Raw genomic sequence first — 72,089 nt, forward strand, 5'->3', positions numbered from 1 at the left:
AATTCAACTTTTACACTTGGATCTCATAGGCATCTCAAGCTCAGCATGTCTAAAATGGGATTTCATCCTCTTCCCCAATCCCATTATCCCCAGCCCTTGGCAACCGTCCTTCTACTCTCCCTGTGGTACCATCTGTGTTTGATCCAGTAGCTCCCAGTCCATCTTGTGCCCACACATGTAGGCCACAGTGATCTTTATGCTTCCTACCTAGTGGTCTTGGCACCTTGGTGCCTGGAGAACTTAGTGTCATTTGCAGAGGTGGATATTTCACTATGTGATCTATCCTTCAGAATTTGTATAAATGGCAGAGGTTATTAATCTTAGTACTTTTCTGTAGCCAACCTAATACATCACCATACAGAGGTGGTGACGTTTTTATTTTCCATGTAGAGTTCATGATACCACAGCATCCTCATTTGAAGGTGATTCAGTTTTAGTAAAAGTCTCTCATAATACCCTGTTTCTTTTTTCTTTATTCTCTGGCTCCCAGGCCAGAGCTCACATGGTGGCCCCAACTAGAACATGCCACTCTGAGTTACTAGATATAGAAATATTGACAAAGAAGGCAAAGGAAATGATTTTGACCAAATACAAGTTAACACCCTCCCCCCAATTAAAAGCCAGCTAGGAATAACTATCACAAAGGTGGCAAAGAAGGAGTTAATAGCCTTAGTCTTTAAAGAGTTCCGACTTTGATAAGAAAAACACTACACACCAATACAGGAAAGTGGGTAGGGAACATGAACAGACAGTTCACAGATGAGGAAATAAAAACTGCTTACAAATAAATGAATGGGAAAACGTTCACCTACCAGTAATCACAGAAATGCAAATCACGACAATAAAACACTATTTTCCCCCTGCTGTATCATATAAGGTTAAGACTATGACTACCCAAGGCTGGTGAGAGTGTGGGGAAAAAAGCACTGTTGCACACTGTTCAAGAAAGCAATTTGGCAATAGATATTAAAAAGCCTTAAAATATTCATAGTCTTTACCTAGTAATTTCTTTTCCAGGAATATCCTAGAGAAATCATCAGAAAAGCAGACAAAGATGTATGGGCACATATGTTAATCACAGCACTATTTATTATTCCCAAAGCAACCTAAATGCCCAATACTGTGAAAATGTATGAATTGTAATACACCCAAACAATGCAATACCAGACAGTTACTTAAAAATGATACTAAGACATTTTAATGATATGGGGAAATGTTTCTTTATATAAATTTAAAACATTTAAAATCTTATGTTTAGTATGTTCTCAAGTATATAAACTGTAAGAAAAAAAGGGAATAAGATAATGAAAAAATATTAACAGATTATCTTCGGGTGATGTTTATTGTCTTCTTTATGCAATTTTAAGGTAAAATTTGCATACACTAAAATGCACCAGTCTTAACTGTACAATTTCGACAACAAGTACACCACACGTCTCACACCCCATCACAATATAGAACATAGAACATCTCTCTCTGGAAAGTTGCCTTGTGACATTTCCAGTCATTACCCATCCTGCAAGAGGCGACCTCTATTTTCATTGTTTTCTCCTTAGATGTGTTTTGCCTGTTCTAGAGTCTCATGTAAATGAACTCATAAAGTTAATCTCTTCTGTGTCTGCCCTCTTAGGTGTTGCTGTAGGAGGGGTGCCCTGGAGACCGTGTGCATAGCCGCGTAGGCCACGCAGCTGAGGCTTGAACCACAGTTGACCTGAGCCTTGTCTCGTAATCCTTCCAGAATGGGGAAACGTGGGACACTTTTGAGGAGCTGCTACAAGGGCGCTTCTGACGGGAAAACTCAGGGATGATATTGCCCTTTCCCCTGATGTTACAGGTGAGGAAACAGAGGCCAAGAGGCCAAGCTAGTCACTCCTGGTGATAGAGTGACAAAACTGGAACAAGAATCTAGGTGTCCTGACACTCTGTGGAGTGCTTTTATTCCCCCACAAAGTTTTTCACTCGGCAATTCATCTTCTCTCGAACTCACTGTTCTTAGTGTAAGGTAGCAAATGCCTTTGTGCCCCTGCCACGTAGGGTGCTGCCTTGAAGCCATGGATGCCCTCAGCCCCCGGGGGAAGGGCGGTCTCAAGGAGCTGGTCAAAGAGGAATGTTCCAAACACCTTCAGCGGACTCTCCTAACACTGTTGATGCTCGAGCACAGTTACTCGTGGTCCTTGCACATCTAGTGCCAGATTTCAGTCCGGGGGCTGGGATGGACTACTTCCACACTCAGCACTGCCCCTTATGCTTCGTTCAAGAACTTAAAAAATAAAACCAATGTACATGTCTACAAACAGAGTACAAGCTCCTTTAAGGGCCGTGTCCTTCATATTTGTATTCTATTCCTTACCTCCTGTTCCTGGGTTAGAAAGATGTTCAGAAAATAGATAACTACACCAACTGAGTTTATGGGAGAAGCTCCTACCTGCAGTGATGGCTGAACGGAAATGAGAAGAGTCAGAATCGATGAATCCTTTTCTTTCCCCTCTGCCAAATCTGCTCTTCGGTTTACTTTCGGAATGACTTTCTCACCTCCTCTGCCCTGCCCTTCCTTCAGCTTCTGGACAGTGAGCCTTGCAGGGCCTTTCTTTATGGAAGACTGCTAGTGACTTCACTTATACTCCCAAAGGATTGTCATATTTTTCCCCAAAGCCTCTATTTAGCAATTTTAGCAGTTTTCTTTTAAATTTTATTTTAAATAATCATTCTAAGCCAGCCCATAAAAAGAAGCAGTGGGAGAGGAGGTGAAGAAGTGAAATCCAACCAGATCTTTAATGCAAAAGACTAAGCACAATTTTCCTTAGTGGGACGCTAAGGCAAACATGATCAAAAAACGGTGTCATTTTGAAAGAGTTCATTAGTGCATCTGGAAATCCCCAAGGGAAGTTTCAGGGAATCTGAGGCTGCTGGGAAATGCATGATTCACAGTAAAGAGATCCATTGTTTTCTCACTGAAGGCCAATTCTTTAAAGCGATGTCATAATCTCCAAGCTATACCCTAGTCTGACACTTTTCATGACCCAGCAGATATTAACAGGCCACTCTCTTGGGCCTCAGTGATGTATAATGAGTTTCCGACCTATGGGCTGACGCTTTAAGGACTCTTCATGCTTGATCCATGACTGCTCTCAGTATGTGATTCTACTGAACTCTCTCTTCTTTTATAGACTCAGAAGACAGAGTTGGAATAAACAGTAGGGATCATCTGGACCCATCAATCTATAATATCATTTCAGATACTGCCTCTCCATGAGGTCTTTCCAAACTCAGCAGCCAAACTAATTATCCTGAGCTCTGAGCTCGCATGCACCTTGTACGTGGCATTGGTTACGGCTTTTCCCAGAGTGCATTATAATTATTTGTTTGCATGTCTCCTGGGTTATGAGGGCCAATAGCGTGTCTTACTCAGGTTTGCATTCTACCCTAGTTCCCAGCAGAATTCCTGGCAAATAGTAACGGCTCAACTAATATTTGTTAAATGAGTAAAGAAGAGCCCCCTTTCTTTAGGCAATGAAGCTGAGGACGCACGGAGAGATGAAATGCCTTAGGTAGGATAAAGATCTTTATCACTACTTAAATCTTTCTGACGTTAATTATGAAAATGATTGAACTAATAGTAAAGTGTCTTGTTTTCATTTTCTGTATTTACTGTCTCTGATCAGATATATAGAGGTCAGATGCTTCCAGCTTGTCCTTGCATGTTGCCTGATTGTCCCATTTAATGTGATTTACTCTGGTTAATGATGGAAAGCTGCCCTCTCCTGCTCTTTGCTCCCATAGGGACAGGAATTTCTTGCTCAAACCTCAGACTTGTTTGGCCTGCTCTTTGTATCATTAGAAAATGCAGTTGGCTGGGAAGTGTAAGATCATTTCTTGAGTTTTCTTTTTTTTTTTTCTATTACTTTCTTAGTATCTGTTGTTCTCTGGACAACTTGAGGAGTCCACCTATAGACTTTGTAGATTTGGGGAACCAAATACATTTGACCTTAAGTCCTGAGTTGTCTTTTCAAAAGTGGAGCAAAGGTCTCAATTTGCTGTTGGCATTTCCAGTTAGTGTCAGCATGGTGGGCCACTATGGGCTAGGGGTTTTCAGCTTTGTGTAACTTATTCCCAGAAAGCTATCTGCCCCAAATTTTCTTTCTGACTTTGCCCACATGTACTAAGGTATTATGAAAAGGGGGGATGAGCATTGAAACTGCCAGGGATGATCTTCATGATATCTAACATTTCTAGCACAGGCAGGGCCAGTCAGAGACTTTTAACTCTGGGGGAAAGGGGGACCAGGGAGCCAGGGCAAGGAAGGGGAGCTATGGAGTAGGACAGGAGCTTGTGTTGGCAGCTAGATACCCACTGATATAAAACAGTTCAAAATTTATACAACTGGGATGACCATATGATGTGTCCTAGCAGAATATCTGCCACAAGAGTAAGAAAGGACAGGGGCAATTAACATCTCCGCCATCTACTCTCTGACAGTGTTTCCCAAACTGTCTGCATAATGGAATCCCTGAGGATCTTTTAAAAATGCCAAAGTTCAGGGTACGATCTCTGTGATGGAACCCCGTGTCTCTGAATCTCTCCAGGTGATTCCAAAGTGCATGCAAATTGAGAACCCTGCTCTATGACATTAAATAAGTTATTTCGTCCTTTGGGCATTGGCTTTCTTCTTGGTAAAAAATGGACAATATCCAGTTCATTGGCTTGTTGGGAAAGTCAAATGAATACACGCAGTGCCTGACAGGTAGGAGGTGCTCACTAATTATTTTCCTTCTCCTTTCCTTCTGGAATTCCTTATATTCCTTTGTCACTTGTTCTGAATTGTCACCATTTGAATAAATACTCAGCCACTATCCGAAATGAAAATAACCTTGGGTGGGGTTGGGGCCGTTAGTCATCTGTACCTTAATGTGGGTTATTTAAGATGATGCCTCTTAACAACCAGCTGAAGTGAGGTCAGCAAAGGAGGTGGGGTTTTTAATTGCAGGAATTAGATGAGCCTGAGAAGTCATGATGAATGCTCTGTGTTTGTGGTGTCACTGTGGAGTAGCAGCTGCTTCAGCTTGTTACTGAGAACATAACATGAAAGTCAAGGCTGCCCCCATTCTTCTTCAAAGCCCAGTTGAAAGAAAGCATCTTTAAAGGGTGGACTGAAGGACATGCCCTCCAGCCGTGCTCCATTCAGGCTCCAAAAAACCCTGACAGGTCTGTGACTGGGGCCTAGGGTCCTGGAACTGAAATCCCAGGCAGCATCTTGTGTGTTGGTGCACCAAGTATCCGTTTCCTTCCTGGAAGGAAGGCAAACTAAGAGCAAGAAAGTTCCTCCTGAAAATGATAGTATCATAGGATTTTAAATTTTCAAGATCTCAGTAAATTAGTAGAATATGTTGCAAGCTGGAAGGGACCTTTCTCGTTACCTAGTCCTACCTGCTGATCTAACAGAGCATGCAGCTGAGGTTGTGAGCTGGAAGATGGTTTCTCCGAAGCTGCACAGCCGGTTAGCTGGCCTCGGAGCCATGCTTAGCATAAAAGGCTCCTAACTCCTTAGCATCTTCCCACTGGACCATTGGGCCTCCAGCTTCCTTCAAGTGTAAGGAGCATTTTTGAAAGTCAGAACCATTTCATAGACACTCATGTAACTCTTGATTGATAACAATTAGTTGAGAAAACATATAATGAGAAGAACAACTGTGAATTCATTAATAATTTAAAATTCTTTTATATGGTGCCATCTCCTTTCACAACTGGGGAAAAGAGCCAGGAATGTGGAGGTGGAGGTGGGCTGCTGATGCATTTTTACCACATGATGATGCATTCTTACCACTGGGGCTGGACCCTGTTGGTCTGGAAGTTTCCCTATCCAGTGGAGAGATATTTCCATTGAGGGACATGCTAAAAAATCCTCTGGAACTAAAACTGCGATTTGAAAAATGCTGGGCTACAGGGCTTTGGCAAAGGAGCTTAATGTTGATTATCTAGGAAAGGTGCAGGGAACTATTGGGGGCAGGGAACTATAAAAGTTAACAGAAAACTGTGGCTAAAGTATAAAAGCAGGTACACCTACTACCCAGCCATTTCCTTACCTCTTTCTCGCTCATCTCATTTGGAGGAAGGTAATCTGCCACGACCCAGCTGAAGAACCACATTTGGTTTAAGTCAGTTATGACATTCCTCTCTCTTTTTGCTAGATATTTGATTTCACAGCCTCCAGTGTAGCTTGGAGTGGTTGTTTGATGACATTCTGGCCAAGAAGATGGAAGAAGAAGCCTGCTGGAAGCTCCCAGGCAAGCTTTGGCTTTGCTGATCAAAAGCCCTGATACAGCTGGTGTCCATCCCTCTCTGGTCTTCCTGCCTTGGACGTGGCCAGGAGCCCATAGTGGCATCTTGTGATCACAAGACAAAGGGTGAGAGCGAAATGGAGATGTGACCCAGAGACTTGACATTATAGCTAAACCAACACCCGAAATTGCTTTCTACCTTTTGCCATGTGAGAAAAATGAATCTCTATTTATTTAAGCCACTGTTAGCTGGATTTTCTATTATTTGCAGCTGAAAGTTTTCCTGATAGCCAAAGTTAGATTCACCTTGTTGGACAAGAAACAAAGGGAACCTGGAGGAGGGGACGAAGGGAGCTATAAATGTTAGGTACAGCCTTAGGGCCAATTGCAGGATTAAGGGCATAGTACCAACCACTTTTTCAGGTTTATATTTTTCTTTCTGCTAAAGTGTCTGAAAATTGCATAATTTTACCCAATTCTGCCCCTTCATTTTTTTCCAAACAAGATAGCTGTGATTATTTTAGTTATTGCCAGCTTAAGAATGTCCTGTTTTCTTTCTGTCATATGTATCAGGTGTGTCGTTCCATTCACCATTTGCCTCTTGTTTGCAAACCGATGAGGAATAATCCCTAGAAAGCGTTGCAGAGGAAACACAGAGGAGTGAGTGTCATCAAGAGATCATGGGCTTGATGCTAAAAAACAACTTTATGAGTGGCCATATAATGTGTCTTGTAGGTACTGTGTGCAGGCTGCTGCACACAGTACCTGCAAGACACATGTCTTTGGTTGTCTTCTTGCTGGGAGCAGGTGTGTTGTGTGCAGCTGTATGGCTAGGGTGCACTGGGTTGGAGCTGTGAAGATATAAGGGCGTGTTGCAGGTGTGCAGTCATGGGCTTGCTGTGTTCCACATTCTCTTCTAATTGAAACTCCTTGGCCCACAGCCACCTGCTCTAAGATGGAGCCCTTGGCCGGTCTTTGCACAGGAAGACCCACTGACTGGGCCATGGGGAGATCACCAGACTCTGGGACAACCAATCCCCACATTGGCCTTAACATGACTAATATGAAAAAAAAAAACAACCAACGGCCCAAATGAATAGATTTTCTCTCTTGAAAATCTGAACTGAATGTACAAAAAGAATGAGCCAGTTGGAAGTAGAAAATACTGTGAGGATGTAGCTGAGTCCTACTACATTTATGTGTGGGTAGTAGTAGGTCCAGAACAGTCTTTTGTTCCTGGCTCCATGAGGTCATGATGACTCCTGTTCCTGGGTACCCATGTGTGATAGTTTTATTTGAACTTGGCTAGGCTATAGCACCCCGTTATTTAATCAAACACAAATCTAGGTTTTGCTGTGAGGCATGTTGTAGATGTGTAGCTTGACATCTACAATCAGTTGACTTTAAGGGGTTTCCCATTGATAATGTGGGTGGTGGGCCTCGTCCAATCAGCTGAAGATCTTAAAAGCAAAAGCTGAGGTTTCCCAGAGAAGAAATTCTTCCTCAAGACTACAGCATCAACTCCTGCCTGAGGTCCTAGCCTGTGGGCCTCTCCTCCAGATTTCAGATTCGTGACTGCAGCATCGACTCCTGCCTCTACTGGTTCTATTCCTCTGGAGAACCCTGACTGATACACCATAAGAGTATACCTCTTTCATCACTCTATGGCATTGCTACCGAAGAGCCTTTCCCCTGATTTTGTTTCTTAAAATCAAAAGACCCTAGGACAATAAGTTCAATTGTGCCTGGTACCTTTGTGACATGGTAGTTCATAATAGTGGGAGACATACTCATTCAGTCTACAGTAAATGCTTCTTGCATGTATGGATTCTCAGAATCTTGAAATACCTGCTGTCTCTAGGAGTTGAGAAACACAGGTTGACCTACTCTGCATTAGGTATAGGATTTCACTAGCTGCCTTTGCTGTGCACACCAGAAGAGTAGGAAATGGGTGCAATGTCCAGGGAAGCAGTCTTGTTCAGTAAAACTTGCTTGACCTTGTACTTATTAAGAAAATGAGCAGCCCAACTCATGATGGAGCAGGCAGAAGACTCTATGGTTCAATATGCAGGGTCCCTATTCTGAATTCTCCTGTATACTCCTGATGCCCATGGGAGATACTCCCACCATTAGAGACATACCTACTGTCCCTCCTGTCTAAACCTCAAACTCCACCCTTCACTGTACTCTGCCCTAGTCGGTACTTGTCTGTGCTGTCCACATCAGTCCTTTATTGCATGCGGCTTATTCTCTAATTTTTATTCATGCACAGAATGCAGGAAAAAATGATCACTGATGGCAGGCTGAGGGAACAGGGACAGGAAAGGGCATGGGGTGCTATCTTGGGAAGGAATCAAGCACCAGGCATCAAGCCTTCTGATAGTGAGGTAGAGGTAGATGCTGGGGTGGTGGGAGCAAGAGCCGCCAAAAACGGAGGGCCTGGGAAGATGAATTTTACCTATTTTATTTCCCTCTTTGAGCTCTCAAGAGGCCAGAGCACAGTTTTATGTTCAATTACACTGATCATATTGATTATAATGATTGGCATTTGGCCTCTTTTCCTCATAGCTCTTATTAATCCTCTTTTAAAATATTGTTTTATTAGTCATTTTAAGAAATGAATGCTTTGAGAAACTTGCCATTTGTAGGGGGAGATAAGGCAGCCTGGAATTGTGTAAAAGAGTCCAGGTTTTGGAGTTGGATGCATTTATATTTGAATCCAGACTCTGCCACTGGCTGTGTGACATTGAACAAGTTACCTAACCTCTCTGAACGTCTGTTTCTTCATTTATAATGTTGTAATAATAGTTTTTACCCTGCAGGAATTGTATTAGGATTCATGAGGATATATGTAGACTGCTTCACATGGTGTCTGAAAAATCTGCCACAGCACCTGGCATTCTGTAATAGTCGACGTGTGGTGAGCTCCTAGGACGCACTAGGTAACGCACTAAACACTTTAGCTTACTTGATACAAAACCAGGTCCTCTTGGCCTTTACTCCCCCCTCCTACTCTCCCCACAACCCCACACCCAGAGGCCTTTTTAAGAAACCTGTGGAGCTTCAAAACCACTGCTGTGAAGCAAGCAGAGCAAAGCCCTAACCTTTCTCCAGAGAAACTGATGACCTGTCTGAGGCCTTACCTGAGCTTTACAGAGGCAGCCACAGGAGGCCCAGGGTGTCTCTGGGAGACATAACTGGGGGCTGGTGAGATGCCAGGTCACCTCTCAGGGCAGTGCCACCTGAAGTGAATGAGATCGAGTTACAAATCCCATGGCCGGTCAGGGGTCCTCAGAAAACTCATATTCTTCTGGTATCTCTCTAACTGCACATGGAGTGACTTGTACTCCTGACTTCTGAGGGTTGGAGGTACTGTGAGTCGACAGAGCAGAGCTGTGAAGCCCTATGAAGCACATGGCAGAGAGCACCGAGGACAACATCCTGGCTCAGCCCTGTGGGGAAATATTTAACGTCCCCTTGAGAAGGATCCAGGGCAGTTAGGAGGACTCAGGCCAGAAGCCTGAGAAGGACTGAATAGAAAGACTAAATTGATGATGCAAACCAGGGGCTAGAACCAGCCAGGGAGAGAAAACTGTTGCCATGTGGGTTCAGAGAAGTCAGGTGTTTGGTTGCCAAGGAACATCTGTGTGGGAATTTTATATGCAGGCCCGACAAAACCAATTTCCTTAAAAGCAGCTTCTTTCTGTCCAGATGGCTTCAGCAGCCTTGACAGAAGGGTATGTGTGTGTGTTTGCGCGTGTGTGTGTGTGGAGGTGGGTGGCATTCTCAATCTGGTCCTCCCTTTCTTTTTTAGGACTTTGTCCCTTAGTGACTCTTTCTCAGTTAAACGGTACATCTTGCTTTTCTTAAGCATTTTACTAGTAAGGGGAGACCATGGGCTCTCAGTAAGGGTCCTCCATGCTGGAGACCATTTAGGATCACTTAGGTAGTAGCATCTTGTGGTGACTTCCACTCTCAAATATCCATGCATCTGGAGTGATGGATATATGAAATCCATAAATAATCCCCAAGCCTAAATTAAACCAGAGCTGCCCTCTTCCCAGCCCTGGCCTGCTGATACACAGTGCTGATCCAAAAGAGATTTGGCTTATTCAGTAACCACTCAGAAACCCAAGAGTCTTAAACATTAATACTAAAGGAGACTTTCATTTTACACAAGAAGAAACTGAGGCTCAGTTTTAGGAAGGTGAATTGCCGGAGGACATCCAGATGGTGATGAGTGAGATGACAACACTTTTTCTTGCCTGATGACTACTTTTCTGAGAAGTTGACACCTGGTAACACGTTCTAACATGTGAACAAAGGGAGAGAGGATGGCAGTCTGAGTAACCCATGGAGGGGTGGTTCTAATCAAGGGAGTTCACCAGAAATGCCTGGGGAGATTTGATGAGCAGATAAAGATGTTGGGGTCCCACCCCAGACCAATAAAATTAGAATCTCTTGTTGGGAGTTGCCAGGTGTATTTCAAAAACCCTCCTTGGGTGCTTCCGATGGGCTGCTCAGGTTAAGAACCATGGTATCAGAGGAATAATCTTCCTTGAACAACTGCATATGGAACATATTTCTCAGGCAGTTAGTTTTTCACCGATGGCTTATCTTTTAACAGAGATAGCCTAACAGTGAGGCTAAGAGCATATTGCTTTGGAGCCCAATTGCCTCCTACCTTCCACCATGTTCTTTGAGCAAATTACTTGACTATTGTGCTCTTCAGTTTCCTCAACTGTAAAATTGGATAAATAATAATACCTATGTCAGAGGGTTATTGTGAAAATTGAGGCAATCCATACAATATGCTCAATGTTTGGTAAATAACAGTAAGTTTTACCCTGATGAACATAAGCTATTATTAGTAATTTGACATAACAGTTTCAAATGTAGGTGAGAATAGCCATCTGGGAGACTCCTGGACAGGTAGAGAGACATGCTATTTGTTTTTCTCAAACAAAAGTCCATTGGTTGTCCTCTTTGGAAATTCTTTTTAGCTAGAAGAGGAAGGCATTCATGCAAACTGGCTCAGGTGCACAGGTGCAAAGTGATCTGTAAATTATCCTTGGCTAAAAATAAACCAGCTTGATCATTTCTGTTTCCAGCAGTAGAGTGGATTAGAACAATTTACCCATCCAAAACAACTGAAATACCGGATAAAGTATATTTTAAAATCTTTAAAAATGCATCTCTGAGATAACATGGAAGTGAGAAATCTTCTCAGCTCCCAAACAAGCAGAAACCAAGTACTCTGAGAGGTAAACAAATACAAAAGCTTGCTTTCTCCCTGGCCATTTCTGCCAAATGCCAGAGCCTTGTATTACTGCCTTGGAGAGCGTATGGGGATGGGAGACAGCAATTAAGTCCAGAGCTTGACCAAAGTGGGGTACTTCATAGAAGATCCTTAAATAAAACTGAGATCCCAAATGACTACACACGTTTCATGATAAGAGAAAGAAAAAAACTTGTCTGTAATCCCTCTGGTCTGGCACACACTGACTCTCACTTGCATTTGCACTTCAAGTTCATACCACATGTGTGGTCCTAACTATCTAAGTCTGAAAATTTTAAGTGTTCTCAGTTTGATACTAGCTCACATGATGAGCTGAATAAACACGAATATATTCTAGAGGAGTCCCTGCAACCCAGTCCTCTCAGAGTTTCCACAGATAAATGTCCAAGGAAAATAAGCACCTTATAGTAAAAAAATCACAAAACACATGAGGAAACAAAGCATAATTGAGAGAACCAGCAAATGAACAAATAAACAAAACACATAGTAGAAATAGATCAACAAGAACTCCAGATACTGGATTTACTGGACACCAAAAGCAAAATAACTATGCAAAATATGTTTAAAGATATAAGAAAGCCTCAAAATTTGAACAGAGAGCAAATAGACTTGAAAAGTATCAACCAAACATAACTTCTAAAAATGAAAAATACAATAATTGAAATTAAAAAACCTCAATGAATGGAGTAACCAGAATACAGTTAGAGAAAAATAATGAATATGGATGCAACGGCATTATCATGGACATAAATTTGAGAAGTAAGTTAAAAATATATATTAAAAAAAGAGATGACCAAGTGAGAAGTTTCAATCATATGGAGAGGTGATTTTATTCTAACAGATAATGGCTGAGGATTTTTCAGAACTCTAACTGACATTAATTTTCAATAAATCAGAAGGAAGATGAATAAATGGAAACACATTAGATTAGATTAGATTAGATTAGATTAATTGCAGAATAAAAAAAGAGAGAGATGATCTTAAAAGCAGCCAGAGAGGAAAGATGGACCTTCTACAAAAGAATGTAGATTAGTGTTACTGCTGACTTCTCGTCCACAAAATAGAAGCCAGAGGACAGTGGAATAATGTCTTTAAGGTGCTGAGAAAAAATAATTAACAGAAATTTTATATTTAGCCACATGACTTTTCTAAAATGAGAGCCAAGTAAATATATTTCAAATAAAGAAGTAAACAAACAAAATATGATTTGTCACCAGGCAATTCCCACTAAATAAAATTCTATACAATGTACTTCAGGTAGGAGAAAAATGGTCCAACAGGGAAAACCTGAGATACAAAATGGAAAAGTGAGCAAATGTGTCATAAATATGTGGACAAATCTGACTAAACCTTAACTTTAAATAAATTTTAATTCTATAATATAATAATAATGTCAGATTTTCAGAGAAAAAAACATATTAGAAGTAAAATATCAGAAAACATAAGCATTGGATTAGGTGGGGTGGATATTGGAATTAAATAAAAAAATTAAGAACCTTGAAATTTTCAGGAAGATATTAAAGATGTTAATTTTAAAATCATTAAAAATACTTCTTAAAATTTTAGAGCAACCACAAAAAGAAAAGACATGGAGAATATAACTTCCAAATAAATAGAATCCAATGGGGGATATGAAATACAAAATACAAACAAACATACAAACAAACAAACAACTCAATTTATAAGAAGTGACGTGTGGAAGGACAGAAAAAGCAAGACAAATATAAAACACATTATTAGGATGGAAAAAATAAATTGAAATATAGTAGTAATTACTATAAATATAATAGACTAAACTCCCCAGGTAAAAGACAAAAATCAATAGCCTGGATAAAGAAATATAATCTAGCATATATGCTATTTACAAGAGACACATTTCAAACATATGATTGTAGAAATACTAAAAGTTAAAGGATGACAAGAGATACAACAGGCAAATGCTAATCAAAAGAAAGCTGGAAAAATATATTAATATCAGGAAAAAAACAGACTTTAAGGCAAACAGCTTTATGAATGATAGAGATTCACTACACAATGGTACAATGTTTAATTTCCCCCAAATATATAACAATTCTAAACTTATAAGATTATATATATACATACATATACATACACACATACATATGTATATGTATCTTCTCAAAATACATAAAGCAAACAAATGACAGCACTATAAGGAAAGATAGAAAAATCCGTTATGCTAATGAGAGATTTTAACACAATTCTCTCAGTAATTCAAAGGTTAAGCAGATAAAAATCAGTAAGAATATAAAAGATTTAAGAACATATTCATAAACTTGATAAAATGGGCATATAGAAAATATTGCTCTGTGCAGTTGGAGATTACTATTTCTTTTTGAGCACAAGTAGAATTTTTTATGAATAATTTCAAATGTAATTAAGTTAGAAATCAATAATAAGAAATATAATGAGAAAAAAACATGTTTGAAGATGAAAAACACTTTAAACAACTCGGACCAAAATGAAATATAATGAAAATTTAAAAATACATAGAAATTAATATGATGAAAATACTGTGTTTTAAAACTTCTGGATTGCAGCTAAAGTAAACTAGGAATAGAAGAGATTTATTGATCTGAAAAGCACAAACATTATTATTAATAGTCAAACATTTAAGTTCAAGGGATAAGATAGAGATGTCTACTTCCAATATTTATACTCAACGATGTAGTGGGTATCACAGCTAGGGTAGTAAAACTAGAAAAATAAATGAAAAGTATATGAATTGGGAAGGAAGAAACAAAACTCATTAATTGCAGATGTAGAAATTCCAAAACAATCTCTATGAATTACTAGTTAATAAGATGTCTGTATATAAAACTAATATAAAAATATCAATTGTATTTCTATATACCAGAGGCTATTAGTTAAAAAATGTAATTTTGCAAGATACCATTTACATTAGTAATGAAATATATGAAGTGCTTGGTAATAAAATTATAAAAGATATAAGTCTTTATAGATAAAGCTCTAAAACTTTACTGGAAGACTTTAAATTAGTCTTAATTAATATTATTTATAATATTATCTTCCCATTCAAAAATATAGTAAACATGGTATAGTAAACATGGTATATGTTTACTATACATAAAGCAAACAAATGACATGATATGTTTACTATACCATGTTTACTATATTTTTGAATGGGAAGATAATATTATAAAGATGTCAATTCCTCCCTTTCACTAAATTAGTGAAATTCCATCAGGATTTTTTTTTTAATAGAACATGACAAGCAGATTTTTAAATTTATACATAAGATCAAAAGGCCAAATATTGTCAACGCAATCTTGAGGAAGCAGCAGAAGATGGCTGTAGGACTCTCCCTACTATAGATCAAAACCATTGCAAATTCAACTATGTTTGATTTAGGAACTTATTTTCATCAGAAATTACCTTTAAGAGAGTGATACAAAATAGAGAGATTTGCAATATGTAACCACAAAGGACTTCCAGAATACATAATAATTTTAATGAAATAATAAAGACAAAACAAATGAATCAGTAGAATAGTGGGCCAAAAACATGAACAGGTATTTTACAGAAGAGAAATACACACATGACTTGTAATCATATGAAAAGATGCCCAATCTCGTTATTAACCAGGGAATTTTAAAGTAAAACTACGAATTAGCAAAGACTAACAAATTAGCAAAAATAACTGCAAAATTGATCATTTATAGTGTTGATGAGGGTTCATGAGCAACTCTCTTATTAACTGCTAGTGAGACTGTAACTTGGTACAACCAGGTTGAAAAACAGGGTAGCATTACCTAATATTATCTAGTAAATCTGAAAATGCATGCACTCTATGACCTGCAATTCCAGTCCTACCTGAATAAGATCTTATACACATTTGTCAGGAGACACATTCAAGGGTATTCATAGCTACGGTGTTCTTAATGGCTCCAAACTGGAAACAACCCAAATGCCCATCAACAGTAGAATGAACACATAGATTGTGGTATATTCATTTCAGTATATGAAGAAACATGACACAGCAGCGAAAATGAATGAACTATACACAGCTGCCCTCAATGACCTGAAGGAATCTTAAAAACATAAAATTGAGCCAAGAAGCAAGTCACTGATGAACTCATAACAGTATGATTGCACTGATATAAATGCCAGAAACAAAATTAATCCATTTATTTTTAGAAGCACATTCACAGATGATAAGAAAAGGCAAGAGAGATCGATTCACAAAAAATCAGGCTAGTAAGTTTAGCTCTAGAGGGAAAAGGACAAAGTGGTCTGGACGAGGCACACAGGGATTTTAAGGCATGGTAAGATTCTATTTCTATTCCTGAATGGTGAATGCACCGGTGTTCATGTTGTTATAATTTCTAAACCATACATAAACTTTTCAGGCAAAGAAAACGGAGACTGTCAGCTGAAAAAAAAATTGTAGGGAAAGCTAACAGAGAACCCCAGGATGAACAGCCAGCATTATGTCTCCCACAAGGCAGAGCCACCTCAAGGGGTGTGTTTTGTAGGTTAATCCTCTCTGACACACTCTGGCTCTGGCCTGATCCTCGTCACCCTGGCAAGGAAAAGAAAGGTGCCTTTTCTCTCTGTGTCTCTCTTTGTGTTAATGAGATTGCAAGTCTGGGTCAACTACTTTGTCCAAGGTCACAGAGCTACTGAAGGTTCCCAGTCTACCGTTCATTTCACCTATTACTATGCAGCATTTATTTTATCCTTCCCGGGAGGGCGTCGAAGAAGAGAATATTAAAAGGCTATAGTAATTAGCCTCACATTGTAATACCCTTGACTCCAGGCTAACTCCTTCAGCAGAGAAGGGAAGTTTAATTCTGCCCTTCTCAGATGGGTTTGAGAGTATGGCTGCAAATCAGGAGGGGATTTCCAGAAGATGTTCAAAGGTGTCTGGGGTCGATTTGGGTCACTGTTGTTCCCAGTGGTCTTTGACCAGTTGGACCCCACGGAGAGCAAAAAATTCGGTCTCATTTGTGCAGAGGGTACGTTGTATGGGTAACTGGATAGATTTCCAGGGTTGCAAAACTGCTCATTCTATCCTGAAAGTTTTACCCGTTCCTTGTCATTAGCCTCTGACCTACAGAGCAGAGATGCAGCGGAGCAGGTGAGGGTTGCAAGGGAGCAGCTGTGCTTCTGAAGGCTCCTTTGGTGGCCCTGAGACTCTATCTTCCTATCTTTACAGCTATTTTTGGGAAACCAGCTTGTTACCCTTTCTAAAAAATAGTCCTCTTCTATTCAAACATGTATAAAGAGTCAGAGGCATAAAACGCAACCCCACCTGGGCTTCAGATCTTGCTGGGGGTCCCTGGGCTGCTTAATGAAGAGGCTTCAGGACTATAGATCCATCGTTGCAAGAGGCAGGGTGGTAGGGATTACTTTTCCTTACTGCCATTCTGGCGATTTACATCTAAACAAAGAATGTGCTCTTCTTCGGTCCGTTATCAAGATCCTAGTTGAGAACTCGATAGTAATTCAAAAACTGGGAAGGTAGGAAGAGAAAGTTGTACTGAACCTACATTGTATTTTGACAAAACTTTGTAGAAGTTTGCTCCAGCCCTGTTAGATTCTTGACCTCTGCCACCTGGCTAAGAGCTGTCGCCCTGGACATGCTCTCAGTGCGGACATAGCCCTGGGGTGACTGGACCTCCGGCAGCACTTGCCTTGCAAAGCCAGTAACCCTGTGCCTGTGAATGTTCGTCTTTACTTTCTGCTATTAGCCAAGGAAGGTGTCATTACAGCCCTTATAATAACAAGCAAATTAACTTTAAAGAAGCATATGGCCTTTGTAGGGAAGCTCTGCCTGTTTAACCTCGAGAGATAGAGCAAAAACTGTACCCTTAAAAATAGTTAAGGGAGTAAATTTTGTGTGATATGTATTTCAACGCAATAAAGAGAATTGAAAAAACAATGACAAAGGGAACTTTGTCTGCATATAAAAATGCCTGATGCACTGACTTAATAAATACAACTATTTTTGGTAAGTGAAAATCATATGACTTGAAAATGCTTAAACATTCCGAGAGAGAGAGAGAGAGAGAATGTTTGAAAAGACTCATTTGGAAGTCAAGACAACACTACAGTACTGTGGTGAAGGTTTTGGCCCCCGAGGGTTTGGAGCTAGACAGACCTGCTTCTCTTCCAATCCTGCTTATGACATTGCAGGTCTCTTCCTCTCCTTCCTCTGTCAGGTGGGGCCAGCAATCTGAACTCACAGCGCTCTTCTGAGGATTAACTGAGATAAGGCATGTGGCACATGTCTGGCATTAGTAAGTACATGTGTAAGAATTCCTAGTTGATGCTCACAGTTACAGAAGTTTCTGGGTTTGGTCTGGCTATTCTCTGACCTCACAAGGCATCCTGTGGCATGCAGATTGTGGCAAATGAATCTAAATATATTATAGTGATGGTTAGTTCCATGTGTCAGTTTGGTTAGGCTACATCCCCTAGTTACTCAGTCAAACACTAATCTAGATGTGGTGACAAAGATATTCTGTAGATGCGATTAAAGTTCATAATCAGTTTACTTTAATAAGGAAGATTATCCTAGATAAGGTGGTGGGGAGGGTGCTGTTGCTGATTCAACCAGTTGAAAGGACTTACAGCAGTGCAGGGGCTTCCCAGAAGTAGAAGACATTCTGCCCATGGACAGCAGCTAGGGCCCTGCCCGAGAGTTTCCAGACTGCCCTTCCTAGCAGTTTGCCCTGTGGACTTTATTTTATTTATTTATTTATTTTTTAGGCGAGGCAACAGTTGGTTGACCTCATAGATTTCAAGGACCTTGTGAGCTTACGATCCCTTATTTTTTATGCCTACAGCACCTGGCCTTCCTAGGTGGTCTCCCATCCAAGTACTAACCAGGCCCGACCCTGCTTAGCTTCTGAGATCAGACGGGATCAGGCTTGTTCAGGGTAGCATGGCTGTAGATTGCCCTGTAGATTTTAGATGTGCCTAATTATGGGTTGAATTGTGACTCCCCCTCCCCCCATCCACCGCCAAAGGTGTTGGAGTCCACACTCCTAGCACCTGTATGTACGACCTTTATTTGGAAATAAAATCTTGCAGATGATCAAGTTAAAATGAAATTATTATGGTGGACCCTAATCCAATATGACTATGTCCTCACAGAAGGGGAAATTTGGACACAGAGAATAACACGTATAGAGGGAAGGTGATATGCAGACTCAGGGAGAAGACAGTTACCTACGAGCGAAAAAACACCATGTGTGCATCTATCTCCACATCCTATTGTGACTCTCTTTCTCTGGTACAACCCACACTGAAGCTCCATACCAGGAGAAGTATTGCTGGATTTGATTCTGGAACAGAGAAAGTACATTAGTGGGAAAACTAGTAAAACCCAAATAAAACCTGGGGTTTAGTCAATAGTAATGTACCAATGTTGGTTTCTTAGTTTTGCCAAATATACCATGGCTATATGAGATGTTAACGAAGCTGTGTGTTGGGAATTCTGTATTATCTTTGCAAATTTTCTGTAAATTAAACGTTACTCAAAAATAAAATGTTTATTTAAAAAAGGCAGTCTGAATCTTACACTTACCAGCTGTGTGACCTCAGGAAAGTAATCTTTCAGTGCCTCAATCTTGCCTTTCATAAAATACAACCTTCCCACAGGGTCGTTGTAAGGATTAAGTGAGATAATACACACAAACTGCTTAGAACAGTGCCTGGCGCAAGGTAAGTGCTTAATGAGTGTTGGCTCTAATTATAATATTTTTGTTTTCTTTTATACACAATTTGTTCTCCATGGCCACTTACTCAGTGTGTGGGAATCCATCCCATAGATTGGGATTCCCATAGATTGAGTGAGGTGCAGCCGCGGTTGTACAAGACTCCCTATTGGAAAGCAAGGGGAAAAAGTGGAACTTGTGTTTATAAGCTGTATTTATTTCATCCTTTTATGTTTTCTATTCTTGTGTGTGTGCTGTAATACATATCTTAATCCAGTATATCAGAATATAATTTATAGATACATAGATAAGGCAGAGGGGTGCATTCTACCTTTTTGCCGACAGAGTTAAAAGATCAAAAAGGATGGGGACCAGTGCTGTGCTCCTGAGACAGGGCATGCTCTTGCATCGTGTGACCTTCTTTGGTCTCAAAGACACAGCCATTTAGGCAAACTAATTTTGCATCAAGCCCTAATGCTTAAGCCATTTAAATCTGCATGAAAACACAATTTTAGTACAGAAAGTTGAAAATGTTGAGGTTGATTCGATGTATATTTATTACCCAGTGTTCCTTCAGCCTGGATTATTTCAATTTGTTCTATTACTGAACAAAATCTCTCCACTTACATTTGAGAATCTAAATTTTCCCTCTGGCTTCCACTAGACCTTATTTATTCTTCACAATAGCCTCTTCAAGTTATTTCGGGCATAATGACTTTATGAGTCTAAAGCTTTTGGATCAAGATGGTGATACTTGTAGCAAGATAAAATGGTTTTTTTTTTTGAGGCATGGAACAACGTAACTGACATTCACTTTAAGCTGTGCACGAATTCATTTATTCACAATCATTCATTACCAATTATTCGTTCAAATGCCGATTTAGTTTTTTTAAAAAAGCCCAAGTTCCTAGAGACAGTCAGACTTTGAATCAAACACTGCTGGTTTTCAGACCTAGGTTCAAATCCTACCATTAACCAGTGGTATGTCCTTGGAAAATTTCTTATTTTGAACTCCTTTGCATCCGTTTCTTTATTAGAAAGATAGAATGTTTACCTTGTAGGGTTGTGTAAGGAATGACAATATTTATATGAGACACCTTGCTCAGTGTCTGGGGCATTGTAGGTGCTTAACATGTAGATGATTTTCCTCATGTTGTTATTTTTTTGCTATTGTGCCAACTACTAGGATAGACCCAGGAAAACAAAGATGGCTAAGGTATTGTCCTTGCCTGTAAGGAAACACACACACACACACACACACATGCATATGCACGCACACACACACACACACTCCACCTAAAAATATTATTGACATTTTGATGTACTTGGTAAAAATAAAATAGCAAAGAGAGCCTACAATGAAAAGCAAAGGTCTCCTGCCTTACCTCTCCCAAGCCTCAGGCCCATTCTCCTAAAGCAACATTATTAGTTGTTTCTCTTCTTCATTCTTCTGTGGCTTATTCCATAATTCAAAATAATAAGCTTGTATCACTGTTTCTTAATTTCATCACTTTAGGACATTCTTTTGACTCCTTGTATAATAATAATAAGATAGGGATTTAGATCACATGGCCCTCCCTGTACTTCCTCCACCTCTTATTTTCCTAATTTTCATACTCACAGTATTTTCTAAAAATGCCTCAATTGCTGATGTATTTAACTTTAAATACTATGCTTAAACTTTCATTTCTTGTTTTATTACATTCAGTCAGTATTTTACTCCCCTCTATGAAAGATAAGGTTATCACTCTTTCTCTTTCATCTCTTACCTCCTATAAGAGGTAGCTACTTCTCTAAAGTGCAATTTGATGAGAAACAAATTTGCTGAATTTGCTAAATTTAGGATTTAGGCATTTCATATTGATGTAATCACTTTGGGTTTCTCCTCAGCAATTTCATTCTTATGAAGGTCACAAGGCAACCTTTGAATTAATCTAGAGCCCCTTTAGTCAGCTACACCTTGCTTTTACATTGTCAACATTCATAAAATTTGCATTCAGTTCTGCAATTGTAGTAAAAGTTTCCCCTACTTTCTCGATGACTGATTTAAAAAGTTATAACCCCTCCCCAAAAGCATCTATGTTATTATAATCAGTTAATTATTGCCCACTACAAGGAGGGACAATATGCTAGGATGACATGTCCCTAAGTGTTCAACATCAAAAGCTACAGACTACTCACAAGGGAGGAAGCACAATAGTATCAAGGTCACATGCTTTTTCTTTTCTTTCACTCCATCATATTAAAGTCATTTCACAATTTGCTTTGCCTAGTATTTGGATTATTACCTTCTTGTATAGCATTCGGCCTTTCTGATATCTCTCGTCTTTTTTCTTTATCCTTTCCTCCCTTTCTCCCTTCTTTCTTTCCTTTCTGACAAAAAGAAGAATATACCTTTACCACAGCCTCAAGTTTAATAAGGCTTTCCAGACATTGCAGCTCTTGCAGAGCCTCTGTCTTTCTCCTGGTCTTATGTACTCCCATCTAAGTTTGGACCTGTTGCTCTCTTTGGTACAGCTGTTCTTCTGAGATTTCTCTATATAACCTTCCTAGGTTGGCCCACTGTTTCCTGGATCCCATGTCTTCCTCATTAATTTTTGATGGAGTACATCCCTAAGTAACTTCTTAAGTAAGTCAATCTAGTTTTTTGAGGCCTCATTTATCTGAGAATGTCTTTATTTGAATCAATGACATTTGATTGATAGCTTGGCTGGGTATACAATTCTAACTTCAAACATCATTTCCTTCCAGTTTCTTCTGACACCCAGTATTGTTTATGAGAAGTAGCATGTTTCTTAACTTTTATAGGTAGTTATTCTGCCACCCACCCAACATCATGGAGGTTTTTAATATTTCCTTATTCTCGATATCACGTGTCTAGTTATGGATCATTCAGAAATTGTATTGTGTTATTTCACTCATATGTGAGATATAAAACTTAAAACAACAAATGGACATGACAAAGAAGCAGAGACTCATGGATATGGACAATATTTAGCGGTTACCAGAGGGAGGAGAGGAGGTAGACAGGGGTAGAGAAGGTCAAATATGTGATGACAGAAGGAAATTCAACTTTGGGTGGTGGACACACAATTCAATACACATATAATGTTTTATTGAATTGTACACTTGAAACCTATATGATTTTATTAACCAATGTCACTCTAATAAATTTAATTTTAAAAAAAGAGATCGTGTTGGGCAAAGTTATTCTCTGATGACATAACTTTCATTTTGGGGAAATTTTTTTCATTACTGTTAATAAGTCCCTTCTCTCCATTTTTTTCACTTTTCTGTAACACCTATTAATTGAATCACAGCCATTATTTCTGTCTCATCTTTTCTGTCATATTTCTTATAGTTGTGTTTTAATTTTTTATTATAAAAGACTTACTTATAGTATATCCTTAACCCTAAAATTAAATTTTAAACTTATTTTCTTAAAATTTCAAATCTTCTTGCTTTTTGATTCTTCCTAAAGAATAACATTATGTATGTGTATATATACACATATATAATAACATAAGACAAAACCTTAAGTTTATATACATATTAGTTATGTTCTATATAATTAATATATACTATATATAAAGTTTATATATATTTTATATAATATATTTTTATATGTCGCTTTGGATACTAGATAGCTTTGTCTTATGTTACTGTTAGTTTTCTTGCTTGCTCATGATTTGATACTTTCTATTCTTTGAATATCTCTATTTCCTCAAATCAAGTTTTCTTTTAATTTTGTTAGTTTTTTATTTTGTTCGTGCTGTTGGTTTTCTTACTGGTGTTCCTGTTGATTCTTCAAGCTTGCTGATGTGCTTCCAATACAATCCTTTTCTGCTTGAGTTCATGAGGTAGCTTTAGTTCTGGGCAAGGAAAAACTCTGATTATTATTCTCTCACGTTTATCCCACCTCATGGGATGTTTATGACGAGGTGAAAAACCTGAATGGTTTGAAAGTACCTGCAAAGCTGCTCTCAAACTTATTTCTAATACTAACATATAAATCCTTACATGTTGAGACTACATAGAAGAAAGCCTAGCCTGGATTACTCAGAGATGTTTTAAAATGCAGTTTTATTATTTCCAATTTTTATGAGGAACTTTACCTGAGCTAAGAAAATATTGCAGGTAGAGCCCCATTGGAAATCGAACAAATAATGCTATGTTCTATTTAAATAGTGACTCTATCATACCTGAGCACTCTTCTATAGTGTTTCATGTGGGACAAACATGAGTTTCATAGTCCTATGACATTTGCATTCTTTACTGAATAGGCACGCTTCTTTAGTATAGAGATAAAAACTTAAACGCTAGCCCAAAACTAATCATAATTAGATGTAGTGGAAATAAAAGTTGTCATGAACCTTATATTCCCAACAAGAAAGCATTTTTATACTCGCACATATATGACATAGATAGCTTAATAGTCAATGGAGACATATCAAATAACAATAACACTCTTATTATGTCATTGCCAGATTCAAAAGGGAAATAATATCGTATAAATCCATTTTACTTTAAAACCAGCAGAAAGACATACTGAATAAGATTTCATTTTGGAATTGCTTTACCAGTGTTGACCCTTCACATAATTTCTTCAGGAAAAAACAATTTGGTCTGAGAACACTTACAAGTTTCTGAAACATTTACCCTAGTACCTGACTCTAAGTTTATTATAAATTCAGATGTCCTCACGGATTGTGGCATATCTTTGTTATTAGGAGCAAAAACAATGTCTGTGTATTTAGGCTCAACCTGATATGGAAGCACATGAGTTCTCTGAACATACACTCAGCAGTTCTTGGGGTCAGGGACATACAGGGACCTTTGGTCCAGTGCCTGTAGGATTTCAATAGATTTTCTTCTATGTTGGAGGAAGAGACTGAGGCTCGAGGCTTGCAGTCAGGAAGTCCCTGGCCGAAGGACTCACCTTTATCCCAATTGACTACAGAGGTCTCTAATGACTGGATTAAGTCACCTGCCCTTGTCCCACAGCTGGGGAGCAGCACTGTGGGGATTCGAACTACGTCTCTCCCACTATAAAAGGCTCTAATGTCTACACCACACCTGCATCTGCACAGTGTACTTGGATGTGGCCACGGGTCTGGGCATCTGAGGGAAGGGAATACTAATAGGGCAATAGGACCCTATAGAGGTTTGAGGGAGATCTACAGAGCAGTCCACTTTTCATTTTGCCCAAAGCCAGACCACGTCGGGACTCTAGCTCATTGGTCAGTGTCGCAGAGCTGTACTTTCAGACGCTTTTAGGTGAATGATTAGACGGGATGTATCGATGTTTTTCTGAACCATGTCGCCTCTCCAATCATTAACGTGGCCCTTTATCTTCTCTCTTGTCACCTAATCTTCTCCTCTTTGAAGCCAGTTGTGAAAGAGATACAGTCCTGAGAATTACATCTCAACCTTAGGTCTTTCTCAGAATGGTCACAGTGGATCTATTTGAAAGGCACTCTCTGTATCCAGTCCATCCTTACTTGCCTTCTCCCCCAACCCCCTTCTTTGACTCAGTTGCTTCCCTGCTAAAACTCTTCATGATTCCCTGCTGACTCCAGACAAGGTCTGGTTTCTTGCTCTGAAACCCCAGAATATCTCATCTGCCCTTCCAAACATAGCTCCTGCTTCCTCCACAGCCAGTCAAATAGAAGGCTTCATTCATGGCTTTCTGTTCTTCTGTGTTGGAGCTTGCTCTAGCTGCCACCTGGGCCACCCTGGCTTGCCAATCTCTGCATATCTAAATTCTACTTGTTTTAAAGTCCAGATCGAAAGATGGCACCTTCACCCAGTCTTCCTGGTCTGACAGCTGTGCCTCTCCCTAACATTGCTAAGGCTGCCAAAGCAGCCAAGCACCCTCTGAGAGTTTCACATGGGAACCTGATTTCATCCTCACAACCTGTGTGGCAGGGACTGGTCTCAAGTGACAAAAATGAGGCTGTAAAAGGTTAACTTGCCTGAGGGTCTCAAGCTACAAGCACTGCAAGCAGGAGAGGAACCCAGGTGTGCCTGAGCTCAGCGCTGGCTTTACACTGTTTTGGAATGCTCCAAGGCCTTATTTATTTAAATAGAGTCTCTTCCACCGTAAAAGACTCTAATCTCTCAGTGAACAGGAGAATGTCCAGTTCACATCTGTTTTCCTGGATAATTCTAATATGGACTGGGTGCTGAATACAAGTGTGTGGAAAAGGGGGTTCTCTGTAGATGGACAGCAGTGCTTGTGACTATGGTTCCCTGTGGCCCGCTGAGTGGTAGGATTTGTTCCCGCCCTCCTGCACAGGTGCCCAGGGTGCTTCTTGTCTCTCACCACTCCATCCTGTTCCCGACAACCTCCCTGCTTCCTCTGTCTGTCCAGCTGCCCCAGGGGCAGAAGGTGGGAGCTCTGGGAGACCCTACAGCCCTCTTCTCACTTCTCCGCTTCCATCTAAACTGGTTTGAACTCCTTCCTACCTTTGTGCAGCTTTCCTTTCCTGGGATCTCCTGGGCTGGAATATTCATCTTCCCCTATGGTGGCACTGTGACTTTGTCATCCTAATTGAAAATTAAGCCCTGCCTCGGTGCCTTAACTGAGTACAACCAGCTCCTCTGATCACCGCTTCTCAGATGCCTCCAGCACTCACAATCGGTACTGTGTCCAGCCTCTGAATTATGGGCTGCCAGGTAATTGATCCATCTCTCCATTAACGCATATTTATCAAGGTCTTATTATGTGTGGGGTCCGGATGAGGCTGCAATGAACAAAGAGTAATTGTCCCTGTCTGCATGGGCCCTTACGGTCGAGCATAATGTACTATAATTGGTTTGTGGGTGTCATCTTGTCTCCTCACCTAGACTGTTAATTCTTTGCTGGCAGGAACCTTATTTTCTGACCCTTCTGTGGCCTCCACACAGTTTAATACAGTACTGAGCATAACACAGAAACAGGAGCAATGGATAATGTATAGTGAGGTATAAAACATTTACTGTTCAAGAAGCATTTTTCACAGATACAATCACATTTTTAAATTGAATCATTAGTCTCATGGGGTAGGCAGGGCAAAACTGACGAACGTGGTTCTGACTAGTTAAATGATCTTACAGTTCCTAAAATCCATATTCAGTAAATACTGTTTAGCATTTATTAAATGGGGAATGAGGATAGGGGAAACTGCCTTTCTAGGTTTTTCGTTCAGAGCAAAGGATTTATATGCACAGAACCTTACATAACATTAGAAATGTTAATTTTTACAGAACATGCATGTGTTTTAAAAGAATAGCATGGAAGGGCTAAGAACAAAAAGAACCCATTCTTCCTTACCCCCTGTTCTACCTCCCAGAGACCATCAATTTTAACTTTCTGTTTTTGTTTCTTTTGCAAGTGAGAAAAATGTAAATGATTGTGGGCGGAGGGTAGATGGTAGTAGACTGTGAATGTGGCCATAAATTCCTCCTAACCTGTTATGTTCACCCCTTTGCAACATGACCTTGCAGTTCCTTCCATCAAGAGGCAGAGTTTATTTCTCTGCCCCTTGAATCAGGGCTGGCCTTGGGACTTCCCTTGTTCAGTAGTGTAGACAGAAGTGACATTTTGCAAATTCTGATACTAGGCCTTATTAAGCCTTGCAGCTTCTGTCTTGGATTTTTTGGAATGTTGTCCTGTGACTGTCATTTAAGGAAGCTGGTCTAACCCACAGAAGAGTAAGAGGCCACGTGGAAAAGAAGTGAAGTAGTCCAGTTGACAGCCAGCACAAGCAAGCGAGGCTACCTTGGAATGTCCAGCCTCGCCATCTCTCCAGGGGAATGCAGCCCACGATAAGCCCAAGAAAACCAACAGAGGAACTGCCCAGTAAACCCACAGAATTATGAGAAATAACAAATAGTCATTGTTTTAAGAAACTTAGTTTCTTTATCTAGTTTTGGCATTGTCCATTCATTTCTCTCTATGACGAAGGAGGATTTAGTTCATTACTTCACCCCCTGCAGCCACACACCTTCATTTTGTAATTTTATCACTAGTTGCGGTTTCTTTCTTTTTTTTCTTTTAGCTTTTTATTATTATTATTATTATTATTAGTTTCAAGTACACAGTACATTGGTTAGACATTTATATAGTTTATAAAACGACCCCCCTAATTGCTCCTTCTCTCCTCTGGTTTTCCATCTAGCCAATAGATTTCTCTTTTCATCACCTTTGCAACGTCAGCATAGTTAAGACTACATTTCTTGTTCTATGAATAATAATATCTACTGACTCCCCACTTTTTTAAAATGAAAAAATTATCATTCTCTCCCTTCTTCCCACCTGTATCATCCTCTTTCACCTCCCAGTTTCTTTAGGCTTCATCTTTCTTTTCTTTTAAAAAAGACTTTTAATTAAAGAATAATTATACCCAAAAAGTACAGAAATCATAAGGGTAAAGTTTGATAAATTTCCACCAAGTCGACACACCTTTGTAACCAGCACCAAGATCTAGAACTAGAACTAACTAATCGCTACCCGAAGTCCCCTCGTGCTCCTTCTGTCTTACTTTCTACTAAATATACCCATTATTCTGACTTCTAACACTAAATATAAGTTCAACTTGTTTTGAATTTTATGTCAATGTAACAATTCAATATATCCTCTATTGCATCTGGATTTTTTTGTTCAACATATGTGTTTGTGGTATTTACCCCTGGTGATGATGTACTAATATTTTATTTCTTCCTGTTTCTGTATAGTATTTAATTTTATGAAAATACTATACTTTATTTATCCAGTCTAATGTTGATGGGCACTGATGGTCTGTCCATATTTGGACATTTGGACTAGTACTGCAGTAAGCATTAGTACACATATTTTTTGGATAAAGTTAAGTATATGTTTCTATTGAGTCTATACCTAGATGTAGAATCACTAAGTCGTAGGGTACATATATGTTCAACTGTACTCGATAGTGCCAAACAGACTTCCAAAGTAGTTGTACAAATTTGCACTCCTACCAGCGGTGTAGGAGAGTTATCACTTGATTTTTTGTTTCAGCCATTCTGGTGCGAGGGTATGGTGTTTTTTATTTGTATTTTCCTGATGGCTTGAATTTTTCGATGCTATTATAATGGTGTCATTTAAAGTAACCCCATATTCTATTTGTGTATTCTGAGATATAAAAAGATAAGTGTTTTATAAATATTGACTTTGGATCCAAGGACCTTCCTAAATTGACTTATTATTTCTGAAATTACCTTTTGACGTTTTAAGATTTTTATGCACACAACCATATCATTTGTGAATAAAGCAGTATTTCTTTCTTCCCAATCCTTGTGATTTCTTTTCTTGCCTTATTGCATTGGCTAGACTCTTTATCAGATTAAGGAAGTTTACCTCTATTTCTAATTTTCTAAGAGTAATTATCATATGCTTTTATATGCCTAATAAGATGACGATATTATTCACCCCACATTTTTGTTGTCACTGTGGTGAATTGCATGAACTGATTCACAAATATTAAACTACCTGTGAATTGTTAGGATAATCCCTACTTGCATGATGCTTCTTATATATCACTGGATTTGATTTGTTAGTGTTTTGTTTAAAATTTATGTCTCATGAAGGAGATTGGCTTGTGGGAATCCTGAGAGCCTAAGTTTGGTTACTTCCATTCAGAGAGACTGGACAGTTGTCTCCTCCAGCACCTAGGGGTACAACCAAGAATACTTCAGCCTTCCTTAAGGGTCCTAGCTTAATGGATGAATCTCACTTTCTTTGCCATGGGCCAAAGCATTCAGTCTTCAGATTGCAGAGCTATTACCAACATTTGCCTCTAGGGCAATCTTGCTTTTTTCCCATCATTAAAATCTCTTCTGTTTTGTTTGTAATGGGCAAATTTATGTATGTAGGATAAATAAGCAAAGGAATAAAATCACTAAAACTAGAAATTGTGTTAGCCTATCTACAATTTTTCACATTCGACTATATCAGACTTAAAAAAAAAAAAAAGCTACCCTGTTGAATATAATGTTTCATGGAAGGCTATATAATACACACACCTACACACACACACACACACACACACACACACACCCTTCAACTTTTCTCTTTCCTCAGTTTATCCATATAACCTACAAGCATGTATTGCACTGTTCTCCAAAGCTTGTATATTCTTCTTAATATAAATATTTAAGATAGCATTCCAAATACAAGTAAGCATTCAGGTTATATGAATCCAAGTTGTAAACAAAACAAGGGCAGTCTTAAAGTATTTAGAAGAAGCAGAATTATAAATTTAAAAGAAACAAGTGGACACGTGCTATCCAGGAAACAAAGGAGTCCAGATTGAATTCCATCAGAGACAACACCGTGAAAAAACACCGCGAAAGGAGAGACGGATACTTCCAATCATCATCTGTACTAATTGGGACTGAGAAGCCTTTGTGAGGAGTTAGAGCTAATGACTCCAGTACCCAGAGCAGCAGGATGGCAGTCATGTCTGGCCCTATCTGGAGCTGCACGTACAGCTTCATTAGGAAAGGAGGAACCTGGGAAACAGTGAAGGTAGGGTTTCTATTTTAAGCCAGGACAAAAGAAAGAAAAACACAATGAGCCATAACCCTCCTCCTCCAGTCACAACATTTCAGCATAAGCATGTTGTCCTTCCTTCTACCTCTTCTCCATGACTCAGAAGAAAGAACATTTCACCACAGCAAGTGCACTTATATGTTTTGTCTGTGATTATTATCGTATTTGTTCATTAGAAAACTAAAAAGGCAGTAGCATTTATATATGTTTACTTTTATTATTATATTTGAGAAAGTTTTTTATGAGACTGCGCAAGTTTGGAGTGTTTTCCCAAATCCTAGCTTTCCTATATGTCCTGTTCTTTTTATTAAGCAAAACTCCATAGCTTGATGGTTTTAGAAACACATATACTGCATGAAGGATTAACTTACGTTATACTGGTCACTGCCACCTCCCTTTGGGTCTGGCTCACTTATCCTTTTTCTTTGTCTGCTTCTTCCCTCCCCTTTTTCTCTCTCTCTTCCTCTTTTTTTTGACTTTTGGCTTTTAGAGATTTCCCTCACTTTCTTGTGATCTCAGCAATGCATTTAAAGTCACACATGTTGTAATTTATGTCAGACTTAGTTTTTAGCAGCATGAACCTTCACAATAGTCAACCTACTATGCTCCCAGAAGTGAACGTCTCAACCCACTTTTCATCTTCTTAAATGCATTGAAATCTTTCATCCATCCATGGTCCTTCTGTTCTCTTCATTTGTCCTTTTTTTATTCCATTAGTTTCATCCTAATGCAGTCTCTGGAGAAAGAGGAGATAAATGTGTGTGTTGTGCATTATTCTGAATTACAAACCGAAACAGTTTTTTCAAACTTAATATTTGAATATGCTCGATGGTTTTGACTGCACACCAAAAAGACAGATTAAAAATAAATTGAAATGTCAACCTAAGTTCCAAGAAAACAAAATTGCCATTTAGTTAATCAACTTCAAAATGATGAAGAAAATATTGAACACTCTCAGAAAGTAATTTCCAAAGATTTTCAAAGCTTTTTTCAAAGGTAAATTTAACTTATTGTATGTAGGGAGTCATTTTCTACACATTTATTGATTTAAAGCATTTTATTTGTTTAAATAAATGATATTATAAAGTAACACTTTACCTTGAAGTAATCTTTGGACTTTTGTAATATTAATAACTCTTATTAACTGAGGCAATGGACTATTCGCATGGACACAGTTAAAAGGCCTTCTTAAAAATAAATTTAAAGGTTTCTCTTTTCTGATTTTAATATCTAACTGATTTAATGTCTAAGAAGTCCCTGTTTTGAGCAGTATGCTTTTCAGTTGATAATAATATCTATGCATTCATTTGACAGGGACATTTAGAAATATCCTTTCAAAAATATCTGCAGAAATAGGATTTTCCACTAGCACTATTTATATAATTAATCCTGTAGAAAAATAGTGCTTAAGGGAATCTCTAGGAAGGATTTGGAAAACAAAACCTACTTTCTGTCCTATGCCTCAGCAATAGATAGTTGTCATTGTCCTAGCCGCCTGGCATCCAGACTCCCTCCTTACAGTGGCCCAAATTACTTTCAGAGCTCTCTTAAATATGTCCAAAGATACAACAAATCAGTTCCATGCTCTTCCTTTCAGAATCTAAAGGCTCTATTCATCATATTCTTCAAGTCCAAACCCTGGTAGCACACAAGAAGGCCTAAGGCTTATGCTTAGCTAATAAGTCTCTGCCTGTCTGTCTGTCTCTCTGTCTCTCTCACACACATATGCACACATGCCTTTGAATTTGGACTGTAGTGTTATAAGAATGAGATAATGATTGGAGTCATTTAGTCAATCAATGATCCGCCAAAGCCTTTGAGCTTTTCCTGCCATTGACATCTTTGAAGACGTCTATTTCTGCCTCTTCCCCACTTGGTTTCTTAAGTCTCCTCTTCAGTTATGTGAATTTCCTTCCCATACATTCTCTTTCTGCATAAACTACCTAGTTATTTTCTGTTGTTTGCTAAAAAACACCCTAATGTGATTCACCTTATGACACAATATGAGCAAGCAATGTCATAGTAAGTGATGTTAGCAACAGTGGTTGAACACGCTTAGCTCCACCGGCTGGAATTGTGACATCAGGCAGACAAGAAGAGTATCTTCATGTCCACGGGTGTTCAGGACCACAAAAGAAATGATCAAATGCAGCAGAACTGAACACTACTCCACTTTGATTTTTTTCAAACTTGGAAAAAAAAAAAAATCAGGTTCTGCATAAATAGCTTTTTCAGAAACAGAGGGAACGTCTTGATACAGCTGTTAATTCCCTTCAGCCAGTCTCAACAGAGCAGAGAGGCTGCACTCATTTGGTAAAATTGTTTTCTACTTTCCTATATTTTCTGTTACTTCTTTAAATTTTAAAATTAATTATGAGACATTTCAACATAAAGAAAATAATGTAATAAAATCCACATACCAATGTACCACATAGGATTAGATTCAGGAGCTTGTAACAGAAAAATGAAAATAATAGTGGCTTTAGAAAGCTTATTTTTCTGCCATAACGAGGAGTTTGGAGGTAGGCGGTCCAAAGCTGATATGGTATCTTAGAGATGTCCGCAAGGAACAGACTTCTCTCTTGCTTCTTCTCTACCTTTAGCACCCTCACGACCTGAAGCTTCCAACCTCATGACCTGGAGATGGCTGCTGCCACTGTCACCATTTTTAATTCAGGCAGGAAAAAGACAGAAAAGGGACTTCTCCATACATGGAACTTTGTTGTCTTTGTTTTACTGTATCAGGAGGCCCTTCTCTGGGACTTTTGCCTACCTCTCTTTGGCCAGAACTATGTGATATGGCTGTTCTGGGATAAAAGGGACTTTGGAAAAGTGACATTAACAACTTCATCGAAATTGGGGTTCCATTAATAAGAAAGAAAAATAATTAATATTGGGTAAGCATTCCACCAATATCTGCTGCACCTACTCCCAGGATCTAACAGACGTTAATATTTTGCAAATTTGCTTCAGATCTTTTGTTTTCTTTTAAAGTTATAAAACATTACGAATAAAATTAAAGTTCCACCTCCACCTCTTTACCTCCCTTCCACCCCAGCAGTAACCACTGTCCTTAAGTTGGTTTGTGTAACTCCCAGATGGATTTTTATACTTTTTCCACATATAGAGCTTTGGTTTCTGAGAACTTTGGGCTAGGGAATTCAAGCCCTTCCTAGTGATAAATGCATCTGAATGCTATCTAAAATATGTATGTGTGTGTGTGTGTGTGTGTGCACGTATATTTCCTAAACTACATTTTAAAATCTAGTAAAAGTGTTATAGAAATGACAAGATCATAAAGAACTATCAGGCCAGAATTTACAGAAACAGAAGACTAGAGAGGTAAGCTGACAACCAGCTGCCCTCAGCACTGAGGCAACCCTTTCAGTCGTGCCCTGGGAAGAGGTTCAGGGCAGATTTACCTCTGGTTTACCTTCCTCAAAAGGTGTGGTCCAGCTTGATATGGAAGAGAGTTTCCTATTAGATTCCCAGTCTCAGAACGAGCCCTGGGCCATTACTTCCTTCTTTCTCATTCTAGGAGGTTATTAAAACTGAAGTCCAAGTTTGCCAAAATCAACAAAAGCTCTGGGGGCAAAAGCGGTTTCAACGTGCAGGTGTCCTACTTGCACAGATGGGCTGCCCGTGAAGGAAAGGACAGATTAACACCAAAAAAGCTAATAATACTCACAATTTCTCAAGCATGTTTTTCCTAACCTTATGAGTTCCTTTCTTCTCCATTCTTTGGATTTACTGTCTGCTTTGTCTACTTTATTTTCTTAGCTAATTGATTTTTCTTTATTAGTATAGTTATTTAAAGTAATTAATTTCTTCTCTATAAATACTGGTTTATCTACATCCCAAAAGTTTTGAAATATTGTGTTTTATTGTGATGTCTTCCTAAAACATTTCTAGTTTTTTTGACCTTTAAATTACATATAAATGTATATGTTTTTCTAAGTGTATATATGAAATATGATACATTCAGAAAAGTGCATAATCATAAAAGAATGAATGTATAAATGTTCACAGAATGAACATATACATGTGAACACCATCAAAATCAAGAAATGAAACAAAGATCTTACCATCTTTGTCTTTTAATTGAATTGTTTAGTCCCTTTACATTTAAAGTAATTCCTTCTAAAGTACCAATTTTCTTTTAAGCATACTTATAATCTTTTCTTTTAGATTGTTTTATTATCAGAATTTATTGTAATTCTAAGCCCCATAATTGTTATGTTTGACATCACTTTCCATTGATTACTTCTTCGTGAGTTTTAAATTTTTGGATAGTGAATTCATATTCAGTATGCTTTTTCTATGAGAATGCTATGCAAACTAAGTTGAGGAAATATTCTTTCACAATGCTTTTGTGCTTACTCCTACTAGGTAATATAGGTGTTATAAATTTGGTAATATAAATTTGAACCCTTAATAAAGTATAGACCAGGGATTTCGATTTCCCAGTTGTATTAGTCTGGGTCTAGTCAGGAGAGAAACCACACAATAATTTAAATAGGTTAGTTTAAGGAATAACTAAGCTATAATAAGAGAGTGACTAAAAAAGATATAAAGAGAATGCTGAAAGGAAGGATAAGCTTGGCACGGGGACCCTCCCCTAGGCTGAGGTTTAGACCTTGTTAGTGAAGATATAGTTAAGCTCACAAGAGGGCAGAGAAGCTTACTGCGGAGGCTCTAGGACATCTGTAGTTGTTGGACAGGCAGGAAACAGTTCTCTGGGGTACAAGCTGATATGGGGGTGCACACAGGGACTTGGGATGCCCTTATGGGCATGAGCAAATGGTATCTGTGTCAGGAGGACAATGAAAAGGTGGTCCCCAGCCCTGGACTGGGGCACTGAGGTTATTGAGGGACTGTGAAGAACTGGATGTCCCCACATAAACACGCTGCTGACCAAACATGCAGCAAGAGCAAGGAAAAGCCAAACCCAGCACACAGGAACCAGGAGGAGGAGCCCCCTTCCTCCTGCAGTGTCCCTCCAGCGCCCTCTGCTGACAAAGCATTGTATCATGCTTACTGTAAAGGAGAAATGCTTAAAGGGTCCAACCCATCATCAAAGACCAGGTACTAAAAGGTGAATTTATAACTAAAAAGCAATAAATTAATAAATGCCCCATAAGAATCGACATTTTTCCACACTTCCTTGATCTGTGCGCTCATGCAGACGTTATTATTAGCCTGCTTTTCTCTGAAAGTGCTGGCCTTTGAGAGTCCTGGATTCCTGCAGGGCTGCCTTCCCAATCCCCACCTCAGGTGACTCAAAGGCTCTTTTCCTGTTCCCACATGTCACTGAAACCCAAACTCCTTGGAAACTGATATCAATATTAGCTCATTTAACTAAGTTGCTTGCTCAGTCAGTCCATCACTTACTACTTTTATATTCTCTCTTCATTATAACTGCTTGGAGTTTTCCTTTCTGGTTGTGAAATCAGTTGTGCAGTAAACACAAAGAGGAGTGCGTTATGCCTTAGAGGGGAGGTTGCAGTCTAAATGACACTAGCAGCTTAACGATATCTATTGTTCCCTCATCAGGTTTCTTTTTCAACTTTCTGGACCTGGTAACTTCTTGAGGGAAGGTTTCAAACACAAATAAAACAACCCTCACTACAAATTGCATGATTCTGTTTTAGTATATCAGCAGAATCTACTAATTTCGTGGCTGCTAATTTCAGGTGATTCATGAACTAGTCTATCCCCAGGCGTGGTGGAGTGGCTTGCCCCGTGGTTGTCCCATGTGATTTTCATGTGCGCATTTTGAAAACACTCCGGAGAAGGATTCACGCTAGCAAGAAGGGATTTTAATTTCTAGCTGAGGCCTCCGCACATTTTAGTGGCTGTGTAATCAATTTCCATTTCATTAGTTATGTAAGATGTCACTTATCTCATTCTTAATAACTAGAACCATATTTCTGATTTATTTCAGCAGAGAATTAACACAACATATAAGCTGTGCTATAAATTGGCCTTTTTCTTAGTCAAATTTTGGAGATGGGTGTGTTACTTTACTGGAGAAACTAATTCTCTGTAAATTTAAGGAGACCCTCCTCTGAGCTCCTGATACATTTTTTTTTCGTAGATCTAGATTATATCGCCTACCAATTGTTTGTAATTTTGGTTTACTTGTCTGATATTTCCTCCATATTAGGAGACCTTTGCTGATGGGGTTTGTTATCTGTCCCAGGGCCTAGCACAGCTCCAAAAAGGAAGTGATGATTAAATATTTGTTGAATAAATACATTTTTGCCCGAGATCATAAAGCTAGGAGTAACTCAGTGTAACTTATTTGAGGAACCATTATACTCTAGTTTCGCTGGCACAAAAGGCGTGTGAGGGAATTGTAGCCGTGTAGAATCCAGATCTTGGAATGTTTTATAAATCATGCAAGGATTTGGGCATTTTCATTAAGGGTATGGGTGAACATTCAGGACTTTCTCTCTGAAGGGAGATATAATCAGACATATATTTTAGAAGGATCACTCTGTTGGTTTTATATGGACCATGTCATTATATAAATGGCTCTCATTAAATACTAATGGAATGAGAATAGATGAAAGAATAAATTAGTAAGGTGCACCATGGCTTTCCACAAGCAATCTTTTCTTTGGTTTTACTAAGAGAAAATGCTTGTTTGGAAACTGTTATGGATTGAATTGTGTCTCACCCTTCCACCCCCCCCCAATTCATATGTTGAAGCCCAAATGCCCAGAGCCTCAGAATGTGACTGTATTTAGAGATAGAGCCTTTAATTAAGTTAAAATAAGGGCATTAGGGTAGCCCCTGATCCAATCTGACTCATGTCCTTCTGAGAAAAGATTAGCATGCACAGAGAGCCCCCTGGGTACACACACACACACACACACACAGAAACAACCATGTGAAGAGAGAATAAGAAGGCAGCCATCTGCAAGTCAAGGAGAGAGGCCTCAGAGAAAACCAACTTTAGCGCCATTTTGATTTTGAACTTCCAATATCCAGAACTGTGAGAAAATAATTTTTGTTGTTTAACCCAGCCAGTCTGTGGTATTTTGTTATAGAAGCTCTAGCAGACCAATAGAGAAGACTTTATAGGCTGGCCCAGTGTGGCTGTCCCTATCTACTTTCGTATATATTAAAGTTGTTGTATGAGTGGCAGTGAAGAGCTTTTCTCTTTCCACAAATTGGAGAATTTAAGAGAATTGGAAAAAAATGCATTAGGAAGAATTTGCATTAGGCATAAAAAGATTTCCTCATGTGTATGAGATGAAGTATTATAATGTCTGCCCAAAGACTTCTCAGATTTAAGAAAAAGATTGATCGTATTTCAGTAGATCCTGCCTGAAAGTAGAGGAAGCCATTAAATGGCACCATGAGATACTTTCCAACTTTCGGAGACATAATTCCGTAAGCTACTTCTTCATCATTTATTAAGCATGTAAATGTGCCAGGCCCCGTTTTCCGCATTGGGACAAATAACCAGGCTCTACCCTTTAGTTTAATTAGAGTAACTCAATTAACTAACTAAGATTAATTAGACACTGACCTTGCCCTCTGCTAGGTAATAGTTCAGTGAAGAAGACAAACATAAAAACAGATAGTTAATAACACAATGAGGGCTGTGCTAGAGATATTACCTGGGTATATACCTGGACAATAGGGAAAGGACTTTGCACAGGAGGTGACATTTAACAAGGTTTGAAGTGCGTGTAGCAGCTCATCAGTTTGATTTAGGCGCTAGGGGACAGAGGAACATTTGAAGTCATGGGAAGAACCCCTATGGCAAGGCTTAGAGGCATGAAGGCATGGTGTGTTTGGGAATAAGTGAGGACTGAACTGGGACAAAACACCTGAGAGAGCATAGAGCCATGGCAGATGAAACTGGAAAAGTAGGCTGCCACCAGGTGGTGGAGGGCCTGGCATTCCATATTCTTGGGCTTGACACTGATTTTGCAGGCAACAGAAATGTACAAGATCATTGCAGCCACTGTGGGGAGATCCAGCTCTCCACTGGGTCATCTTTGCTACTCCCTCAGCCACTGCTAATATGACCACAGAAGACACTGGGTTCTGGCTGCATTACCTACTGCCTTGCCTCTCTGCTTTCTGAGTTTGTCTTTCCAGTTTTTCTATCAGTCTAGAGAGCTACTCAATATCCTGTCAATGGTCCTACTTGAGGAGTTGGATCTGTCTCTGTCTTGGGCATAAGAGCATAATTAGAATGAAGAATACTGTAAACCTTTTTTGTTAAAATATCTCTCATACTTTTTTAAGTTTCTGCTTTATTAAAGTATAACTGACAAATAAAATTGTAAAATATTTAAAGTGTATATCATAGTAATTTGACATACACATACATTGTGAAAGAATTTTCCCCATCTAGTTAATAAATACATCCATCACCTCACATATTTGACTTTTTTTAGTGAAAATGTTTAAGTTCTACTCTCTTAGCAAATTTCAATTATATAATACAGTGTTATCGACCATAATCACCAAGTTTTCCATTAGATCCTCTCGTGTATTAATACCTGAGTAATTCAACAATGAAAAGGATCTTTAAGTATCATTGGGAAATTAATCATTTCAGCTAAATCATAGTGTATGTAGCAACAATAAAAAATGAAAAGATATTCTTGCAACTGAAGAGCATATAATTCCTAAAAATTCAGAAAGATTACACCATATTGTCCATCTGCCTCCTGTCGGCCTAGCCACATGCATCACCCAATACTGATTTGCTCAAAGATCTCAGACTCGATGTCCCTTCCCTCCATCCCACGCTTGCTAGCATTAACTCTCTCACTCTCCCCAACCTACTGGCCTGGCTCTCTACTTCTCAGGAGAAATCCTTCCGGATGGTTTGTCCATTAGCTTTCTTAGGACAGAGCACCATCCTTCACCTGTAATCATCTGTATTCTTAACCACTTCGTCTTCCCTCCTTATGCAGCTTAGAGCCCGAAGCTCATTCTTTCAGACTTTCTCGCTGGTGAATCTCAACACCCTTGCTTCTTGTCCCCTTTGCCCTCTCCACATGGTCAGCACATATGGCTGAATAAGTGCAACGTTGCTTCTCGGCATACCTCTAGGCGGCTGAGCGGGGCTGATAGAAAAGCAATGACTCAAGCACAGATCCTTGCCCTTGTTACATGATCTCCAGCCTCACTCACGTTTTCATCATGGCTAGGACAAGCCTCATCTTTCCTGGTCAACTGTTTCCTCTTCGCAAACTCCATCGACACTCCTCCTCGATCAAAGACACCATCTCCTTTCTGCCCTTTATTTTCAGCAGACGACTTCACCTTCCACTTCAGCAACGACTGATGTTTATGGAGTATGTACTCACAACCAGGCCCTGATCTCGGCTCTGAGGACACCGTGATGGAAAAACAAAGCCCTGACTCGTCGCACTTACGTTCTAGTAGAAAGAGATCGACAAGAAACAAATGACCACATAGAATGCCATTGGCTGTGATAATATAAAGGAAACGTAAGCAGGAGTAATTAGAGTTTAATTATGAGGTGAGGGAAGAGTGATTGGGGTGCTATTTTATTTAAGGGGAATTGGGAAGACTATTAGTACAGGGAACAAGTTATGTGTTAACCTGAGGGAAGGAAACACAAATAAGCAGGTGTGTGTGAAAGGCAGGGAGGAGGCGGGTGCTGGAGCAGAATGAGAGGGAGAGCAATGGGAGACAAGATCAAGCAGGCGGGAGGGAGTAATAGCATAGGGTCTCGACAGCCATTGTGAAGATGTAACTTTCTCTCTGAGTGACATGGGAGCTATTGGAAGGCTTTAGGCAGAGAAGTGACAAGATCTATTGTAGATTTTACAAGGAGCAGTTTGGTTGCTGGGTGGAGAAGTGCTGAGATAAGAGTAGAAGCAGGACTTTCAAAGTTGCCTGAATTGTGGGTCCCTTTGGGGACGACGGGGGTGGGTATATTTTTGGTTGCACAACGAAGAGTTGCAATGGCTTTAGGTGGAAGCACAGGGGGTGTGGGAACCATGAAGGGAATTTAAGGGAAGCAGGTGGATACTGAGAAGCCTATGGAAATCCATTAGGGTAGATAATTCTTGCTTGTTTTGCTACTCAGCATTGAATTTTCTCCCTATTTGGAAGAGGAGACTCCTTTGCTGTGTGAGTGTTGTTGAAATGTGGGGCTCAGACTCCCTTTAAAGAAGCTCCTGACAGCTAGAGAATGGGCTGGGGACCTAGGCTTAGCCAACTGGATACCCACGCCCAGAACCTTCGATCTCGATGGAATGACATAGAAGACATTCTATCAGCTGAGAAATTCTTCATGGTGGCTGCAGCAAGTTGAGAATCCTACTTACTGGTGGCAGTGGTACCAAAGGCACTATCTTAAGCAGCATGAATCACATAGAGTTCTGTTTGGGTGGGGGTTGGGGGTGCGGGGCAGGGGTTCTTGGCTGGGCTTTCTTCCTCTTGACCTATGCAGGCCTGGTTTTCCTAGCCTTTGAAGTCAGTTCATTGCTTGCGACCAAGAACCCTGAAGATGCAATGGCAGAAGACCTTTTCATCTGAGAATTTTGCAGAGTATTACTTTCTCAAGAAATTTTGTTCTAATTCGAGCAACCCTCACTTTAGACACAAAGTGAGAGGAGGTCACAGAAGCTATTCATCGTGAAATTGTACTTAGGGAAGGAGGAGAGTGGGTGAGAACAAAGACAGGTGGATGCAAAGATGAGATGAAACAAACTAAAATGCTTCATGAGATCAATTTGAATATCTTAGAGTAACATCGACACTTTTAGTGATTTTTTCTTTAAAAATTGTTTTAACATTCTTTTGAAAAAAGCTGCTAATTAAATTTTAATTCTGTTCTTGAGAGTACTTAGCTGGGTGTTCTGATTATGTAGAAATTGTTTCCTATGGACTAGGGGAAGTTGAGCACACTCTTTGTGGGTTTTGCATTTCAAAAGCTCTCCTAAATTGAAGAAGCCTAATTTTATTATCAATTAGAAACTTCAGTTCCAAATTATCAGCATGGATAAAACAGTGGCCTGGAGTCAAGAGTTTTAACTGAGAAAACTCAGTTCTCTCTGTTCAAGTAAGGAATATGGAGGGAATAATCTCAAAAGCTTCTTGCTGCCCTAAAATTTTAATTCTACCTTAAACTATTAAAAACTTCTTAAGACATTTTAAACATGCAGAAAGGTGAAGAAAATTGAGTAACAGACATGAATGTTATCTGTCACGTAGCTTTAATTGATCTTAACGTTTTGCAATATTTACTTCTTTTAGTTCTGTTTTAATTACCATGCAATAAAATTCAATAAAATTGGCTTTTTTTCTCCTTCTTTTTGTACCCAGTCTATAATTTTTTTTTTGCTTTTTTTTTTTAATTGTGGTAAAAGATACATAATGAAATTTACTATTTTAACTTTTTTTTATGTATACAGTGGCATTTAAGACATTTACATTTTTCTGCAACCATCACCACCAGAACTTTTTTCATCTTCCCAAACTGAAGTTCCCATTTTAGCCTCCATCCAGCCCCTGGCAATTAACCGTTCTTCTACCTTTGTAAGTTTTAGTCCTAAAAATTTTAATACATTGTAGATCGACATTACTGTCACCACAATCAGGACACAGAAGGGTCCTATTGCCCCATAAAACTCCAGTATGGCTCCCTGACCTAAAACGTTCTCATCACTAGTTTTATCTTTTCATAAGTGTCATAAAAGGAATCATAAACCATGCGACCTTTAAACACTGGCTTCTTAGGCACAGAATAATGCCTTTGAGGTTCACCCAAGTTTGTTCCTCCTTATTATTACTTGTCTACCTGTCTCTAAAGGTAACTGCAGTCCTTAAGTCAATGTGCTTGATTTTCATGAATATTCTTATAGATTTAGTGTATATGTATTTAGCCACAAAACAATATATACTTTTTGTTCCTTATAGTTTAAAATTTAAATAAATGATATCATAACATATCATGTTATGCTGCAAGTTACTTTTATAATTCACCACCATGGTTTTGAGGGTTATCCATGTTGGTGCCATGTTAATGCTAGGTTATTAAATTTCACCATTATATAATATTCTGTTATATAAATATATCATGTACCTATGAATTTGCTCATTTGCCTATGGGTGGACATTCCCCTGCCTCTCTCTGTCTCTACCTCGTCCTGATGAACGCTGTTAGGCCCCCTCCCCAGGACTTCCAGTCCCAAAGCAGACCTTTCAGATGGTTAGAAATGCCCATTCTGAGGTCATGATGGGGAAACCCTAGGTCTCAGCTCCAAGCTGGCTGTTTGCTTGGTCGAGTGCCTGGACAGAGTTTGCATCATGTATTTCCCACCCCTACATAAGCCCAAAGTTTCAGTGAGGTGTCAATCTCAGATGTCTATTAAGATCTCCAAGGGAGACTTTTAGCAGAGATGGGGTGGAGGAGAAAGAGAAAAAATTTAAAAATTAAATCAAAAGATCTAGGGCAATGGTATTTTTTAAAAAGAGTCCCCAGTTGATTTTAAGATGCACACCTGATTTAAAAAACAAAAACGAAATCTCCAGACAGCTTTTTCTAGCTTCCTTTCTAGCTTCCTTTCAGGGTCTGCCTCCAGTCTCCAGTTCCCATTCCCAGTAGTAAGCATTACTCTGCACTCCCCTCACCCTAACCCCACCTCCCAACCTCTTTTAATCCCTGTGGCCTTGCTGGGGCCAACGAAGCCCCTTTGCTGGCTCCCGGAACCTGGCCGAGGAGGCCCTGGCCTCAGTCCTCCTTCCTGATGGGGGTTTCTTTTCTGTTTCTGGTACATAGGGATGTGCAGCTAGTTTCTGAGCCTCGCTATGGCTTATAAATCTTCTCGACTTGTATTTTATCTAATATTTCTGCCTGTTGGTGCAAACATGTTGCCTCCGGCATGAACTCCTAGAAAAGGTTTCTATCTCAGGCTCTTGCAAAGCCCACCTTACCTGCTGAAGAGCTGCTATTGTGACTTCACAGGAATATATGCTGTCACTTATAGCTTCTTTTGTGTTTTACTTTTTTGAAAATGAAATTATTGCTTCTTCTGATTACAAAAGTAAATAATGCCTGTGATAATATGTTGTGGAAATGTATGCCTTAGAAAGTAAGTCTCCCCTAATCACTCCCTTGCAGGTGATTACTGCAAAGATTTTGAGTATATTTTTCCATATTGTTACTATATACATATTAATTCGCATTTTATTAACGTTTTAATTTTTAAAATTTATTTTTCAGTTACAGTTGACATTCACTATTATATTCGTTTCAGGTGTATAATATAGTGATTAGACATTTATATACCTTATGTGGTGATCTTCTGATAAGTCTAATACCCATCTGACACCTGAATATTTTGATATTATTTACTTTATTTCCTATGCTGTACTTTACATCCTTGTAACTACTTTTATAACTGACAATTTGTATTTCTTAATTTTTAAAAAACAAAAATGGAACTATGTAGGTGATCTGTGGGGCCGATTAATTTTTACACTTAGTGTATCATGGAAAATTTTCTATACTTGGATACCTACTTCATTATTTTTAACGGACACATGTTACTCTTTACCTGGTTGCACTAGTGATGGCCATTCGGGATGTTTCTGCTTTGGCCATCACAGACAATGCCAAAATAAAAGTTCTCATACGTCCATCTTTGTACATTTCTGTGAGGTCAAAAACTCCTTTATCTCCTTGGAATTCCCATTCGTACTAAAACCCTGAAGAAGTGCATTTCTGCTGGAAGGAAGAACAGCGAGGAGTGTGGAGGAGGTTGGTGGCCACCCTCACTGGCAGAAGGCACTGGACACTTGGTGCTCCCTTAAGAGGCTCAGCCCTATGAAAATCAATGTCCTATGTCTCTAAACTCTCGATACTGTGCACAGTAAGACAGTCCCTTTGCTCCACTTTCTCCCTAACCTGCCAAGGTGCTAAACACCAGCCTTTAGAAGGTCAACTTGGAAAGGTTTAGTGCTGTGTTTTCCAAAGTGCAAGGCTGTGACCTGTTAGAGGGTCACGAATGAGCAATTAAAAAAACAAACAAACAGAATAGTATAGAAAATATTAGAGTTCATCGCACAAAGTAAGTATAAAGTAAGTGTATTAATTTTGAAATTTTATTTCAGGTGCATGTGTGTGATGTGCGTGTGTGTGTATGTGTGCGTGTGTGTGTGCGTGCATGCATGTGTTGGGTAGTGTCATAAGTCAAATTCCCTAGCAGTAGAGCTCATGAAAGGGATGTGTGTAATCTCTTTAGAGTGTGCTCTCAGGAATAAAAGGCAGTGAGGGGAGCTGGATGGGGCAGGGTTGGAGCTGAGGAGGAGTGTGCTCTCAACTTTGATCCCCTAAGGAGCTCTGAAGCTTGAATTGTACCAAAGTTGGTGCTGCCTGAGACAAGGAGGTAACTTTATGAACCTGCTGTCAGTCATCAACCAGCCATTGGCTGCGGGCTGCTCTGAAGAAGAGGGGTGCATAACCTTCTGGAAAGGCAGTTCCTGCTCAGCCAAGGGCAATTTCTGAAGAAGACAGCTGCCAACTTCAGCAGCTGGAGAAGGTGCACCAGTCTGCATGGGGGCTACCAACAGCGTCCACTACAGGCAGCGATATAAAACACACTTAGTGTGGGGCTCAGTAAAAACAAAAACAAAAACAAACAAACAAACAAATAACATTTGAGAAACACTGGTTTAGAAGAATTTAGTCCATCAGCCTATGGGGGAAAAAAATAAGGCTTTGTCATCACCTTTTCCTATTTCATTAGACAAATTACCACATACAATAGGAATTTTATCCCCATCAGAGAAAAAGAGTCGACACCAAAAAGAAACAAAATTCTGAGCGTGTTCTTAATGCTTTGAGCTTAAGCCTTAAGGCCCCAGAAGCTGTCTAGGGAGGCTTAGAGCTCTGTTTCCTGGGCGTGTGGGGAGGTTTTGGGAGGGAGGGGGCTGTGCTTTCTGGCTTGGAGCATACCACCCTGGGAGTGGGCTGTTAGGGGATCCTTGAAACCATGAGATAAGTATGACACATGTTCTTGAAGCATGAATTAATTTAAGCTCAGTTAAATATTTTAAAACTTTTTTTATGACCATGGATATAATATGGAACAAAATATAAAATTCACATTAGCTTTTAAGATGAAGAATAAAATTACAGAGAGATTTCATTTGGAATCACTACTTGGACTATGCTCCCACACTCCCAGAGGTTCTTGTCTATTTGCCTCTGCAGTTAGACCCTCGAGGAGAAAATTATGAAAAACAGTAGTTAGAGTAATTATTCTTCCCTTTTCAGGAGATTCCAATTAACATGGAAAGCTGGGTCCTGAGTCCTCTCATAACTAAGCAGTTTCCTGGGAGCTGACATTCATTCAACCAACAGTCTTAGTCACCAAACCTAAACTACCAGAATCAGTCAGCCAGTCAACAGGTTGTTATTAAGCACCAACTAAGTGCTAGTTTTAGGGGTAGTAAAATGCTGAACGAGACAGACCATCCTGTCCTGATGGCCCATTCTGATGAGAGGATTCAGACAAAACCAAATAAATAATGCAGAAGTCATTAGAACATTTCACCAAATCTTTCTGGCTTTCTGCTTTCATGCATGTGTTAGGAGTGTAGTGGTAGGGGTCCCTTGTGAGTGGGTGGGGACATCAACTAGTTCTGGCCAATGAGTCATAGCTGGAAGTAATGTGTGTCCCTTCTGGGCTGAGCAGTTAAGTGAGGTCCCCTGGAGCTCTCTTTGCCCTCTGGCACGATGACCAGTGAAGTACTCCACATGGTGGCTGCTCATCAGCCTGATCCCTGAGCTGAGACTCCTAGATGACACAACAGACATGTGGAGTGAGAAAGCAGTAGACCCTGATTGTTTCAAGCTCCCGAGATTTACAGGGGTTTATTACTGCACCATAGTCTAGACTATCTTCACAGATAGAAAACCATAAAATAAAACAGTATATTATAAACTGTGTTAACCTCTGTGAATAAAACAAGTCATGAAGAGAATGTGACAGAGAAAGGCTCTACATGGTCAGGAAATGTTTCAGAGAAGATATGAAATTTAAGCTGAAATCTAATAGATTAAAGTAATGCATATTTCCATAATTGTCTTGCTTTATTGCTGAGGGGAACAAAGTCACCCTAGAAGCATAAAGCTAGAACAGGAAAAAAGTGAGATGTTGACCTGTCCAAGGTCCCACAGCTAATTTGTGGCAGGGCTGATGAGATAACATCAGCATGTGGCCTTGGCCCTAGGCCCTCTACAGTAAGTAGGGCCAAGACGAAGGTAAGGCAAGCGATGTGTTTCAGGCGCACCTTGAAAGAATCCACTCTCTGAGCCTGCTGTTAGAGAGGAAAGTTTTCTTTTTGGCCTTTCTAAGTTCTTCTGTCTGGTCTAAGAATTAAATCGGCATGAGGCAGATTAACAGGAGAAAATCAAATTTAATTTCATACATACAGGGGCTCCATAAGAAAATGAGACCCACAGACAGTCAGGTGATTGAGGCTTATATAACTTCCTGAGCAAAGGAGAAGAAAGTAAGAGTCTGGGACTTCAGAGGGAGGGATACAGTTCATGGGAAATAGGAAGAGCAAAGGTTTGCCATGCCACGCGGTGACAAAGGGACACAGAGGAATGTGAACAGGTCTTCCCCAGTCTACCACACCTGATTCACACTCTGTAGTTCTCTCTGGGGACAGCTCTCTTCCTGGAATAGGCCCCCTATCTAACTTATTTCGGGCAGTTAAGGGGGAGGTTAAAAAACAAAAACAACTTCCTGAGTCTTTTGTTTCTTAAAAATCATCAGCCTAATCTATGGCCATGCCACCCTGAAATGTGCCTGATCTATCTCGTCTAATCTTGGAAGCTAAGCAGGGTCGGGCCTGGTTAGTACTTGGATGGGAGACCACCTAGGAAGAACAGGTGCTGTAGGCATTGAAAAAAAAATCATCAGCCTAAAATAATTCACATGCCAAAGAGACACATTTTGGGGTGGCGGATTTTGCTTCCCTGAGAGGGAGTGCCCCCCTAAAGGTCGTGCCCTTCAGGACTTAACTCTTAAAGAGGCACTCCCTCCCAGAGTCACGTAAGTGCAGAGCTGACACCCGGAGATGAGCACCTCCTTAAGTATTGCACCCTGAGCATTTTCCTACACCACTGTTTCCAGTAACAATAACATATAAGCGTATAACATTCTGGCGACTGTGGCTGTGTCCTTTGCATTCTGGGTGTGTTTGCTGATCAAATCTTGAATAGCACTACACTCACTGGGACCACATAACAGAGAGCACAGCACTCAGGCTGCTCCAAACTGGCTTCTTTCCAGAGTCTTTGGTGAGTAACCAAAGAAAACAAGGGAGAGAGATTTTGGGATTTTTAGAAAGGGCTGCAGGTTGGCTTTGCCTTCAGTGCAAAAAAAGGCTTTCTTTTACTCTGAAAAGGATAGCTTCAACTGCAGGGAAGGACTTCAATAAAATGCATTGTCTGTAAGGTGTCAATAACTAGTAGCACCCTCTTTTCCTGAAAGCCAGTTTGGGGATGGAGAATAGGGAAGAGAAGCTAATAGCTAACAGCTTCTTCAGGTGGGCTGGCTGGCCCTCAGCATTATGGGGTTGGTTTGATCATCCCCACTTTTCAGAGGAAGGAACTATCTCTCAGAGGTTAAGGCATTTGCCAGTTTGACCACAAGTCTGTTTAAGTCTTAACCACTGAAGGACAAGGGGTACAGGAAGGGTAAATGTGGCGACCAGAAGTACCCCACTGGAGGAAAAGATGGATAACAGAAAAGAGGTAAAGCCACCTACTTTACAAGGTAGCCTTAACCCAAGCCACACCTAATTTTGTGTAAAATTTCACAAACCTAACACCTCCTGATTCATTGTTCTTAGGCATTTTCTAACTAGATTGTTGAACAAGTGGTATGTATTCAACAAAACCCTGAATTTGTGTTGACCTTCAGGGGCATGGCGAGTCTCCATTTTGCCATGTATATATTTTTTTTCAGTTTTACCAAGGTGTGATTTACAGTCCATGAAATTCACTTGTTGTAAGAGTAGAGTTGGTGGTTTTTAGGAAATTTATACAACTTTGAAGCTATTATCATTTTCATCACCCCCAAATTTCCCTGTAGTGCCTATTTACAGTCATTCCCCTCTCCTGTACCTAGCTCCCAGGTAATCATTGTCTCTTTTCTGTATTTGTAGTTTTACCTTTACTACAGATTTCATATAAATGGAATCACACAGCATGTAGCCTTTTGTTTTGGTTTGCTCACATAGCATGTTTTTGAGATTCAACCATGTTATTGTTTGTATCAGTATGATTCTTTTACATTGCTTAATTCCTACTCCTCTGTATATATACGCCACATTTTGTTTATCCATTCACCAGCTGATGGACACCTGTATTGTTTCCAGTATTGTGATATTGTGAATAATGCTGCTATGAACATTCACATACAACTTTTTGTGTAGACATATGTTTTCATTTCTCTTGGGTATATACGTAAAAGTGTAATTGCTGGGTTGTATGATAGGTGTATGTTTATCTTTTTAAGAAACTGCCAATATTTTTTCCAAAGGGGGTGTGACCATTTTACACTCCCACCTGCCGTGTATGAATGTTCCAATTTCTTCATGTCCTTGCAAGCCCCTGGTATCACCAGACTACTTGTTTAGAGCCATTTCAGTGGATATGTGGTGATATCTTATTGTGGTTTTAATTTGTAATTCCCTAATGTCTAATGGTGAACATCTTTTCATGTGCTTATTAGCCATACATGTATCTTCTTTGGTAAAATAGTTATTCAGATATTATCTTATTATTGAATTTTGAGTTCTTTACATATTTTGGATATAATATTTATCAGTTATATAATTTATAAATATTTTCTCTCAGCCTTTGGCTTCTATTTTAATTTTCCGAATAGTGTCTTTTAAAAAGCAAAAGTTTTTTTTTTTTACTTTGAAAAAGTCTAATTTATAAATATTTTTCTTTTATGAATCATGCTTTTGGTGTCATATTTAAGAAGTCTTTGTACAATTCAAGATCATAAAGATTTTTTTTCTGTTTTCTTCTTGAAGTTTTATAACTAGCTCTTACATTTAGTTCTATGTTATATTTTGAGTTAATTTTGAACAGCCACATTTTTTGAACCCTCTTCTTGACACAGGAGGAAACCAAAGCAAAGGGCTTTAGCTCAAGTTCTGAAGCAAACTAGTGATAGAGCTGAGACAGATTGTCTTTGTCCTTTCCAGACAAAGTGTTTGCTCTGATGGAGCTTGTTTGAGTTCACACTTTTCAGCTTTAAGGCTGCATGATTGTTGCCTCTAACTTCGCTTGTTAAAAAGTCCTTTCGAATGTCCGAGCCAGGTGTTTTCCAATCAGCTCAAGTCCACGGTGTCTGTTCCTGGACTCAGTTGAAGCGCAATTGTTTAACATTATTGTTTATACACTCGGAGCCAGCTGAGCCCATCCCATCCACATTTATTTAGCTAAATAGCTTCTGCTTCTTTTACTCCCAGGGGCTATGTCTGTCCCTTCCAGCCTTTGCACTGTTTTCCTACACTAACGTCCTGTGTGTGGCACTTGCCACTTGGTTCAAGGATCTGTATTGAACATTACAGCTTTGAAAGCAAGGGCAGGCTGGGAACATGTAGTTGGGTGGACTTCCCAGAGGATGCTGCAGGGAAAACAGCTGCTAACTTCCATTCCAATTTGTCAAGCAAGACATCTGGACTTGTTAGACTTTTCAATTTCCTGAAATTTTCTGGGCAGAGGGAAGGCCAGGACAGAAGGACTTGTGAGGTAAGGATGGACCAGGAAAACCCAAGAATTAAACTTGCTGTTAAAACACTTACAGAGCTGACTATTTATCTTCTTATAGTTTTGGTCCAACTGTAATACCTGTTTTTTGTTTTTTTGGTTTTTTTTTTCCACCTAGTTCTATAAGATCGCATCAATAGTTATCTGCCTTTTGATATAGCAGATTTTTAAATTCTATTCGAGTGGTAGTTTGACAGCAGTGAGCTGGGAGCATCCTAGATATCCATTCTACAAGAGTGGAAGAAGGATATTTGGTGGAGGCATGCTACAGAATGTTCTGCAGCAGATAGGTGTATCTAACCGGTAGCCATACACATGAGAGTGTGGAAAGACCTTAAATATACAGAGTTGAGTACAAAAAAAAAGAAAGAGAATAAGATCCAGAGCATAATATGAAAAACATTGATCAAAAATGCATACACCCACAAAACAACAATTCATATTTTACTAGTATATAAACTTGTACCGGGCCATATATCAAACCACGTAAAAGTAGATGTCTAGTGTGAGGAAAGAAATTGGAATGGGGGTCTGTATTAGTTTTCTGTGGCTGCTGTAAGAAATTAACACAAACTGGACAATTTAGCACAATATAAACGTATCATGTATTCTCTCACAGTTCTGGAGGCCAGAAGTTCAAAACTGGTATCACTGTGCTGAAATTGACAATTTGATTTTATTTGAGGAACTTAAACTAATTGTTGAATAGTGTCTTTCCAAAAGATATATTCCAGCTCCTGACCCTCAGTACCTGTGAATATGAACTTATTTGAAAATGGGTCTTTGCATATGTAATTAAATTAAGGATCTTAAGATGAGATCATCTTGGATTTAGGGTGGGCCCTAAATCCAATGACTGGTGTCCTTGTAAGACATAGAACAGGACAATTTGAGACACATAGACACAGAGGAAAAGGCCATGCAGAGATGAAGGCAGAGATTGGAAGACAGCCACAAAGCCAAGGAATGGCAGGATTGCCAGCAGCCACCAGAAACTGGGAGTGGCATGGAATACATTCTCCCTCAGAGCCTCCAGAAGAACCAACCCTGCCAGCACCTTGATTTTGAACTTCTGGCCTCCACAACTGTAAGATAATAAATTTGTTGAAGACATTTGCTTTGTGGTAAATTGCTGTGGCATCCTAGGAAACAAATACAATAATCTTTAGGAAACAAATACAATAATCTTTAGGAAACAAATACAATAATCTTCCAAGTAACAAACTCACAGGCCTATTAAGTTCATTTTACTCAGAGAAGCTCTTTGTTCACTGTTAGAGTTGTGACATTTGGAATGTTTAAAGGCCATGTCTACACAGGCAAAATAAGTGGAAATTTGAGATACTCCTTTAGTTTCTACAGGAAAGACAACCTAACATTTACTGAGCCAGACTCTGTGTTAAATGTTTTACAGTCATTATTTTATATAATCCTCACAATATCTCTATGAAGGAGGCACTGTGATAATCTCTTTTTGTAGGCTTGGAAATTGCAGCAGAGAGAACTTAAGATTTGAACCTAGGTCTTTCAAAACACTGAGAATTTATTCCTGAAGATCCTGATTGGAAGTGAAATAATTGTTCAAATTTCTCCTTTCCATTGTCTATGTAGAAAAAGCTATAAAGCTCAAGGTTTCCATTAGCCAGCTCACACAAATATAGATATAGATACAATTGACATATAACATTGTATTAGTTTTAGGTGTACAATATAACTATTTCATATTTATATGCATCGTGAAATGATCACCACAATAAATCTAGTTAGCATGCATCATCACACATAGTTATACATTTTATTTTTCTTGTGATGAGGACTTTTAAGGTTTTCTCTCTTAGCAACTTTCAAACATGCACTATGGTGTTACTAGCTTAGTCACCATGCTGTATGTTATTTTACAACTGGGAGTTTGTACCTTTGACTCCCTTCACCCATTTCACCAACGCCCCTCCTCTAGCACCCACCAATCTGTTCTCTGTGTCGGTGAGCTTGTTTTTATGTTTGTTTTGTTTTGTTTCGATTCCACGTGTAAGCAAGACCATATGATATACCTAACACTTAAAATTAAAAAGATGAATAGAATAAATCTAGAATATTCCTTCACATTCATATCATAGCCAAAGGCTTTCTCCTAACGGAAGCTAGTAAAGAGTCAAATCATTAAAAAATGTTAGAAGCTGCTCCACAGATATCACTGATACTCATTTGATTAAGAAAATATTATCTTTACCCACAGTTAGGCTTTTGTCAGAGATGGGGTAAAATAACTAAACTGGTAGATAAAAGGCTCAGAGAATTCATTAATGAGATAAATAGGAAAAAAAGGGAATTTTGAGAAGCTCTTCAGGACTTACTAGGGTTGGCAGGAAAATCATTCTTTCTGGTGTCTCCATACAGCCTTGTTCTATTCAGAAAATGAAGACGACTTCATAAACCTGCTGGGTAGTGGGTCACTCAGTGGACTTTTTCATGGTGAACACCTCGAGTATCTTCCCTTTCACTTTATTGCCAGTCAGTTTAATGAAGTTAAAGCTGAAGTCAGCATGGCTATAACCTCAATCCCAGGGTCACCACTGCGTTACCGGTTTGAGTAGAAAATAAGCTCGCTATTGAGATTTTGTCTCTTTTTCCTCCTCGGATCCCCAATTCTGGTGATAAACCTCAAGGCTTACTCATTCTGTGCTAATAATCCTGGTTACAATCTCTTTGTGGAGGACAAAAAAAAAAAAAATCAGATCCTTCTGTTTTATCTTCTGTTGCCTCGTGCTGCTCTTGTCCCGGCCTGAGCCAATGGCTGCTCTAGAGCCAGCCTTGGCTAGTTTGCAGGAGGGCTGGGAGCTCAGAAACTGTGAGCAGGGCCATGCTCCCCTCCCCTCATTTTTGATGTCATCGCCATCGTGCAGCGTCTTGTGTGGAGGGGAGCATGCCGATGGAAGGGGGTAGAAAGGTGCAAGAGCCCTGGGGTATCCCTTGCTTAGGCCTGTCTTCAGAGGTCTGTGTCCCTTACCCTCTAGTCTCAGGATCGCTCCCAACAGCCCTGCTCCCGACAGCCCCACCCCCGACTCCCTGGTCTCCTAGAAATTCTTCTTCTTCTACTGCCAAAGACTGCCCTTTGGCTGGATTCTCCGGCCCCAGTACTTTTCTCAGGGTATTGGTTGGCTGGAATAATCCAAAGTATAAGATGTGTGCTGCCATCAGAGCAATAGTAGGAAATAAAATTGGATGGGCAAGGCGCAGCTAGACCACGGTGGACCTAGGATGCCAGGCCAAGGGCCTGCGAGGGTTTTCAGCTGGGAGGGAATCCCCTGCCTGAAATCCTCACTATGTCTAGCCTCTGCAGCCTGTGTCTCAAAGATGTTACTTTTCCAGTAGTGTCCCTGGGTTACTGAGGCAGGAAAGTGTTGTTAGGTAAGTTAACATGTCCACCACTCCTGACTCCTCCTGGGGAACCTTCATTTAGGTCTCTTCCCCTCAGTCGCTTGTCCTCAATATTTCTGATTCTGTGGGTGAGCTGGAGACTTGGGACCTCTCAATGCTTTAATTATCTTTGAGACTCTTTCCCCATTTACTGAATCAGCTGCTGACTACATTTCTTCACCTCTGTTTCATTCTTCTTTCAGCCGCTGTTCCAAGCAAGGCTGTGTGTGTTAGTTAAAAGAGTTTGGAAGGCATGCTACATGAAGGACTTCCTTTCCTTTCAAGTTTCATGAAGATAGAGTGTGGAGCAAAATGAGCTCCAGACTGGGGGTCAGAATACCGAGGTTTGGGGTTGGACTCTGCTGTCTGACGTTGGCATGTCCCCTCACCAAGACTCAGTTTTCTCATCTGTAAAATAAAGGGGTTAATCAAGGTACCTCCCAGAGGTACATCCAGCTCTAGCGTTTGACGACTCTGGGTTTTGTAACCCTACTTACTCATTTTTTATTATTTTCTGAATACTTGACATTCTGGCTGAAGTTCCCTCTCCTCTGTATATTGGTGGTATAGAACGGTATTTTAATGACCTGGGCATTGACATATTTTAGGCCATTTTTTATTACAGTGAATCTTCAGACTGATATAGAGAAGCACAATTCTGATATAAATTATCATTTTTAATGAGGTTCTTCCCTCCCTCCCTCTTCTCTGTCTCTGTGGCTCATGAGTGTCTCTTACACCTTCCTTGGGCATATTTGTTTGCTTGAGGCTCAAGGGATTCAGAAATACAGCACTTCTGAGGTTCTGGATATCTGGAAATAGGCTGTCAGTCTGCTCGCTGTTCCAGAGGGTACGGATTCCTCTCTTTGCCCAGATCTCAACAACTTCATTTGCCATTTCTTGAGTCTGCAATCTCTTGGGAACTGACTCTACCACTAACTTGACCTTTGGCGAGTTATCGGACTTTACTGTGCCTCAGTCTCCTCGGATGTAACATGAGGGTCATAACAGCACTAGCTCATAGAGACTCCCTGCTTCGGAGTCATCTGAAGTACTTGTCAAAAATCCAGGTTTCTGGGCCCCAACTCAGACATACTGAATCAACCTCTCTAGAGTTGGATCCTTGAATGTGTATTTTTGACAGCTCTCCCATGCAACACTTTGGTCCGGTTCAGTCTGAGAACCCATGCCTTAAATGTGTGATGCCTCCCAGCTCACACGGCATTTTAAACTGGATCTACTCACTGAAACATCGCCTTGATTCTGAGAGATAAACAGAGTGGCCTCCTTTTCCTCTTACACATAGGAAACTGCTGTCCAAGGTCACACGGTGTCCCCAAACCCCAATGCCCAACATCCTTTCCATTTTCTCTCCTGTTGCTGAAACTTCCTGCAGGAAAGGATGCCAGTATGTCACTGTCACAGAACTTGGCTAACTTCTTTTCATTTCTTTGTGTTCAGTGGGAGAGTTTTCTTGCTTCCGTTTGGCAGATAGCCATATCTCTCTTTAAAAATGTTTTTATCTGCTGCTGCTTTTATCTTATCAGACCCACAGTACGTCTTCATCTTTCTGCTTCTAAAAATAATTGCCACTTTGCTATATGTCCTAAGTATCATCTCAGTCATGACTGAAAATAACAAATGTATTTGTTTTCAGTGTGGAGAGAAATCTCACAGCACCCTGCTTAGATCAAGCGAGAATTCTGAGCTTTCACCTTCTGCTCCCACCATGCTCTTTAAGGAACTTGGCTGTACACTTTGAGAGATGAAAAGGACCCAGGTCCCTTGACATTTTAGGGGGAACAATTTTAAATGCCCTAGTGAACTGAATAAAGATGAGGTGGAATAAAGTGGGGTGCTGCAGTCTGGACAAGCTGGAGCAGTCTCTTGGGGACACGGTTGCCCATACCTATTGAAAGGTTGAAGATATGCCAAGGTTACAGTTACACTCTCTGCTAACAGTTAGCAGCAGTCCCCAGCCTTTTTTGGCACCAGAGACCGATGCTCCTATGAGAATCTAATGCCTGATGATCAAAGGTGAAGCTGAGGCGGTGATGCTAGCACTGGGGAGTGGCCGCAAATACAGATGAAGCTTTGCTCGCTGGCCCACCGCTCACCTCCCACTGTGCAGCCTGGTTCCTAACAGGCCACAGACTAGTACTGGTCCATGGCCCGCGGGCTGGGGACCCCTGTCTGACTAGCGCAGAAAGAAAATGAATTAAATCTTCTGAGAGGAGAAACAATGTCCCCTGCCCCGAGTTCAAGAGACACCCAGAGCTGAGCTTGGTCCCTAGCAGCTCAGTCTTCCGTTGCTTCATCAAGGCTTTCCTTCTGCTTGACCCTGCACTTGCTGATCTAGTGTCTAATTTTTTGTTTAATTTATCTTGCACTTACATTTATTTTTGATTAGAGAAATCTAAAGTGAGGCATTCCTGGAGAAATCTGAAATCATCTAGCAGATAGCCACATGTTTGCTGGGGTAGAAGCCTGTGGGTGATGAGGAGAGAGCCCAGGGTTACGAGACAGAACGCTGGTACCTGTCCTACTTCTACATGGGTAGATTGCTTCATTTCTATGGCCTTCATTTTTTGATTGGTTAAAATGGGGTTAGACAGAAAGTGGGTTTTAAGAACTTTTTTAAAGTAGCAGACTGCTATTCTGCTTTTTATATTGGAGATCCAAATGAAAATTTATTTGGATCTCCAATATAAAAAGTAGCGAAAGCTCTGAAGAGGGGACAGCTCTCCAAATCCCACACTTTCAGCCTTCTCTGTGGCCATTACTGTCCCCAAGGCTTCACTAGAGGATGCTGGGGCTCTGCAAACACAGAGTGAGGTCCACAGGGCCTGGTCTCTGCCTTGACATTTGGAACAGGCATGCACAATGCCTGGCCTTGGGAGTGAGCGACCACTTCCTTTTCCTCTCCCACCCTAAAGTAAATTAAATGGAGATACTCTCCCCACCTTTAGGTAAAAACTCCAGCAGGCCCATATAGTCCAGTTCACTCGCAGTTAACAGAGGTCATTTTAAGTCACAAAATACAGTCTCAATTCAATTGTGTCCACTCCAAGAGGTTATCAAAAACTCTGAACTTACGATTTATGCAAATCTTTGCTCCTCTGTCCTCCCATTCCAACTTGCTAGCCAAGTTGTGACCCCTCCGGGGTCGGAGAGGAGGGAGAAATGCGTAGCAAATGAGGTGCTGACCGGTGCCAGGGGCTGGCCTCATGCTTTCTGGGTCAGTAGATATTAAACATGGCTTTTCCAGTGAGACGCTTTCCAGGGCTCATCTGAGATTCTCAGGGCTGTGGTGCTCTCGCAGATCCTGGAATCAGGGGATGCTTCTCCTTTCTGGTGGCAGCTGGTGATGCTTCTTTCCTAAGGTGAGTCTACTTCCTGTTTCTTGGTGCTGAGCTTGCTCCGCCCCTCCCACTAGTTTTATTGGTCAGGGCCAAGGATGATCCCACTCTCCCTCGACTCCAACTCTGGGAGTGAGTGGAACCCCTTGCAGCCACCTTGGTCCTCTGCTGCAGCTTTCTGAGGCATAAGCTAGGTGGCAGCCCTCTCAGCCGCAGGGAGCATATGTCAAAGCTCCTGGAGGGGGCCATGGTGGTCCATCCTTCATGAGACTCAAGGTACAGGTGGATGTGATCATGCATGGCACAGCTGCATCTCTTGAGGAAATCGCTTGACAATTCTCTTTGTTTTACCCTGTGACCATTCTTTGTCCTTAATCTGGCTCAGGGCCCAGGAGCACATCAGTCAGGGTTCAGTCAGGCAGGCAGGTTCCTTGTAAGCATTATGGAATAAAGACTGTATTCCAGCAATGAGACAATCGTGCGAGGCACTGGGATAGTAAAGGTTCGAAGAGAGAAGTTGAGGGTCAGAGAAAGGTCACGAGCAGCTCTAGCGCAGGTGAATACTCAGAGCTCTCAGGGACAACTGGAAGTTAGGCTCTTCCAGCTGTTGGAGTAGGACTGCAAAAGGGCAGGTACAGAAGTCTGTGGAAGGTTGTCTGCTCATCACGGCTGCTGCCTCAGAGTTCACAGCAAAGTGTCTGCAGTGGGCCTGGAGTTGCTGCTGGTCGGCCGGGCCAGCAGCTGGGAAGGAGAGCTGGATGTGACGCAGGGAAAAGCAAAAACAAACTGGAACCCCCTGGTACCTCTGCGTTTGTCTCTCACTTCCCTTAACCCATAGCAACCACCTGAAGGTAAGGGCTTCAGCTTCATTTCTGCCTTCCAATCTCACACAAATTACCATTTGATAAACTTCTGTAAAAGTGATTCTGGGAAATGTAGTACCCAGTGTAAACAAGATGACACTAGAACAATCTAGTACAAATTGTTATAGGGCTCTCTCTCTCTCTCTCTCTTTTTAATCTACGCTTGCTTTTTACTTACATCTGTTATATCTTGGTGACTAGTAGAAACTTCCCTTTTTAACATCCTATTACCCATTCTGTGATTCCTCCCTTCCATTTGGCACATTTAAGTGAGTCCCTCAAGGAGGCAAAAAGCACAAGCCAACCTTGTACCATTTGCAACTCGCTCTTGAGGGAACCAGCAAACAGCTGTTCTCTGGCCTTGGGCTACTTTTGAAAATGCAGTCAGTGGCAGAAGAAGGTCATATGGGCAGGAAGCATATTTGTGACATACTCAAGCTGGTGACTGGGACTTTAGTCATCAGTTTCAGATGCTGGAAAAGAAAACTCACTGAAATAACTCATTCTCAGGGGTTGTTGATGATCTTTTCCAAGTTACACAATTTAAGACTAAATTTAAAGTTATCAGCGTGCACCACTAGCCCTGCATGGAGCTGGGTAGCAGCTGTCAGGGATGTTACAGTCAATTAATTGTCGTGTTTTCCCATAGTTTGGTGGAAAGCAGTAGAGGGAGAAATTGCTTTTAAAAATGAGCAGGCTGGAGTACCGAGCTGACCTCCCTCTAAGCTTTGTTGGAGTTTTTGCGGGTGTGGCTCACCCCAGCACCAAGCTGTCGATGTGGTGATTCATTCTAACCGCTGCTCACCAACAGTCTATCGGCTTTTGATTTGGGGAGAGAGGCTATGGAAGATGTGGTGAGTGGCCTCTCTGGAAAGCTGTCGAAAGAGAAGACGCAGAAGGAGTGAGAAGAGAACAAGATGCTCGGGAATCTACAGGGTAAAAAATGTACAACCTGGTGTGGGCAGGTGCAGAGAAAATGACTAATTTTTTTCTTAGGAATAGAAGTGTAGTTCTTTTGGCACTAGTTGCCCAAGAATGCTCATATACCCAAATATATCCTCTTTGCTTGTGAAATCTGTGTCCTCCACACTCCCTTCATCCAGCTAAGGAAGGCAATACTGTGTAATAAAAATAATAATATCAATAAGAATAGCCAATACATATTGAGCAGTTATTATTTACTGGGACTACCGAAAGTACTTTGCATATATATTAGCTCATTGATTTCTCATGACAAGCCCGTAAACTGGGTACCGTAATTGTCCCATTATCAAGGTGCAGAAATGAAAGCACGGAGAGGTTGAGAAGGATGTCCAGGTGGCAGCGAAGGTGAGTTGGCTTATGTAAGGATTAAAAGCATTAACTTTGAATTCAGACCATAAAATGCTAGATGTTTGGATTTGGACAAGTTAATCAACATAAATGAGTTTTAGTTTTTCATCTATAAAATGAGGGTAATAATAGTTCCTATATCTTAGAGTTGTCAGGATGAAATATTATCGTGGCATTTATATACCTAGCATATAATTAGAGCTCAATAAATGATCTACTATTATCATTACTTCCTAAGAACTCTTAAGTCTTTTTCACCCCAGCTACCCCAAACCATTTCCCTCTCACAGACCCATATCATGTGTGTGCATGTATGTGCATGGGTGTGTATGTGTGGTGCATGTGTGTATACTCTTGTAACTGGGATAGAAGGGGGATGGAGAAATGGGGTAGCCACTCAGAACTCAGCCTAGCACTGGGAACTAGGCAAATGGCTGCAGCATCCCTAGGGTGTCATCTGCCTGCCACTTTTTGTTTGTTGATTTATTTTGATTTGACACACCAGGGCAGATGGCTGGGGGGAAGGGCGTTGGTAAGAGTCAATATTTGGTGACATGTGAATAATGAATGCACTTGTGGAATTAATCAGCCTTATCATTTTGGGCTAGTTGCCATGGCTATGGAAAGTCATGAGTTCTTGTGTAAATCAGAGTAAAAGGAACAGAGCATATCCGTGCTCTTTATTTTTCTCAGTCCAGGGCTCCTCAAAGTCAAGACCAAGGTCTCAGGCACCTAAGGTACAGCAAAAGCAAGAGGCTTTTCCATGTCCATTTCCCTGGATGATGAGATGGACTTTCTGCCTCTCTCACAGGGATCATGTGCATTTTTAGGGCAATGGTTCAAAGACCAGCAAACGGGTTTGGGGAATGTATTAAAAAGAAAAAAAAACCTTACTAATACATGTTTATAAAAGCATATTAATACCTAAACATAGGAAGGACATAATTTCGGAATAGAGGATAATTCTTTAAATAGAAGGTATTTAGTTTAATGAAAACTCTCCACCTCCTAATTTTTCTCATCTCGTTAATGAGTAGTGACAGCTTCCTAACACACTAGCCATATGAGTCACTTTATGTAGACGGAGGCAGGAAGACGGAACACTTGAAATAGAACTTCATTTTGATTTCTAGTAGGCATGATTACTGGAGACACAGGTCAGAGCAATTAGCTACTCACTGTCTCAGTATTCCCGATTATAAAATGGGCATATCAATTTCCACCCTGCTTACTTCATGGGCGGTGATTCTGAGGATTAACTAGATAACATAGGTGGAAGCGAATGGTAATGTCTTATCATATTTGAGAGGTCTCTCACAGGCCAGGGCAGCAACTGTGTATCTTCCTTTGGCACTGCTAGTATCTGTTGTATAGAAAATGCTCGATACAAGTCTAGTGAATGAATAATATGGTAAGTCAAAGGAGAGACTGCAACAGCAGGGAATCCAAACGAGACAGGAGCGGAGGGCACTACCAGGGCCAGGGGCTTAGCTTATATCTTTTACAGCTTTCCAAGTCGGCTGCTGCATATTCTACTTATCCATAAAGACTAGATTCAATACTTAATAGTCTTAAATCTCCAGCAAGCTCCATTTGTTATTTCTGGAACCCAGTTAATTTCTTTTCCCTGGAGAAGACCTTTCCAAGTAGTGACTGTTATTAGTATTTGTGACACATCCGGTTAGGGTATTGACTTTGGAGCTGGACCGCCTGGGTTCAAATACTGCCTACTCCACTTATGAGCTATAAGGTCTTTGGCAAGTTATTTAACCTCTCTGTGCCTTATGTTTCTCGTTTGTCAAAGGGGAATATAACAGAACCTTCCTCATGAGTTCTTTATGAGGATTAGTACATGCCAAGTACTTAGCATCATGCCAGGCACATTGTAGGAACTCAGTAAATGTTAGTCTGCTATTATTCATGCTCAGAGTTTGCAGTGAAACCCCCTCAAAGAACGGAGAGATAAATTATCCAACTAGATCTCAGTGGCTATGGGCAGGATCTGAGAGAGATGGCTGGGCTCCCAATCCTCTGAGATTTGACCAATCTGATTGAATATTTTAATGCATTTAAAGACAGATGATGTCGATCAATCACAAGGGCATAGTCATCATGAAAACTAAGAAAAAGGAGAGGCCCTGAGACAAAGGTGAGCAAAATCCATCTGAGCTCTGTCTTGGTTGGTGGTGGTGCCAGAGCATTAACCATCAATCTTTTAAGGGTTCCCAACCTACTATTAAGTCAGTTCCTACAGTGAAGATGACTGCCCCATGTAATCTTAACAGATGCCAACTTTTAGCTGCCTAACTCCTCTCTGACCTGATTCAGGATCACAAAATACCTTTCCACAGCTAGTGGGCTTCCCTTCCAGATCCATCTGCAGGAGGAGAATGGCTTTATGCATCAGACACGTGACTATGGTCAGTTGCTTTCTTTGTGTCCATGGACCATGGTCAAGTCATTAAAAGAATAACTGCCATATTGAGAAGCCTCTTCGAGAACAGCTGTCATCCCTTTTCTTACTTTGAACTTCTGTAGGCAGAAGTTTTTCTCTGCCAGCTGACACATAGACAAACGAACAGTTCCTGAGTCCAGGAAAGGGCCAGTGTCCAAGGTGCTACATGCATTGCCAACAGGAGAATTAAACTTCTTGAACAGGATCAGACCCACTTGGAACCAAAGTCGCCGGTGCGGGGGGGAAGGGGTCTTCCTTCTATCAACTAACTCTGCTGTTGAGACTGGCAAATGCCACCGGAGACTAAAAGTTTTTTGTAAGAGTTGATTCAGGAGGCAAAGCAGGCCACATCAAGCCTCCGTTTGTCCTGGAACAATAGTAACTAAGACACTAGCTTTGACCTCAGCTGTGTCACCAAATAAAAGAATACCTTAGCGACAGGAATACGAGCTAGATTACTTTAGAGTGGCTTTCAAAATGCCCTGGATTCTGCAGGCAGAACTGGGTCTCCACAGCTGAGAAAGAGCCACAGGGGAGTCAGGGGACTTTGTTCTCTTCCTCACACACTCCAGGCCTCTCATCCTCCCGGCTGTCACTCGAGCTGCCATTCCAGCACAGTGCGATGACACAAAATGCCTTTCTTCCCGCTCTCAAGCAAATGCCCATCCTCCAAAATTCAACCCAAACAACAGAGCTGACGAAGCTTAGAGAACCTGGTTCAGTGGTTTCAACCCTTTCACCATCCAAACCCCTTTTATCAGTTCACTTCCTGGGCCCTGTGTTTTGAAAGATTTCTGTTTCCCAGACAAACTGCATTTACCAAGTAATAATAAGATAATCAACCAAAGACTTACATAATGGTCAAACTGAACTTTTGATTGGCACATAACCATGCCGAGTTTATCTAATTTCAGCCTAAAGCAAAGAAACCGGTTTTTTGTTGTTGTTTTGTTTTGTTTTGTTTTGTTTTGTTTTTTGTTTTTTTAGCTTAGCAATCTGGGGCAGCCTGAACTCTGGTAACTGTAACTTCAAGCAGGCTTTCTGGCAGAAAACAGCCAGATGAAGCCCAGTGAAGCCTTTTTTTCCTAGGCTCTTTGGAAGTCTGGGGCCCTCTCTTCGGAACATCAATCTAATTCCAAACCTCACTTTTCAAATGAATTCATTTATTTGTTACGTTGGGACACATGGACAAGGAGCTGACAACTATCGCATCTCTACCACGTACAGGACATTGTACTAAGCCCTCTCACAGATGTGATCTCATTGAGAATTCACATCACTTTTACAAGATGGGTGGGGCTGTAATATCATCCCCATTTTGGTTGAGGAAACTGAGGTAGGGTAAGTACCTTTTTCAAGAGCATATATCTAGTAAGCGGCAGAGTTAGGACACTGACCCAGGGTTTTCTTGTTTTAATAGCTTTTATTGTGATATCATTCACATAAAACTCACCCACTCGGTGTGCACAATCCAACAGTTTTTAGTATATTCAGAGTTGTGCAAACATTGCCACAGTTCACATTAGAAAATTTTCATTTTTCGTTAGAAACCTCGTAACTATTAGCAGTCATCCCTCATTTCCCCCAACTCCTCCTTCCAGTCCTATGCAACCACCAATCTACTTTCTGTCTCTATGGATAAGCTTGATATTCTGGACATTATATATCAATTGACCCAGATTTTTTAATCTAAAATCCATATACATCGAACTCTAGCCCCAGAATCAAGGCAGATTACAAAGCCTTTTCATAATTTTATAGATTGTTTATTTAACTTTGAAAGTACACAGAACACACAAAGGTTACAGCCTTCATGCTTGAAGCATGCAAGAATGCAAATACCCTGTATTATTGGGGAAAATGGCATGCAATTATTTAGCTGCCGTATACTTGAATTTGAATGGCCATACTTCCCATTCTCTCATACCTCTTTGCCAGGCAACCACCCAGCACTTTGAGAGAGGACACCTCTCTGTTCTTGCCCTCTGTAAACGTTCTCATCCTTTGGTTTTGAGCTGGGTCGCCTTCAGGGTACCTGGTGTATCTCCCTCTCTGGGTTGGGTGGGTCTTAGCCTGGGTGGTGTGATGTCCCCTTCCTACCCAAGAGATCCTTCCGTGTTTCCTGTCTTTCCCGTTCTCTTCTCCTTGACCTTCCTTTACCTGCAAAGTACTGTTGGCAACATGATTTATTCTGTTTCCACAGACGGTGGAGATGTTTAACACCATGTTTTCTGGATAGAATTCCCCTCTTGTCAGCTGCTTTGTCTCTCGGGTTCAGGTTCTGTTTTCCCAGGTGATTAATTGTTCCTGCTAGATTCATTACTTAGTATCTCAGGGGTCTGTTCTGAAAGTGTAGTGTTTGGCTGGTGCCTTGGGTATCAGTGAAAACTGCTCACAGTTGGAAGTCAAGACAGATTATAACAGACATAGATAGGCCTCCTTGAAACAGCATTCCACAAGAGTCACCATCTCTTTGCTCATTCATTTATTTTCTCATTGGCTTGCCCAGAGCATCTTCAGCTTACCAGGAGCTGTGGGTGTGTGGGACACAGCCTCATTCCCCATACAGTGCTCTCTCCAATAGCCTTGTTTCTCGTTTAGGAACATGTGCACGGGGGAACAGATGTGGGTCTGAGCTGGGGTTCATGAAGCTTTTAGATAATCATGGGGCCTCCCTCTGGAGTATGAGATTTATTTAATATGTCAGGAAGGATTTTTTGTATTAAATCAAGGACTGACCCATTATGGGGAAGAATTAAAAATAAGCATGGTTTTTAAAGATAAAGTAGGAGATTTCAAAGACGTTCGTGGGCTTATGGGGAACTTCTTTGACTCATCCTCCTCCCCTACCACACACACACACACACACACACACACACACACACACACCAGACCAGCTTCAAGGAGATACTGACTACCTCTCTTCCAGGCATAAGGTTCTCTAGGACCAAAGAGTTGAAGGAACCTCTTGATTCTGCTTCTCTTATTATTCAGCTTGAAAAATCTATGGGCAAGTCTACAGTACAGCCTTTTGAACAGAGTTTGTTCACTGGGTCTCTCTGACAGGCAACCAGCAGCAATTTTCCCACCAAGGGACCCAGGTCACCCACCGAACCTCCAAACTTCCACTGGAAGCCAGAGAGACGAATCCTCTTCAATGAGCCCAAAATATAAATGTTATTTTGCTACACAGCGACAGGTTCTCTTTTCTAGATGGGTAAGGAGAAAGGAGATGTTAGGATGAGCAGATACGCCACTGGTGCCCGGGGGATGACCTACTGATAATGTGGCTGGCACTTGTTTATTGACCAGTCAATGCCTATGCTCGATTGGTATTTAAATATTTTGAAAATCATGTCTAACATCAAGTAGTTTTTATGCTTAACAACTGACCCTACTACACGACCTTAAATGACTGCCTGCTTCTCAGGAATGTTTCTAGGCCCTTCCGGACTATCATGTCAGATTCTAGGCAAGGGATGGTATCACTTCTCCCACCACTGCTGATGGATCAACCAGCAGCACCATAGTTCAGAACATGGACTCAGCTATGAAATCTGGGTATGTTCCCTAAACTCTCTATGCCATTTCTTCACCTGGAAAATGTGATCACTAAGTTTGTACTTCATAGGGTTGTTATAAAATGGTTCAAAATATGTAAGGCACCGAGTGACACACCTAGCACATTGGGAAGTCTCAGTGAATATTTCCTTTTAGTTCAATAAATGCGTATTGAATATATACATGACTGAAAACTTATCATCACCAAGGAATACCTTTATTATTTTGTCCCCAAATGCCCCAGTTTAGGAATCAATCCCATAACACAAGAATGAGCTCATTAGTAGAATGAGTTACTTATCTTTAAGAAGTAAATTCAGTTTTAGCAAAGGTCTGAGAATCCTCAGTGATTTCTCATTCTCCTTTAGGATTTTCAAGGTTCATTTCTATTCCTTTTATTTGGGTATTCTGTGCACTTCCTGCTTCTCAGAATGTGTGTATACACTGCTTCAAGATATACCATATTTGCTTAATTTCTTGTATTTGTGAAAAACTTACAGATTATTAGTACTTCAAAGGATTGACCTCTTTGGATCTTTGTGCATCTCGCTGGGACACAATTGCAAGGTTCCATCAAGCCTAATCTACTTAGTAGTGACATGAGGGCTCTGAGATCACATAAATCTAACTCTGGAAGATTTGTTTAACCTACTGTTTATATCTTTCCTGATAGTAATTAAAGTGCACACCATTATTTCTCGTTTGGATCCAAGACCCACTTGGCAAATAGATTAGTTCACACAGTTTAGTGCAGTATATCTTGGGATAGAGAAAAAAAAGGCCATTGCCTATAAGAGTAAAATCCCCTTTTCTCCTAAATAAAGAGATCTGTGCCTTGTTGGGCTTTTATTTTATCCTTTTGTCATTTGGGCCTATCTTTCTTAATAGCAGCCTCTGTCTTTGTCTGTTTCCGATTATTCTCTATGGCTCCTAAGAGGTTAGAGAATTTAAAATCAAACTCCTTCCTTTATGTTAAGAGGTCACCTGAGCCATTATTATATCTGGATTTGAATATCTCTCTTATAAAAGGTTCATAAAAGTAGCTTGATCAAGACTGACTAGTTCAATGGTTTTGGAACCCTCTGCTTTTCATTTAAGCTTTCTTTTAGCTTGATTCAGATCTGGACCATTGATTTTTTTTTTTTTTTTTTAGGTTTCAGGTGTTGAGTTTCAAATTTCTTTTTTAAATGAATGGAACCCAATATAACTTTTCAAGGAATTATTTTCCTTAATCATAGAATATATGACATCATTTCCTTTGTGATTATTTTTATACACCTCTGCCAACTAAGGCTTATAATCAGGAAATAAATCACAGAACATTGGAAATGGAAGGAGATTAAAGATCATCTAGACTCGATCTCTCATTTTGCAGATAAGGAAGCTGTAAGAAGTGAAGAGATTTGGTCTCATGAAGTTACAACAGATTATATTTCCTATAATTGATTAAAGCCATATACCTGACTCACTCGTGTAATAAATTGGGGAAAAGAGTGAAGAGGAAGAGAAAGTTTGAGATACCATAGTCTATGATAGAAAGTGAAGTGGGATATTATGTGGACAGTGGCTGTCATAATGTGAAAACAGAGGTAACCAGATAGTCAAAACCAAAGATAGATTGCAAACAGGAGGCACAGGTGAAAAGTCAAAGGGTGGGAATTCATGAAGAGCTGGTCAAGTGCCAAGAAGCAGAATTGTGGGAAAAAAAAACAACAAAAAACTTGGGGGATCCATGAGTCTGTGTTCTTAATTACATAAACCATTCTCATGAGCCTGCCTCATTTAAAAGTAAATTATATTTTTAAAAAGTCTAAGTAACTATATACATAATTAAGAAATCACATAGTGCCTAAGAAACTTGTAATACAAACAGTAGTTCTTGGCACAACTGTATAGCAGCTGCCATTCTTTTGCCAAAAGGAAGTGCTTTGAACTTTCAGCTGGTTTTTCTGGAGTGACTTTCACATGTTTAAATAATATGCACTTATTGCCATTTTTAAATTTATAAATGTTGTCAAAGATAAAGACTGAATATCTCCACCTTTCCTTTTTCAATCTCTTCCTCGAATTTTATCATAATTTAAATTATATAAATAATTAGTATTGACATCATTATGCTAATGTAAATCTTATCCACTTTAGAACCTATTAGGATATTTTTTTTTTCTTATGCAGTCTTTTGTCTTTGCTTGAATTAACCATTGCCTAATTGCATCTCCTTTCCAGATGCTCCATCATCTCATCTATCATCTCACCCTTTCTATTTGGATCACTCTTTTCCTGGATGCTCCTTCTTCATTTCCTGCTCCATTGTGGATTGGTGGCTCTCTAGTCCTGCCACACAATTAATAACCCGGGATCTTCTTTTAACAGCTTTTGTGGGTTGGAACTACTGTTTCTGGGATGCCATGTCTGCTTGGTTTACTTCTTTGTCTTTCTGACACACAGCCTTCAGTCACTTTCTAACAAAAGAAAGTCAACTTTCTGAATTTAAACATGTCTGACCCATAGGTATAGAGAACAAGCTGATGGTTGCCAAAGGGGAGGAAGTGAAGGATGGGAATAAAAAATGTGTGAGGTGAAGCAAAGCAGTACTTAGAGAAAACTTTATACCTAAAATGACGACATAAGTAAAAAGAAGAGCTGATCAAATTTAACAAAGTATAAAAATGTTATATATCATGACACAGTTGAGTTTATCTTAATAATGTGAGGTTTTAACAATAGAAAATTAGATTTGTTTAAACATTACTAGATGAATGGAGGAAAATCATACAATAATCTTAATAGATACAAAAAATGTTTTCCAATTAGTATAAACATTTAGTAACCTGAAGATAGAAAGAAATTATTTAATTTAATAAAGAGTATTTGCAAAAAAAAAAAAAAAAGGAAGGGGACTAGAAAAAGCATCATTTATAATGGCGAAACATTAAAAGCTTTCTCTTTGAGATAAAAGAAAAGAAAAGAATACAGAGACGAAGACTTGTTGAAGTGTGGCAGGATCTGGGCCTCTGTTTTTTTCTTTGTCACCAAGTTTCCTAGGTGATTCTTATTCATACCAAAAGGAAAAAGAAAAAGAAAGAACAAAAAAGGCGGGGGATGGTTGGAACCAGAACAACCGACTCTGACCAGAAAGCCTACAAACCAAAGTCCGTTTGCTTTGGCAGCTGGGTCTAGAGCTAGGGGAGCTCACTCCATCAGCTTGGGCTTGCAGGTGTCTAAGTAAAGGCCTGAAAAGATTGAGGGAGTGCATGAAAAGGGAGCAATAAAAATAGCTGTTTAAAAAAATAAATAAAATAAATGTGTCTGAAACCATCTTTATTCTGTTTTCATACTTGATTGACAATTTGGGTGTAAAATTCTAGGTTGAAAATTTATCTTCTTTACTATTTTGAAGTCCTTGCTCTGTTGTTACCTGGCTATTGAAAAGACTATTACATTCTGGTTCTCATTCTTTTGTGATTTGTTCCCCTGGGAGCTTATAGAATCAGCTTTTTACTCTTGATGTTCCACATTTTCACATTTTGGGAGGTCTTTTTCATTTGTTTGCTGATCATTCAGTGGGCTTTTTAATAGTTTGGTGTGCTGTGTCAGATGGCCCAGATTTAAAAACTCTTGCCCCGACTTACCGACTATGGTGCTGGTTAAGTAACTAACTTTCTCTGTGCTAGTATTTTTGTCTGTAAACTCATGAGAAACCTCATGACATAGCTGTGAGGATTAAAATAAATAACTAAATGTGGCATTCAGAGTAGTGTCTAGCACGAGGCGGCAACTCAATACAAGTTTTCGCTGTATTGACATCGTCACTGTCAGCATTGGTTCTGTAGACCCAGCATAATTAAGTATGTCACGTCCAATCATGTGTCTTCCCCAGCGCTCTGGCTGCCATTTACTGAGAGTCCTCCAGGAAGATCACCTGGCACCAACCAATATTCTTCAAGGCCGTGGAGGAGAGGTTTCAATCACTGTTGAGTTGTCTCTGTTACCACCTACTTGGCTGGCCAGGCTCTCAGTGGCAGCTGCTCCAAACTTTCCTGTCACTCACAGGCATGATTCAACAGGACCCTGACTCATACTTCATGCCACCTGTCTTTCACCTCCTGCCCTAGGGATTCCTTATTGACACTGAGATATAAGACTCTGTGGGTCCACTCTGTACCCACATGTGCCTGCTGGGTTCCTGAGCGAGGTCCGAGACCCTGCCGGCAGACATGCAAGCATGTGGATGTGACACTGACCTGTGCCACTCGCCTAGATACTGGCCTGCTGCTGCTGCAATGGGTTATGGCTTTCTCGGTGGCCTATGGAAGGGCCAGATGGAGCAACCAAGAATGCAGGAGAGTGAGGGTTAAAATCTAATGAGTAAGTTTAAGCCCTGGAAATGGGAGCCAGGAGATCAATTTTCTTACTTCCTTCTAGTTTGGATTATGATTTTGAAAAGCAATCAGCTGCATTTGTTAGAATCCAAGTCCAGCCTAAGAGCACCCTTTCTTCCATTTGTTCTCTCTCATTTCCTGCCTCCCTCCCTCTTGGCTCTCATTCCTGCTTTCTTGGGATTACATTCCCTCACAGTGAAGGGTCAGTAAGTAAACTTGTGCCTTTGGCTCAGTTTCTTAGGGAATCCACACTAAGACACATTGAGTTTAAGAGCTTGGGCTCTGGAGCTGGACTCTGGGTTTAAATCCTGGTCCTGGCCCTGGTGGCTTCAGGGCATTGGGCAAGTTACCTAACCTCCTTTGTGCTTCAGTTTCCTCATCTGTCAAATGGGGATAATCGTAGTTGCTACTTCAAGGTTATTGGGAGTATTAAATGAGTTAATACTTAACAGTAACACCCAATAAATGTTAGCTATTATTATTTAGTTCTGTGACATAAACACCCAATAAATGTTAGCTATTATTATTTAGTTCTGTGACATTTCCAAGATCATTTTTTTTTGATAGTTTCCTTCCCTCTGTTTTCTCGCTACTCTGTTTTCTGAAAAGTCCGTTATGTGAATATTGGTCTTCCTGAATTGATTCTCTATGTCTTTTATATTTTGCCATATTTTCCATATTTTTGTCTTTCTATTCTACTTTATGAGAGGTACCTTCTTTATACTCTAAGTCTCGATAAAGTTTGTGTTTTGATATTGTGCTTAAAATTTCCAAAATTATTTTGTTCTGCAGTTGTTTCATTTTAATCATATTCTGTTCTTTTGAGGGAGGAAGAATATGCAATATCTTCTCAAATATTTGAAGATACTAATTAGAAGTTAAATTTTTTTTTGTATATCTAACATTATTACCTATTCATCTAGTTTCTTTTTCTTTCTTTCTCTTCCTTCCTTCCTTCAGCTTCCTTCCTTCCTCCTTCCTTCCTTCCTTCCTTCCTTCCTTCCTTCCCTTCCTTCCTTTCCTTCCTTCCTTCCTTCCTTCTTCCCCCTCTTACTTAATCTCGTCTTCTTCAGGGGAGAGGGTCTTTGGGGGAAGGGTGGGAAATTTCCTTCAACAGTTGATAATACTTTATCTGTTTATAGATTTATATTTAAGATTATGGCACCAATAAACAGATGAAAAACAACGTGAGTCATGTTTGTGTACTGGGGCGGAGGAGGGGTGGAGGGTGGTAACATTTAGGAGATCCCTCCTCTGAGCCCATTCCCTCGCTCTAGGGAGGAAACTTCCTCTTTCTTGCCTGAGGCTGGAGTGGGGCCTCTTCCGTGTCCAGAGCAGATCTAGGTTCCCAGGATCCAGTCACTGTATTTGCAGACTTTCAATTACTCCTACTACTTTCAGCCCAGATAACTTTCTTCTATTTTTTGTCATATCTGGAGTTTCAAAGACTGATGTTTCTACCTTTCAGTTTCTGCAGAGAGCAGCCCTCCAGTCTCCTGGCCCAGGGACACGCTGCCAGCCACTGGTGAGGGGATGGGGGTTTCCACTCTTCAGTGAAAAACCCTGCTTCCTTTTTTTCTGGCATGCCTGGCCTCTCTGAACTTAGGCACCCACCAGCTCCTTGGCCTTTCCACAGAGAGCTGTTATCTCTTCTCCACCCACCAGCTCTTCATCTTCCAGAAATTGGCTGCTGTCTGTTTCCTGTATTTCCTCCTGTTCTTTCACCCATGAGGGAGGAACAAACTTCCCTCTACCCTCAAAGCTCTTCTTGCTGGTCTAATAATCAAATAGACATGACACAGATTAGCAAGAGAAAAATGACTAAATTTAATTCATACATATGTATGGGAACCCCGCATGCATGAGAGAGTCAGAGACCCCACATGCAGGTGAGGTTCAGAGACAGAAAGGGTGATTGAGGTATACAAGACATCCTGAGCTAAGGACGAGATGAGGTGCCTTGGAGGCTTCAAAAGGTCATTGCAGGATGATAAGAAGAGCAGATGTTTAAGTAAACAAAAGTTTGCTCTGCTATATAGGTGCCAAAAAGAAATCATTGCTGATAATCTCTTATAATGGTCAAGGCCCCTAATTCAAGTTCTTCTAAGTAGTTAAGAAGGGCGGGTGGGGAGCAGAAATTTCTCTTGAGCCTGAAGCTAAAATTGCCTTTAGCTCAAAGTAATCTGCAGACCTCTGAGGCACATCTTGAGGTGGCTCATTCTGAACCCCACACATCCTTCCAATTTTATAACTCCCCTCTACCCACCCTCACTCTCCTTTGCTTTCATTTGAGTGGGTCTTTAATCAGAAGAATTTCGCAAGCCTCTTTGGAAAGGCTGGACTTCCACCAAATAAAAGAGAACATTATATGCCCCATCACAGCCAATAACATAGTTTTCAGTGCTGGACTGTTCACTCCAGCAGAAACGAGGCAAGCTGGAAAACACCGAAGCTTTTGGAGGGGTGCGTGGGAGCTTCTGCTGTGGAATCCAGCATTTCTTCTCCACACACCTGGACTCTCTCACTGAGTGTCTCCTCCTCTCTCGGGTGGTGCCAACTTCCTGTTCCTTTGCCTTGGTGACAACACTTCTCTCCCCATCTCACGGTCCTTTCCTTTTTGTTTCCAGGTGTAGAGTTACCAGATTCAACAAACAAAAATACAGGACGTCCAGTTAAATTTGAACTCAAATATACAACAGATAGGTCTTTAAGTATGTCCTATACAATATCTGGGACATTCTTATACCCAAACTTTTTTGTTGTTTATTTGATATTTAAATGTAACTGGGTGTCTTGTATTTTATCTGGTAACTCTATTCAGGTGGCCTTTCTCTTATTCAATGCAGATCAAGGTAGGCCTCAGTCAGTGGTACAAAAGGGCTTTGTCTGCACACTATTTCTTTTCTTAAAGGGACCTACAGCTATTTACATAACATATGGCCAGCTCACACTGTGCAATGTAAATTAGAACCTGCTTATTCATTGTCAAGTTAGGAACTGAACCATATTTCTCAGCTGCCTTCAGTTCCCCAGCTTCACAGTCAATAAATAAATGTGTTGTTCTGATCGTGTTCG

At 40.2% G+C, this 72,089-nt stretch overlaps 1 long non-coding RNA gene, 1 other non-coding gene and 1 pseudogene across 2 annotated transcripts; 1 reads left to right on the plus strand and 2 right to left on the minus strand.

Moving 5' to 3' along the window:
* Positions 1–18,398: 18,398 nt before the first annotated feature.
* On the minus strand, positions 18,399–18,517 carry LOC120604696 (5S ribosomal RNA). Its single transcript, XR_005653393.1, has one exon. It is a non-coding gene; the product is annotated as a 5S ribosomal RNA (ribosomal RNA).
* Positions 18,518–30,298: 11,781 nt separating this feature from the next.
* LOC120604589 (uncharacterized) lies at positions 30,299–33,350 on the minus strand. Its single transcript, XR_005653379.1, has 2 exons — positions 33,266–33,350; positions 30,299–30,568 (listed from the first exon to the last, which is right to left on the minus strand). It is a non-coding gene; the product is annotated as an uncharacterized LOC120604589 (long non-coding RNA).
* A 13,282-nt stretch (positions 33,351–46,632) lies between these two features.
* Positions 46,633–46,756, plus strand: LOC120604706 (uncharacterized; annotated as a pseudogene).
* Positions 46,757–72,089: the final 25,333 nt, after the last annotated feature.

Source organism: Pteropus medius, unplaced genomic scaffold (genome assembly GCF_902729225.1).
Source record: "Pteropus medius unplaced genomic scaffold, Ma_sr-lr_union100, whole genome shotgun sequence".
NCBI lineage: Eukaryota > Metazoa > Chordata > Mammalia > Chiroptera > Pteropodidae > Pteropus > Pteropus medius.